General features: G+C 40.4%; 4 protein-coding genes across 8 annotated transcripts; 1 reads left to right on the forward strand and 3 right to left on the reverse strand.

Moving 5' to 3' along the window:
• Nucleotides 1-4,172: 4,172 nt before the first annotated feature.
• On the reverse strand, nt 4,173-23,354 carry adam19b (ADAM metallopeptidase domain 19b). The gene is made up of 23 exons (XM_029442025.1): nt 23,030-23,354; nt 22,664-22,776; nt 22,011-22,081; nt 15,247-15,325; nt 14,936-15,012; nt 12,964-13,165; nt 12,784-12,849; nt 11,658-11,729; nt 11,387-11,553; nt 11,081-11,165; nt 10,567-10,706; nt 10,244-10,421; nt 10,069-10,158; nt 9,674-9,869; nt 8,353-8,461; nt 7,982-8,198; nt 7,751-7,828; nt 7,179-7,287; nt 6,934-7,063; nt 6,195-6,297; nt 5,742-6,101; nt 5,557-5,654; nt 4,173-5,474 (listed from the first exon to the last, which is right to left on the reverse strand). Exons 1-23 carry the CDS (start codon nt 23,151-23,153, stop codon nt 5,468-5,470), a joined length of 2,871 nt encoding a protein of 956 aa, XP_029297885.1. The 5' UTR covers nt 23,154-23,354; the 3' UTR covers nt 4,173-5,467.
• Nucleotides 23,355-25,664: 2,310 nt separating this feature from the next.
• On the reverse strand, nt 25,665-31,921 carry thg1l (tRNA-histidine guanylyltransferase 1-like). 4 transcript variants are annotated; one of them, XM_029442033.1, is made up of 7 exons: nt 31,732-31,921; nt 30,178-30,381; nt 29,882-30,058; nt 29,634-29,806; nt 29,432-29,520; nt 27,268-27,375; nt 25,665-26,281 (listed from the first exon to the last, which is right to left on the reverse strand). In XM_029442033.1, exons 2-7 carry the CDS (start codon nt 30,369-30,371, stop codon nt 26,120-26,122), a joined length of 903 nt encoding a protein of 300 aa, XP_029297893.1. In that variant the 5' UTR covers nt 30,372-30,381; nt 31,732-31,921; the 3' UTR covers nt 25,665-26,119. The 4 variants fall into 4 exon arrangements, with proteins under 4 accessions (XP_029297893.1, XP_029297891.1, XP_029297892.1 ...); XM_029442031.1 differs by lacking the exon at nt 31,732-31,921 and adding an exon at nt 31,057-31,508; XM_029442032.1 differs by lacking the exon at nt 31,732-31,921 and adding an exon at nt 30,897-31,504.
• lsm11 (LSM11, U7 small nuclear RNA associated) lies at nt 31,589-35,576 on the forward strand. The gene is made up of 4 exons (XM_029442029.1): nt 31,589-32,126; nt 32,712-32,851; nt 32,963-33,046; nt 33,670-35,576. Exons 1-4 carry the CDS (start codon nt 31,673-31,675, stop codon nt 34,018-34,020), a joined length of 1,029 nt encoding a protein of 342 aa, XP_029297889.1. The 5' UTR covers nt 31,589-31,672; the 3' UTR covers nt 34,021-35,576.
• Nucleotides 35,577-35,676: 100 nt separating this feature from the next.
• Nucleotides 35,677-47,907, reverse strand: clint1a (clathrin interactor 1a). Of its 2 annotated transcripts, none has more exons than XM_029442028.1 (12): nt 47,671-47,907; nt 44,204-44,308; nt 43,613-43,709; nt 43,116-43,224; nt 42,464-42,628; nt 42,153-42,336; nt 41,528-41,747; nt 41,162-41,249; nt 40,532-40,597; nt 39,740-40,032; nt 38,376-38,574; nt 35,677-37,984 (listed from the first exon to the last, which is right to left on the reverse strand). In XM_029442028.1, exons 1-12 carry the CDS (start codon nt 47,709-47,711, stop codon nt 37,701-37,703), a joined length of 1,851 nt encoding a protein of 616 aa, XP_029297888.1. In that variant the 5' UTR covers nt 47,712-47,907; the 3' UTR covers nt 35,677-37,700. The 2 variants fall into 2 exon arrangements, with proteins under 2 accessions (XP_029297888.1, XP_029297886.1); XM_029442026.1 differs by having other exon boundaries at nt 39,740-40,035; nt 47,671-47,906.
• Nucleotides 47,908-60,948: the final 13,041 nt, after the last annotated feature.

The raw sequence follows: 60,948 nt of genomic DNA on the forward strand, positions 1-60,948 counted from the left end.
TAATGATCCAATACAAACGCAATACCAACAATTCAACAGCAACAACGCATACTACGACAACAACCCACACATTTGCGGTTATATAAAGTGTGTACCACCCAGGGAACGATGTCGAGTTTCATAAACGAACTTTGAACGAATACAAAGAAGGCAAAGCATTTAGACCAGGGGTGTCCAAACTACGGCCCGCGGCCCATTTTTAATTGGCCCGCAACTAATTCTAAAAGTCTAATGGAATATGGCCCAGATAGAAACTTGTGCTTGAATGTTTTGTATGTCTTTGTTCTAACATAGAAACACAATTTTGACTTGTCACTAACTTAAAACATCACGTGTCAGATAAAGTTTGCGCTTTAGATTTTTACTGATTGCATGTGATGAGAGCACAGATGCGACAGACACCGCACAGCTGTTCGTTTCTTTTGCGAGGAGTTGACGATAACTTTTGCGTTACGGAAGAGCTGCTTGGTCTTAGGAGTCTAAAGGGCACAACATAATTTGAACATGAGGACTTCACCACAGAACATTTCAAGCTTTCCTGTCTGATGTCGATGCTGAATACGGGGACGTACTCCACCGTTCTGATGTGCGCTGGCTGAGTCGCGGCTCCGTGCTGCAGCGGGTTTATTCCCTGAGATCAGAAATCGATCTGTTTTTGAAAGAGGAGGACCGACATCTTCATGAGCTGAGTGACCCTCCATGTTTGGCAGACCTGGCATTTTTAGTTTATCTTACTGGTCATCTCAACACTGAACAAGAGCCTACTGCGCACATGAAAGTATTCTGTGTGAAGCTCCGTCTCTTTGAGACACAACTACGCAACTTCAATGTTGTGCACTACCCCACGCTGTCCGAAATCAAATGTGCTTTTCCAAAGGCCAAGCTTTCTGATAACAAGGGGAAATATGTGTCTGTGATCACGTCTCATGACAGAATTCAGTCAGCGCTTCCAAGATTGTTCTATGAGAATGAGAAAGAAATCGAGCTGTTCTCAACTTCCTGATGAATGCAGAAGAAGTTTAAGAGAGTCTGCAACTAGAACTTATATATAATAATTATATACGATAATTCCCTGAAGAATCAACATCAGTTGCTCTCCCTCCCCGACTTCTATCGGAGCTTGGAAAAGTTTCCTCTGATGAGACGCCACGCACAAAGAATGATGAGTCTGTTCGGCTCATATATGTGAGCAAACATGTTCTGTTAACTCTGAACAAAAGCAGATTGAGAACCAAAATAAGCGACAGCATCTCTGTGATGTCCTTCGTATCTCAAACACCAAACTTACTCCTGACCTGCAGCATCCTTCAGTCCAAAGCATCACTGCTCCCACTGAGTGCAACGCTGTTCCCATTATAGGAGAGTTAAAACATATATTACACAGTATTCATGTTAATAAGCTACATGTTTCAATAAATTCAGTCAATTAAAGTTGATAACATTTTCTAACTAACGTTAGTTGATGTGTTAACAAGCCCAATAACGTATTTGTTTAACAAGCTTGAGATATATCCATCCCCTTCTCCCTGCATTGCGATTGCACCGGAAGCCCGAAACTCCGATTCCATGTATTGGTGGCTCGCGTGGCAGTGGGCTAAATAAAGGGGTGATAGATATGATTATGCAGTCAATACAGATTTCATAAAAACACTAAAAACAAGCAGGGCTATTACATATAACCCATTAAAACACTGAAAGTGTCTGCCCTACAAATATTAAAAAATAATATATAATAATAATTGATAAAAGATGCAAATAGAGACTTGAAACAAGATATTTAAACTTGCTCGGCCGACCCTGACTCACTGCAGAGTTGCCAGTTGTGGCTGTCTATCAGCACTACAATGGCGAATGTGCTCTTGGACGGGTATATACATGGTGGGCTAGTATAGAAAAAAAATAACTTATGGCCATTACAAATATGTTATCATAAGCATGCTTATGAATATGGACAGTTGCTAAAAAATAATTTATATCGCTAAATTTGAGTAACCTGGCACTTCATACTTGAGTTAGCTTGGCTACTCCCATTAAAAAAAGAAAGGTACGAGCCATACAAGACGAGCATAGGAAAATTCAAGAAAAGTGGACAGAGGAATTTTTATTTGTCCTCCACGAGTCGAACCCTTTGTGCTTAATGTGCAAACAAACCCGCTCTGGTTTCAAGCAAAGTCAATTTGGAGCGGCATTTCCAAACGACGCATCCAAAATGCAACGAAATTTACGCACTTGGAAGAGAAATTAGGAAAAACAAAAATAGAGCAGCTTTCTTCTTCCTTTTCTGAACAACAAAGACTCAAACACACGACAACTAATACAGCTGAACTGAACTGAGACATCTTTTGAGAACGCATGGATTTTGGCTGAAAAAATAAAAAACCTTCTCAGACTCAGAAATTGTGAAAGACTGCTTTTTGGCTTCAGCAGAAATATTGTTTTAAGCTAATTAAGTTATTATTATGATTATGATTATGATTATGATTATGATTATGATTATAATTATGATTATTATTATTATTATTATTATTATTATTAAGTTAATCCTGCTTTTAATGAATGTATTGGTTGACTACATTGCATATTGTATGTTATAGGTGGGATGACATATTCATAATCAGACATGCTTTTTAAGACTGGAAAAGAAAGTGGCTCTCCTATTGACGTTGTCCTATCAATGTGCCTCTCATGTAAAGAATAGTGAAGATCATTGCTTTACACAGTGATAGTAGCCTGTGTGCCTAAAAGCACAAGCAATTATAACACAGCATGAATGATTATTCTCTCCAGCGATGATTTTACTACAGCTAACAAACCAAGCTGCACTATTTTTGAGATGCCCTGTTAAATAACAAAAAATAAATAAAAATAAGTATTTTCTAAGAAAGGATTATCCCGTATTTTTAACCTTTCAAAAATAAAAATAAGCCTAATATAAAAAAGTGTACAGTGTTAAAGTGGCCTCCGGTAAAGCAGGTGGCAGTATTATGTTTAACTTTAGTTGAAAAAAGTTATCCGCCAGTAAACACACAGAAGAAGAAAACAGGAACAATAACACAGAAGAAGACGAGAACATATGATGAGAGTCACAGTGAACGGGAGATAGATGGAGACGCAGCTGTACCTGCCAAACAAGTTAAAACTTTATGCAAGTAACTAGACAAATGAGAGGAGACCTTCCCTTATTTAATAAAAGCAGAGTCGTGCTTTTTGTAAAGTGTGCCATTCAGATGTTAGCATCGCACACGGCGGAATAAGCGATGTTCGCCAGCAAGAAAAATCGTCCAAGCACAAGCACGCCCAAGAGGCACAAAGACATACACTGTCAATGACTTCATGTGTGACAAGAACTGTTTCAGATGCAAACCAAGTGACCAAAGCTGAGGGAAAGATGCCAATGCTTTGCGTCAATGTAGCCTTCAGCTAGCCTTGACGCAGGCAAAGTCTGCAACCTTTGTTTACAACAGGTCCCTTGCAGATGCTAGGGACTCCCACACTGAATAAAATGTATATATGCGATTAAAATACATACACCTTATAAACATGTAATTCCTGAACCCGTCCCTTATGTGTTTACATTTACATTATATGGGTTGGGGCTGGCTGGCTCAGAGCTGTTAAGGTATGGGCGGAGTCCGTCAGAAAATGTCCTTTATTTTGAAATTCCAATGTTGACAGGTATGTGCAAAGGAGTTTCACACAGGTGATACATAAGTATGCAGGTCATGTCTATCAGCTGTGAATAGATATGTTCTCTTTGTTTAACACAGTTAATCCAATAGAGTAGTGGGTCTTTATATGAGATTTGTGTTAACTGTTTCAAAAAAGGGTGTGAAAAATGTGTGAAACCAATGAAAAAGTATTAACACATTCGCAGTCTTAGCAATCAAGAAAAACTTTAACATTCCTGCAGTTTTATGAGGAGTGGCAGCAGATCCTTTGGCTGTATAAATTGGCAGACATAACATACTGTATCTCTGAATGGCCTTGAATGTAAACGTCATTGTACCTGTGTGCATGAATTGCTGCTAGTAGCTTTATTGAAAGGTGTAATGTCAATGTTATTGGTAACATTAAGCAGTAAGCTATGACTGAACGAGCTCTTGAATCAGTGAGTGTTTAAATCCTAGTATGACCTAGTATCACATGCATTGACAAAACACAACCAGTTAAAATGTATGACATTATACTTTTATTTCCCCATGTGATAATTTGAATTCCAGTTGAAGACACAGTGTTGCACAGTGCCATGGTTTGCATAGGTCTGATAAGAAGGTAACACATGGCAGCTATTTCCATATTACAGATAAACATTTCCCCAAGCAGTCAAATGGACCACAGTTTTGACAGTACCTTAGAGTAATTACAAAGTTATCACTGTTGGAATATGTAACAGTCTTCTCAGATAGAAGAGTAACTTTAGAGCATTTTGGTCATAAGGGAACTCCCGCTGAACAGTAACATCTTACTAGGAACGAGCACAATTATTCAGATTTATGGTGCAATGTTGATGTTTAACTGCTACGTGTAAATTACATCATGGCTCATATTTTTCCCAAAGTGAAATTGTTTTAAATTTTGCCCTGGACAAAGACAACTTCATCACTGGTTGTCAGTGACAGTACTAAGAAATAAAAGTTAGTGTGGATTCAAATGTTCACTTTAAAGTGATACTTTACCCAACATATTTATCAAATACTCCCCTTTTGCAGGCTTTAGCGCCTTCAGGGGGTGAGTATTTGACACTAACAAAATTGCTCAAAGTGCAACACCACAACAATATAAAATCACTAAAACAAAACTAATATCAAAACTTAAATCCCTAACATTTCCTGCAACATATCAGACACGTATCTCTCATCATAAGCATAATACAGCATGCAAAGCTTTCACTGGTCCACTTTAGTCCAGTTAAAATCCTATTCTTATTCACACATACAAAGCATAAGCACTTCCATATTGGCATCTTTTCTTAATATAAGATATCCCTTTACAGCTAATGCTCTTTAAGAGACACCGTGTTTATTACATAGGCTACGTTGTAAACATTCATTTTTCTTTATGAATAAATACTCTTGGAACAGTCTTTCAAAACTGCGGCACAAATGGAACTATTTCACATTTCCATTAACTTATTTGGACAATAATAACAAAAAAGGTTTTAAATTCACGGCTTTCGCCGTTTCAAGTTGTCGAAGCAGACACATAGGGCTAATTTGCAAAACACAGATTAAGCCTGAATATTAAAGATTTAAGACCTAAAACATACTCCTGTTGATATGTACTATGACTCGCTGTGATTCTACCATTTACCCATTTTACACATGAGTGTAAATACACTGAAATTCATAGAGAGCCAAGTATCCATCATATCCCACAGTTTCTTTGTCTGCTGCTAATATTCAAAAAGACAGTTTGAGGCAGTCCATTACTGGATGTGAGAGGTGGTCCCCAACGTTTTCCTGAGCTCTTAGTTTCTAAAAGAAGCAACAACAAAAAAGAGAAGTTAACAAGAGGTTTGTAAAGATTTACATTAGAAAACACCACTAGATGAATTACCTGTATGGCTTTTTCTGTCCAGCAGATGGAGCCAAAGCAGCCTTTCCTCTCTGCAGGGCATTAGTGGAAACCTGCAGGCCTCTTGTGTGTTGCTGTTCCTACATCAAATTGACAAATCAGACATTTTACAATTAGTTCGCAAAGCAAAATTGGCTTTACTTAAAAACATACAAACAAGTACTCACCCCTGATGGCTTTTTGACAGGACAAGGCGGTGGAGGTCTGTTTGGGGGGTCTGGTCGGGTTTTTGGTACTGCTGAATGCTGTGTGTGGTTTTTGGCGTCCAGGGAAGGTAAAGGTGGAGTTCCTGAAGGTGGTGGAGGAGCCTGGTTCCGTCTACGCTCGCTGAGCTGCGCAGATTTAGGAGGAGGTGGAGTGTAACCCTGAGGAGAGTGTTGTGTGTGAGGAGAAGCTACATGTGGAGGTGTTTGCTCTCTCTGCTCTGCAGCGTACGTAGGTACAGGAGGAGGCTTCACTGCTGGACGCACAATAGCATGTTTGGACCGAGTTGAGCAAGACGGGCTCGGACGAGGAGAGGATTTCCCCTGTGGAAGAATGCAACCATAACAAAGTTCAGTTGTTTCTTCTAATATTCACAAACAAGAGCATGGCATTAGTGTCATAATGGGCTTCTTTACCAGGTGATCTGAGTCCTGTTTTTTGAGCAAGAATGTCGGGTTGGTATGACCGTTCACATGTACATCAGCATACAGAGGCTTGCCTTCGACCGGGACTGAGCAACTATTGGTTAAAAAACAAATACACGAGTACAGACCCATCATTTACACATTCCACACAACATAGAAAGCACATCGCAGGCAAAACTGCTGTTCATTATAATGCATTTAAAAAAACATTTTTTATTTAGTTATAAGAATGTAACAATCAGTTATACCATTTCAATTAATAACAAAAGAAAAGAATAGCTACATCAGAAGGTTTTATAAAAAAATATATACATATTCTAATAATATTAATAATAATAAAAACTTAAAGATAAATAAAATAACTGTGGACACAGTAAATTCTAGCTCCCAACATGCATTTCCTTTTTTCTTACAAATATAAAATAATCTAAATAACATTCAATTGAAATGAAAAACAACATAAAAGATGGGGCTGGATTAAGACATGTAGCTTTATGAATATGACATTTCCCTAATAAAATACAAAAGTTAACAATATTACATGAACTGTTATCATCACATATATCATCATATTTTGACTTTCAATACTAATTGCATGTGTCATTTTGTACAATATATAGTTCTCAAAGTCTTTCCAAAATGTTATACGATATGGGCAACCATAAAACAGATGAACTATGCTTTGTCATTCAGTCTTGCACTATAATGTAGAGTATAAGTAATGACATACCTTGGCACTGGAGGTGGAGCAGAGGATTTCAGTGGGTGGAGTTTATGTCTGTAGCAGCACCACAGTCCAACAGCAGCCAAAACCACAAAGAGAACCAGCGGGAGGACCAGCAGGACTGGAAGGAGATTGCCTGTTGGAATATAAAATAGACAAGAGTAAGAAAATGACATCATTTCAAATGTATTTTGTTAACTGTCAGATTATGAAAAACACAGTTGCGTGTTTAATAAAACAACGTGTCTCACTGTGGATGATGACGGGTCCACTGTCGACACTCCCACCCGACCCCTGCTGGTCACACAGAGGAGGAGCCCAGCCCGCGTCACAGTGGCAGTTATGATTGTTGTTGCACAGCTTGTGAAAGAATATATTACACATTAAAATTACAACAAGCATGTGTATATTCATTACATTGGCATGCAGGTACAGCAGTGAATGACATTTCATTTCCACAGAAGTAGTTCATGAAATCATTTTAAGTGGAAAAGAGTCCAAGCTTCAGTGGTGGCATGTAACTTAGTGCATTTACTCAATCACTGTACTTTTAAAAAAAAACCTTTGATGTACTTGTACTTTACTTGAATATTTCCATTTCCTGCTTCTTTATACTTCTACGTCACTGCATTTGAGAGTAAAATAATGTGCTTTTGATCTTACTAAACTATAGTTATGATTTTACTTGTACTGGAGTATTTGTACTTTGCTATATATTTAATTTAGTAAATAGATCTAAATACTTCTTGAACCACAGCCAAATCCATTCCTAGGAAATCCATCTCCCCAGCCTCCTTCCTCACACACACATATAGAAACTTACCCCGTGTCCATGGCACTTGGCATTGCACTCATCAGCTCTGAGGAAAGATGCATTGCGGCATTCTCCATTAAAGCAAATCTGTAGATAGAAGGAGGGGTGTGAGGAAGACAGTCAGAGAAGGAGAATCAAGTAGCTCCCGTGAGTTGTACAAACGTTCTTCGTGAACATCATTTAAAAGACTTTAAAGCATTCTCCCTGCCACAACAATAAATTCCATTTATTAAATCTCACCGAGTCATCACCACACTTGGTGCCTGTCATGACCAGGCCTGGGTCCAGAGTGTCGCCCTGCCCCTCCTCGTCCCCCTGCCCAGGCTTGTACACGTGTGTTCCCATACACTGGATCTTCCTGTTTCCCACACTGACAGTGGTTTCTATGCGAACAGCATTGTTCTCAATGGGCTTGGAGGCTGTGGTCAAACACTGGATCTTCCCACATTGAGCATCCCTGGCAGAGATAATACAAAAGGATATCATACGTTTGGGGAGATTGATCAATGAATAGAAAAGGCCACAACAATTTTAACTCGTCATTCTCAAGTGAAGTGAAGATGCTCTCTTTGTGCTGAGGGAGTAATAACCCAAAATGTTTTGATCATCACCTGTCCTTACAGCTCCTGTACTTCCCAAACAGATCTTTGCCACAGTTCCCGTACATGTCCCCGGCTTCGTTTACCTTCCTAAAACACAGGTCAGGGGCCGGACGTCCATCTGTGGTCCAGGAAGAGGAAATGCACAGAAACACATGAATATGGCTGCACATTACACACACAATAACACACACATGCAGTTAATGCGTGCTCAGTGTGTTATGTGACCACCTGATGGAGACCAGATGGCATCTCTTGCTGTTCTGTGTGGCTCCTGTGGTACTACAAAGGCTCTCTAGGGAGGCTCTGTCACAGCGTGAATATGGACACTGTCCAATAACAATCCCTAATCCTGTGACCCGCTGAGGACTCATCTCTACCCAGCCTCTCTGCTTCAACATGCACTGCCTGTTTAACTGCTTTAAAGGGTACAATGTGCGATTGTTTGATGGTTAAAATTCTGTCCATTGGTGATATTTATTTATTCACATATAAACTGATTATGTCATTAAAACCTTAATCCTCCCATCAGGCCAAGAAGCTGTGAGGAAGTCTGATCTAAATGGTATTCTCTTATGTGTTTATCAATTAAGAACAGGGGATTTGCCAGGGTAATCTTTCTAAATTCTTTAAGAAAATGAATCTGTGTTTTGATTTCACCGTGCACTCTTAAAGTCATGTGGAAGAAAACTGAAAATGAATGTGTTTAGTCCTATTTAGAATATGGGGAAGTGGTGCACTTCTGTCTCTTGTGGCCAAAATGTGTATTACACCAACAAACACTAATACACAAAATTATCCTGACAAAAATCCTTTTTTTTCACTTGTTTTCACAGATGACATTTTTAAAAAGGAACTTAGAAACATTATCCTTGTGAAACCTTGTTTCCCCTCTGTTCTTAAATCATAAACCCAGCAGATAAAACTATTTAGATCAAATGTAGAAAATGGATCACCAGAATGTTTTTGCTTACTTGTTTCTCAGGGCTTCCGTAGTTTCAGTATTACATACTAAAAAATAATGCTTTACTACCTACACATGTCACATGCGGTCAGGTCTATAGGTGACACAATGTATTGTTTTAATTGGGCATTAAATAGAAAATGAATTTAATATATGAAATCCAAACATTGTTGAGCTAATCTGTATTTTTAGGAAAGTGTCTTAATTTGCAATTAGACTGCATTCGTTTGTACCCAATAAGATGGAAACTGGTTATATATGCATATGTGAAATATGCTATATTCATAATACTGTATACATGTGAGTAAAATACATATTCCCCCTAATGGAACAAAAGATTTATAGATTACAAGCACCCAGTTTACCGACCTCGTCCCCAGAGAGAGCGACACTGCTGCTCCAGGGTCAGACACATGCCGGTGTAACAGTAGGCCTGCCTGCCTGCACACGACGCACCATCCACTAGATAGAAATTAGCGGGACAAGACTCTGCCTTCCCATCGCAGAACTCTGGCAGGTCACATGACCCCGAGGGAGCACGACACAGCACACCTGGGCTCTTCAACTGGACCGTGAGAGATGAAGAGGAGGAAGAGAAGTTTAGGAAACACACTGAGATGAGGGAGATGACAAGAGATATTAAGAAAGAATGAATTGTAGATCTATAATTCAATTGCTACAGTGTTAATCTAACGGTAAGAATTAGACCAGGGGGGATTTTTGTGTTTCTCTTTGTTTAGATGGTCATCAGATTCTTATTGTACCTTGCAGTTATGGCAGCAGACACCATGGGCACACTTAGCTCCGGCTTTCAGAGTGCAGTTGTTGGCATTACAGCAGGGACTGGTACACTCCTACACAATAACAAGTAGATTCATGAGTCCTGGCAAAAACACAGAGAGAAAATATGAACTGCAACATTCAAGAGACACAACACACCTCTTCTTCTCCACAGTCACATTCTTCTCCATCCTCCAGGTAACCGTTGCCGCAGCGCTGCCCTCCGTACATGGACCTGGTGTTTGGCAAGTTGAAGAGACACTTCCCTCCTCCAGAGCTCAGGTAGCTCTTCAGCTCCTTCAGGTTGCAATCATTGAACACACGTGGAAATGGATGCCTGGGTCGAGGTGAGGAAGAAGCACAAACACAGCATGCAAGACTTGGTTCACACAATCTTTCAAATCTTCAGTTTTTCTCTTTTATATTAGATTAATAACTGTAATTTGTTTGGTCGTAGGTAACAAGTCTTTTGTGTATCGTACCCAGTTGCAGCAGCCATGATGCAACCTCCGTCTTCGGCCTTCGCCTGGCAACAGCCTGTACTGTCGTGGCTCATGCCGAAGTTGTGGCCCATCTCATGTGCGATGGTGGCAGCTACACCCACAGCTGACTCTGAGTGGTCCTATTCAAAAGAAGAGGCAAAGATTACTTAAAGATCTGTAGAAGGAGGAGAGACTAATATAATATATTCATAGCTGGATACATGCAAGGATTCCACTATACTAATTTAAAATGGTAAAACTTATTTGAACATATTTTGGTTTGTAAAATAAAATAAAAGTATAATGTTTTGAACACAGGTAATGATGCAAGTAATTTTTGATAAATTCCAAGTTGAAAATTAATTGAGGATTACGTTATATTAATCTGGCATATAATATTAGTCCTTACATTTAGGATGTTGGGCACAGAGCTGGAGATCAAACTACCAACTCTATAATTATCTGGATATCTACTAAACTGCTCGCAGAGGTTTAATGTTTGTTTGTCTCTCACCGTGTTCACTCCACCTGACTGGAAGTCGGAGCACATGGCTTTGAGAGGTGCCAGCCCGATGGTGGTGCCCTGGAAGCCCCTCCCCCTAAAAAAGACACATAACGGCACTGGTGAATATTTCCATCTGGAAAAAGGCCCACTGGGATACAACTGGTGACGCCTATAGTCTCAAGCAATAAAGATAAAATCAATTGAGAGATATACCCCACGGGACAGGATGCTAAGAGGAGATAGGTGGGACACTAGCGTTGGAGAGCGTGAAGAATGACAAATGGGAAGTAGAAAGAGGAAATGAGTGCCACTAACGTGATGAGCTGAGCGTTGTCGTTGGGCAGCGCACGGAGCTGTTTGCTTCTCCAGGACAGGAATGCTGCCAGAGTACTGTAAGGGTTGTCCGACACGCTGATCATGTTCTGGCTAGTCCACACCTCCAGTCCGATTAACGCCACACGGATGCTCAAAGCCTTGTAGTACTGCGGGTGTGGACAGAGACACAGAATTTGACTTGTCACTACTGCAGGTGTGATGAACCCGATGAATCGGTTTGTAGGTTTTAATGTTTCACATCAGATGTTACCTTGTCAACCAAGTTGGCCGCTTCCAGTAATTTCTGTTTGGTCTTCTCGAGACTACTCCCATGCTTCTCAAACTGCAAACGACATAAACCACATTAAACACAGAAACAGACACACCCACACTATTCTTTTTACCCAAACCTCAGAAGACATCAAACAGGATGTGAATCAGAGCTTTATATTTACAATAACTAGCTCTATATTTAGGTTTACTACAATACAGTGTGAGGCAGAAAATAATAATATACAGTATATAAATAGCTCATAACATCCATCCATCCAAAAGCTATACCCGCTTAACCTTGAGGGTCGTGGGAGGGATCTCAGACACATATAGACAGAAAACCATTCACCCTCACATTTACACCTACAAACAATTCTAAAGTTACCAATTAACTGCATGTTTTTGGACTAGTTCATAACAGATTATTAATTTTTTTTTAAATGTTCTCCTCAATTGGAAATGCAGACAACTACTCTCCATAACACAATGGCTGAACCTCCTCTCAGAACATATATCACTAGAGCTAGTCTCTGCCAAACAAAATAATCAAATAACAGAATGCAATCAAAATGTCTCATATCTGACCCTGGCTCTCAATCTGCCAGGGTACATACCCATAAACCATTTTACACAGTTAAATCCCACTCCCCGCCCACCCCCAAAACAACACGGCTTTATTTTACATGTCCCTGTTGTTTGTCTGTCAGCTCGTTTTTTGTCGTTGTTTGCCTGCTTAGATATTTGTTTTCTTCTACTCCTGAATATTTTTGTATTTGTTTGTTTGTATGTTGTCAAGGTTTCCGGCTTATTTGCGTCTTCTTTTCTCTTTTTTTTTTTCCAAAGTAATATTGTTATCCTCATGACTTTTTCTTCCTCATTGGCTACTAATTTGGTAGAAAAACAAAAACAAAAAGTACATTTTGTCTTTGAAGAGGGGGTGGTGGTGAAAAGAAATGACGCTGTGTGTAAGTATTATGATCTCATGATAATTAATTCTGACTACATAGCTGATGCCGATTACATACAAAGCCCCATCCTGTGCTCCCACATTAAAAACAAAGTGTCTTAAAAAAAAGTCCCTGTCTGGTTAAAAAGTGACCAAATCTATCCATTTGTGTCCTCACCTCTGCCTTGTCTGCCACTATCAGCAGCTCTACGTACTTCATATTCGTGCTCAGGTCCCTTTTTTCCTAAAAATGGAGACAGAATATTTTACTACAGAATATGTGCTGACAATATCTTCATGCTTTGTGTAAAACTTACAAAGGATTTTAGGCATCATTGTTGTTCCTGTCCCAACTCACCCTTGTGCTCCGTGGTGACATCATTCCATGGATGAAGTCGTTAAGACCCTCCTCATGTTCCCTGTTGCCATGGTGATGCAGGCAGATACCTCCGGGTAGATGGAGACTCTCGGCTCTGAACACAGCGTGCCTCTGTGCGCCCATGGAAACAGGAATAGGCTCTATCAGGTAGCTGACGCTTGTGTTTAGAGAAATCAGTCCCCTGGGGAAACAAGACACTGCTAATGGTTCCATCCAATCACAGCTCGAGGAAATCGATGAGGTTCATTAATGACTGTCTAGCTGCACACTGTGGTAGACTGTGGAATCATAGTTTCTATTGTGAATACGTCATTAAATGTTATTTCCAACAGTAATCCTTAATTGCATTGTCAAACTGAAGGCAGGTTATATATATCTATATATATATTTATATACGGCCACATGTCAGTTTGGATTTTTTTTTATTTGGCTGTGGTGGTTTTACGGATGGGTGGATCAGAGCAAATTGTCTGAGGCGATTTACTGCCGTTTATAAATGAAGATCAGCTGGGGCAGACAGCGCGATACACACTCCTTTGGCATCCTCACAAAACCCTCTCATGAGCGCAGACGTCTATACACAAACACACGAGCATGCAGGCAGCAGGTCAAGCAGCTGTATAAAACATCTGGAGAAGGTCAGACGCCCACATGTCCTTCTATGCTGTGTTTGCATATCTCCAGAGAATCTACATCAGTAGAAATACTTTTTCATTCACTTGTCCTCCAGAGCACTGAACCCACAAAAACACACATATGGTTACGATTTCTGTCAGTGCTTGCCAGTTCCTCCTCTGTTGCCGTCCTGTCTGATTGTCTCTGGCAGGAAGGGTCAGCTGCCTTGGATCCAGAGCAGGAAAAGAAAACTGGATCTTTATAATGAGCTGCACTCAATGAACCAGCTCTGGAGCCAATGACCTACTAACCTACTGGTCTGCACAAGACACTACACACAACTGTTTCCTGTCACCTTATCTACTCAGCCATAGTTTGGATCACAGGCGCGACAGTTTTGGTTACAACGTCTTTTCATCTGCAAACTCATGTTCACAAACAATCTGAGGGTTCTCTCCGAGAGCTCTTAACTTTCTCTCTAACAATTCAGAGTAAGGATTCCCAGCTTAAGGAAGGAGGTGAGGTTCACCCTGACCCTTTATGTATGGCTCTAAATATGGCCGGCAGTGCATTTGCACTGGATTACTTTCAGATTTCTGCAATGTTGTGTTTTGGAGAAGCCTGGTTTCTGTAATCAGGTAAGGGGATTATAAAATAGATTTCTCCTGAAGAAGGGTGATGTCTTGGCACGAGTACGTACACTAACTGTAGGTGTAAGTGGGTTTCTAATCAGCTTTTGACATGAATGAACGTGGAAGATAGTAACGTTCACAGCTGTGAAACCATGTCTCAACATTTGGACACATTTTATCGTCTTGTTGAGCAAAATAGGAAATGTTAAAGAGTAACTTATCTATCACTGTCTGTTATGTAGACAGGTATTATATCAATGACTTAGAAAACAGTGAGGAAATGACTATATACCCATTAATTATGTTTTGTTGGCCCAAAGTGATTTCATGTCAGCTGGAAAACAAATGAACTGAGGCTGTAAAATTAGTATTAATGGCGCTAATAGCTTTAATTCATTGAGCGAGCGGTGCCGACACATCTTTAATAAGATGAATCACACACATCATCCCTCGAAGATTTATTCTGCAGCTCTGACTCCCTGCTTTCCGAGTGTTGAGGAAACTTTTCTCTTGAAGAAGCTACAGAAATGTCCTCTTCCCCACTCTAAACTGTAAACTAGGGAATAGCTTGTTTCCCTTACTTTTAGAGGGATTAAGTCTTATGGGAAACTTCTTAGATTTCTAAGAAACATCTTTCACCACTGGGACCAACGGTAAATATTAGAAAAAGGTATGAATACAGCTCGAGGTGGAGTTTGACTCACCTGAGTCCTGAGCATGTGCTCACAGCAACACTTGACCCTTCCATGCCCAGAACCTCCCCGTGGTAGAAACAGTGTCCCTGGAAGACAAAAACAATTAAAGCTCAACACACAGCTCTAAAAGTGGCGAAGCAGGGTGGAAAAGAGACCGTCATTCAACCAGAGGACCATAAAATGTATTATTTTATGTCCATACTGCCTGTTATCCTCCTGCCATAGGATTTGATCCACTGCATTGATATCTAGTTCTCTTCTATGATCATTTACAGCTCCCCACTGCAGTTTAGGAGCATCAAACTGTCTCATAGACTTACAGTGTTGGCAGGGGAGGAGGACTTGCGGGCTCCATCGGGAGTGTACCATATTTCCTGATATCCAGGGGCCAACAGCTGCCTGGTGAAAGACGGCACAAACTCAGAGACCATTTGCAAGAGAATATATGTAGCGTCACACGTTCAATCTCCTGAAACAGCAACAATACAGGGGAACAATGTTGAAAAATGTACAGAGTAAAAGCTGCAGGACATAGAGGAGATAGAAGATTCTCACCAGCGGCTCACAGCTCATAAAACATTCATTCTGACAGAGACACTCTACAAAACCAGACTGCTTTAAAAGACTTACACAAAGATCCTCACAGAGATACTACAAAGAATATGTGGAAATGTGTTGGGACTGTAATAAAATCCATATGTACCTTTCCCAAATGACACGTTCTACTTTCTGTAGAGTATAGCTGAGGTAGGAGATGATAAGTCTAAGTTTGAGACTTTAAGTTTGTTGGTATGTCCAGACTGCATTAGTTTGACAGGGCTATTATTTACAAATGTCCTCCTATTCTTTTCTCCATTGCTAGAATTTCTCCATTAGTATACAATACAGACTGCACAGGAGAGGCTGATAAATCAGAGAAACATACACGTACCGAGAGAAACATTAATTTCACTGTGGTAAAACATTACATTCCTCTAACTCTCCGTCTGTGAGTGTGATTGAGTGAGTGTCTTCAGACCCGGGCTGTTTCTGTCAAACTTCTGTCAACCCACCAGCCCAATATTTACATCTCGCACAGATGCTTGTTTTCCTGTCTTTCTCCTTCTAACTCCATCTCAATCCATTCTTCCTGTTTTCATTCATAAACTCTGTCTGTCTCACAGCTGGTTTCCTTTAGCTCTGTCTCTCTAAATCTCCCCCCACGGTCAAACTCAGATCCATCAAACAGGCTGTAACTGCAGTGAAAAACCTACAGACTGGTGCCGGTTGAAAGAGAAGACTTGACTTAAGTCTCAAATAAACAGACAAACCAAACAAGACAGACCAAAGATGTCCCGCAAAGATTTGATTATTTATCATTGTGGCTTTACCTCAGGGTAAAATCTAAGTATTAATGAACTGTTATTCCTTATTCTAACATTTTGAGAAATGCACTTATTCACTTTCTTGATAAGAATTAGACGAGATAATTGATATATAGCTTAGCTTAGCATAAAAGCTTGAAACAAGGTACAGTGAGGGTGACAGTAGCTTGATTTTGTTATTGTTGGACGGAGCCAGGCTAACTCTTTTCCCCTGTTTGAAGTTTTTCTGCTAAGCTAAGCCAAGCTAGCTGCATGGACAGGCATGAGAGGGCTATTGATCTTCCCATCTAACTCTCGGCAAGGACGTGAGTAAGCGCATTAACCCAAAATGTCAAACCATTCCTTTAAAGGCCGATGAAGATGGGGGAAGATGGGGATCTTTCCTTTCTCTCCCGTCAGATGCCCCGAAGGAGACAAGTGTCTTGAAACAATGACAGCCTGTTGATGCAATCAGCCACAAAGCAAGTCAAAGACTGAAAACGTCTGCTTCACCCTATAACAGAATACCGGGGGGGGGTGACACACACACACACACACACACACACACACACACACACACACACACACACACACACACACACACACACACACACACACACACACACACACACACACACACACACACACACACACACACACACACACACACACACACACACACACACACTCTAAGAGAAGACTTTAAAATGATCACTCAGTGGTAATGTGTCCGGCTGATGTCACCCTAAACGGGGTAACCCCCCTGTATTATGATTTGACCTTCTAACCGCATTTATATCTGGCCTTCCTCTAGTTTTCCTGCTTCTCTAACCCCCTGAAATATTCTCATCATGCTCTCCTCTCATCTGTGTAACCCTCTTTGTCGCTCTAACAGGCAGAATTAAAGTCAGTGTGGGTGATGATTGACTGAGCTTTACCGTGCTGCTTTCACACAGGAAGGATCACGTCTTCCGCGAAGAGACACAACATTACTCGTTCTCTCTGCAATTCTGCCTTATTCTCCCATGCCAGTCAGCAGCTGTGTACATTAGTAGACTGATCACTATATAACCTGCTGCCATGTGACATATAGACACAATATGCTATTAACAAAGCCATTGTCACTACTGAAAGCAAAATTCCAGCTTAGTTTTTCTACTTCCCTTAAATGCTGATGAAGTCTAAACCTGGCAATGTATTTGTCACTTTCAGACATTGAAGGTGAAATACAGTTATTGCCTTATCTGTTTAGGCATGGAAAAATCATTAACATGACATGCCCTTATAAAGCCATAGCCACTGTAGTTGCACTAACCACAGGTTTATTTAAACTGTTTAGAAATAGATGAACGATGAAACAATCTGTCATCTGACAGGAACACGCAACCAACAGTTTAGTTTCAATTTGACTCATCAGTGTATCCAGTAGTAAAAAAGGTAACAAAAAAGTATTATAAATATATGAGGACAATTACAATGCAGTGAAGCATGATGTCATTGGTTCATCTCTGCAAACAGTTTTTTAATGTATGTAACAATGGAAGTATATGTATGCTGCTGAGTGTAGAATGATCCTGCCCAATGATAGAACGAGGTATAAATGTGTTGTTGCTTGCATGGCTACATGTAACGAATAGTGGATATTGTTGCTGCCAAGGAGGTTATGTTTTCGGTTCGGTTTGGTTGTTTGTTTGGCCCGATTTTCATGAAACTTGGTTTAAAGGTGAAGCATAGACCAAGGCAGAAACCATAACATTTGGAAGCAGAAATCACAGGGTGGATACACAAATTCACTTTGAGAATAGATACAGTATCACAAAACATAATAGCATGGATTAAACAAACCAGATACAATGTGTTGATCAGCTTTAGAGGTTCTGTAAGGAGGTGAGTCGCCATGTTTCAAGTCTTTATGCTACGCTAAACTGCTGCTAGCTGAAGTTCCATATCTACTAGATGTAAAAGTGGAATTGAAAATTCATCTTCAAGTCTTGACAAGTCTAAATCACAAACACTCTTGTAATATTCCAAACCCTTGACTCTAAATGAAATCTTGTAAATGCTGTGAGAGCTTTCAAATCAAGACTGCAAACCCCTCTGTGTGATGGCGGGAGAGCTCTGCAGAGTTTGGATGTCGTCCAGTGTCCAGACAGATGCTGTGATTGAGGAGCGCAATACTGGCTGAATCAGAACTGTCTAGCAGTGAGGCTGAGACAAAGGCTTGGTTCAACTTCATAAGGGGAGGGATAGGGTGGGGGAGTAATGCTAATGTACTTGGGAGATAGTGAAGAGGGGGAAAAGAGGAGAAGGGGACGTGGAGTAATGCATCAGGGTCAGTGGGTCGCATTCTCTCATGGTATCGGGTGACATCACCGCACGCGGGTGAAGGGAGGGAGAAAGCTGATGCAAAGTCAAATTACCACTCGCCAACTGATGATGAAGAGGCTTTTATTGCACAGGGAGGCCAATGTACTGATGTGTAAAGCTCCTGTGTGTGTGTGAGTGTTTCTCCGACACACACACACACAGGCCTACATTAAGACATCAAAGCAGACAGTGCCGAGCCACTGTGAGACTAAACATAGAAACAAGGACAGGGTGCACCCTGCTCTCTGCTTCATAGACCTGCGATCCATCAGGTCTGTGCTTTCAGCCTTGTTTGTGTTCTTTTGGGCCCGCTGTGTGTTTGTGAGTGTGTCGTCTGTCTGCATATGGCCACAGTCTCAGTCCCTGACCGCGGAGAGCACGTGGGAGATGTGTATTTGCACTGGAGCCCTGGGGAATATCAGACGAGGTGAGGAAAGGCTAGAAATGAGAAAGAATGGGGTGCTCGTTTTTTTTAGAGTCGACAGTGGAAGACATACGAGGTGAGGACGAGGGGAGAGTAGGAACAATGATGTGAACATTTCCCTAGGGAGTGCTTAATTCAGGTTCATGCATTTAAGGGTGTGCAGGAAGGGCATTAAACAGAAGAACAGAGAAAGTCATGCAGAGGAGGAAGCAAGAACATCCACAGGATTCATCTCAACCAAGCGCACATAACTCACACCCTAACTCACCCCAACTGTCGCTACTTTCCTCTTTCCATGACTTTTCCCACCTCAATCTTTCTCGGTCCATCATTTACTTTCTCACACTGCTTCCTCCCCCTCTAGCTCTGTTTTGACATCCCTTTTCCTGCAGTCAGCACACTAGCCGCTGCCTGACTCTTAACCAAATCAACCCTCTACGGACGCACCTCAGCCTTTCATTAAGATAAAAGCTCCGGGAGACACACATAAGACACTCACACCAATGCACGTACAAACCACAAAAAAACAACACACACGCATTGATAAGCAAGGAGGGGAGGACGTAAATGGATTAAGTCTGTACTCCAGCCACTGAGATTACTGATGCCCACAAACATTCACAGCTACGTCTTTCTCCAGGTTTTGATTAAGTGATACACTAAGGTGGACTCGAAATAAAAGGGAGAGAGCGGAGAGAAATGAGATGTAAAATTATGTAGGAGGATAAACAGAAAGACAAGATCATCTCACAGCTAGCGTTCTCCCTTATCTGCTGACTGTTAGTGTTACAGTTGCAGGGTCAGTGAGGACAAGAGGGAGTAGCCAGGACACTGGCAGATTTTTCTCTGGCGTCTCTCCAAAATGAGACATTGACATTGAGTGACACTGCTGTTGTCTTCCCCACATTAGGCCAACAGAGGACAAATCACAAAAAAATAAGCTAGTTTGGGATTTTCTGTTTGGGCTTTGAGTGAGGCAAGACTCTGGCTGGCGACCTAAATAATGGGTCTACAAAGAGAGCCAGCTAGCTCAGTCTCTGCTGTAAAACTATTTTTTGTAAGAGGCTGTGTAAAAATGATTCGGTTGGGGAGGGGGCTGAACTTTATGGTCCCACCAAAGAGTTACTAAAAATGTTTTGTAGATGATTCCTTCGACTTAATATATTAGGATACTTTAAAGGTTTTGAAACAACTCGTTTATATAAACGTGGATAAAATGGTGCACCATTAAAAGTCATTTTGATAGCGTGCACCACATTGCACATTAGAAATGATAGTTTACCAAACATTACAACCATTACAAACATTTGGTGCAACATTTTTGCACCAAAGCTACTGAACTTTATAGTTATTAACACCATCAGTGACTGAAAGAACTGGCACAGGCGGCAGCGTTGTGCAGCTCAAGGGAAGGCTCACATAAAATATAAATCTGAGCGAGAAAATGTTGAAAGAACTGATCTTCAAAATAAACCTAACCTCCCTTTAGAAAAGACAAAAATAAATGCATGACACTCCCCTTTTTTGACCCCATCCAACTAATTTGTGTCCCTGCGGACTGTACAAAAAAGTGAATTCCGGCAGACAAAGGTAAAAGTATAAGAAGCTAAAGCTTAAGTGAATGAAACAGAAAAGACTATTTACATGATGTTTTCCACATCAATAAAGCTCTCAGACACAGTACAGAAAGGGATCAATGCCAAGGAAGTGGGACGGGTTTCTTTAATATTAAACCAGGTCTCTTTTCAATTTATACAATTCTACGATTTTTCACACAACCTGTTCAATTGTGTACATCAGTCTGCCACAGTGCTCTGTTTTATATCATGTTTTAAGTTACGTATTTTTTGATTATACTTTATTTTATTCCTACATTTAACTTCTACACTTTTTCATGTTTATCTCTTAGATTATCATCGTTACTTGCATGATTTTCTTTTCATACATATTGTAGTAGCATTTTATTACCAAGGACATTTTGACAAATAGAGATCACCTCAAACTTATTTCATGTAAATGTAGTAGAAGTGATTTGCATGGGTGAAGAAATGTTACCAGCTTTCCTGTTCCACAAAACAGTTGAGAGTTGATATTTCAAAATAGATAGTTTTTTTTCTACAGCATTGTATTTCCTCCGTCCTTTTTCATCCCTGGCCTCCCTTAAGCACATTTACAATGAGAAACTGTGTGTGTGATTGATTAAAATTCCTTACCCAGTCTGACAGTGTGACCACCTGCTGGGGAGGGAGAGCAGGGGGGCGGGGGGGCCCTCAGGGGACGGTCAGTCAGACACAGTGGAGTCATGGTATGTTAATGTGTGTGCCTGTGAGTGAATGAGTGACATGCACTTGATGGTAAAAATGGACTTCATTTCTAATGTTCATAAAAGCTTTGCTTTCCACTTGTGTGCTGGCTCAAATCCAAAAGTGATAAACCACAGCTCTGCAGTCACCGCTGACATCTCCACCTCCCTCGCTGTCCCACCCAGCAGCCACGCTGTCCATTAAACCAGCGAGATGCGTCCTATCACTATCCCATTGTTACAGGACAGGAACCGCTCCATCAGATTACAGGATGTTAGGTGCAGACGCACAGTCTTACTTCCTGTTTGCCCAAGGCACACAGATCGGGTGTCAACCCTCTGTCGTCCAAAACCATCAGCCTCCTTTCCTCCCTTCATCCCCCTCTCTCTGACCTTATAAATGTGTCTGTGTGACAGCTAACATCTGGTCAAGTAAACGTCTTGTGGACGTATAAGAATACACAGCACAATGTTGAATATTCCCAAAGACTTGGTTTGGTCACATGGGAACAGTTTGATACAGGCGACTATTTGAATGAGTTATTTGGGCTTTTGTCTCATTGTGGTACCTGTTCCTGGGAGTATTAAAACAGACATAAATCCTGTCTATGAAACACAAAGGAGGTGTAGTGCACTGAAGTCACTCACTTGTTTTTCTCCAGGTGTAGCTTGAGCTCCCTGCCCTCAGCTGAGATCAGAACCTGTGTCTCTGCAGGATACTGGAAGGAAAACAGAGATCGCAGCAAGTGGTCAAACAAAGGCATACATATGCCAAGATTATAGTTTGTTTTCTGTGTCACATGTTAGATTCAAGATTCAATACTTTCAATACCATTTCAACATAGTTGATAGGAGTTTGGTTTGGTGAGCTCTCACTACCAAAAACAATAAGATAGACATAGAAATAAATTAAGTAATTAAAATAATTAAATGAAGCATTCCCATCAGGATGCTATCAGCACCACACCAACTATGATGCATACCATTGTGTACAGTACATACAGACAATGTCTTACAGACAGGCGTAATAGCAACACATTCATGATTAAGAGTTAAGGCCACAAACAGCCTCTGGGTAAGTGCTGGTGCAACACCTGGCTGTCCTAGTTCTGATACTTTCTTTTATAAAGAAGGTAGGAAGTTAAACAGATGGTAGGCAGCAGAGTGAGAGGAGTTATACAGAATATTATGTCCTTTCTTTTGTAGTTTAACGGTGCAGATTTAAGGGAATGTAGCTCCTTGCTTATGATAGTGATGTTAGTGAGATGAACAGAGAAAGAGTGAAAGTCAGACACACTCACCTCTGTACTGGCAGACCTCCTGTGTCTGTGAGGATGCAGCCATGTGGGATAAATGATCTCATAACTCTGTACCTGGTCAAGGATGCTCCTTAGTGAACCCTGCTTATTTTCTCCTGATGTTAAAACAGAAAAAAGAGGGGAAATACCACACATGTTGTAGGTGCTCAGCAGGATATGCACTTTAATTACCCCATTTTAAAAAAATGAACTTGTGTATTGGATGATGCACTTTTAACAAATGAAAACATACTTATATTGACATTATGCATGCCCAACAAACAGGTGGGTTGTTGCATTTTAAACTGAAAATACATTCCAATGCAATGATATGTAAAAATCATTGCTCCGGGAAAAATTCAGACTCACCATTGTAAACAGCGCCTTCAGATACAGCAGCCTCAACAACACAGTGGAGGACAACTATGAGACACAGACACAGAGAGGACTGCACAGCATCGGGAGGAGGAGGACGCGCTCCTCCTGGACGCATTCTAACAACAAGCGGCTCCAAATGAATCTGATAAACTGAGACATAAATGTGCGGTAAACTAAACCTGGGTGTTTCACATCAGATGGAGAAAACGCCGCCGGTGTGACACCGCGATTAGTCGCCGCTGCTCGTCTGAATGAGATGCTTGCAGACCGCGGGGCGCACATCTCTCTCATTCTCAACCCCTCCCCTTCATTATCACACACACACACACACACACACACACACACACACACACACACACACACACACACACACACACACACACACACACACACACTGAGGTGAGGCAACATAAGACAGGATATGATGGAAAGATGAGAGTCAGCAACAAGACACTGAGATCATGATTAGACTAATATAGAAAATCAAAGAGGCGATGTGGACAACTTCTATAGAGCCTTAGTCAATCTGAGACATCGTACAATACATTTTAAAAAGCATTCTTGTTGTCTATATTTTTTTATTCTTAATCTAAAATAGTGATAAAAAGAAAATTGTCGTAAAGGCAATTTTAATATTGTACTCGTAAATCCTCATTTTCAGTTACCTTTTAGTTTATTTTTAGTTATGCTTCAAGCTCCAAATATGCTGGATCCTACATTTCCCATCATGCAACAATTCCCCCTTTTTTCTCCGTTGGACCCTCCCTGCCTAGTTAATAGCTACATTTGATCTAATCTCCAGTTTGTAACGCACATTTTCTGTAACACATTAGTAGTCTCTAAATCCAAGCGGAGATAACCTTGATGACATCACTGTGACATCATCACAGTTACCCTCCTCCCACTTCAGAGCCACTGATTTCACCGCCTGAGTATTACTCCTCATTACTTTTAAACTGATGGTTATGTGTACAACTGATTGTTTTTAATTAACAATATAATGCAGAATGAGAAAAACACTTCCCTGACTTGGGAGTGTTCATGCATTATTCCAAAATGTTTTTTATGTCAACTGCTAGCCTTCTTTAAATTATTTGGAGTGGTTTCTTAACAAGTGAAAACACATACAAAAACGTGTATTTCTCCTTTAAAATTAGCTGAATCTATTATATTATAGTACAATAGATTTAAATGAGCTGTTATTACTAATGATGGTGTCTTTGCAGCCATGTTGGCATCACTTTGTTGAGTCGTCTGTGGTTCTTTTCAACAAGTGGGATATGCTGTCACTGTCAGAAAGGCATGCGTTCTCCAAAGTTTGCGTGAACATTTACCCTACCCAGTGGCTTGTAATCGCAGTCTGGACACTACAATAATACAATGCAATTATTTTAATACTCTTAAAAAGTATGTTCCCATACAACAGAACTGCATTGTCAATTACATGTGGATGGAAAACTATTTTCACCTGGATTATGTTTGTTTTTGAAATATCACAAATGTGGAATCAAAGACCACATTGGGAGGAGGCGGATAAAATCAACGTTGACTTACTTTAATTTACATCTTTAAGCCAAACCATGATCTTTTAAGAAACCTAACAATTCCCAACATTAACCATGCGTTTAAAAGGGAATGTAACGGAGAATGCAGTTCAGTTGTATGAGAACGCTATTTTGTAGGAGACATGGTTGAACAATATGATATAAACGCAGCTTACAGTGGCCGTTTTACTTCTAAGAATTGAGGAGAGGAAATATTTTACACAAGCTTTCAAAGTACAATTTCATTGACACCGTGTAGACTATTTCCTAACATTTTTTCCAACCAGTATCCCAACGGGATTAAGTTGAGACCCTGTATGTAAACACATGCTCTCTGTAAATAACTGCACCGCTTGCCTCAACACGTTCTTACTAAGATACCTTCTATACTAAAAGGAGATTTGTTGAGTCATTGTAGCGTCGGCAACGGTTCCAAGTGCACTGATCTAAGCACAGTTAATTTCATTAAGACAAAAAGAGCAACTTCTGCAATCATAATGTGTTTTAATACATCTTACCTAATTGAAGTGCAGTAATTGTTGATTGGTCTCTGATGCTCATAGAAGAGTTGAAATCTGGTTACATAAAGTACAGTAGAGAAGCTACATGCTTTTTAACAAGGCCAGGAGACCAAAAATACAGCTCTACCGACAGTAACTGAGCCTACTACTGTATATAAATACAGTTGGCTTCTCCCACTTCAAGCCTCCAGCAGCCATTCATACTGAGCCGGTCATTTATAAGTGCGATGATAAATGTGCCACAGAGCACATGTCAGAAGGATAGAGTGTATGCAGGGTGTGTGAGGTATTCTTAGCACTGATGACAGTGCAGGCCGCCAAATCCATTCACATCTCTAAATGGCGTCCTGGATGCAAGACAAGGTCGCTTGTTCCTGCCAAGCTATTGGTTTCTGCTTTACTCGGCTTACTCCGAGCGAAGATATGCTCCATCTTACTACAAACTGTAAGTGATATTGAACACTTTGCAAATAAGCTTCCCGAATAATTCAAATTCAAACATTTCTGAGATTCAAAAACGCCCACACACAGATAAAAAACATGGGGTCAAGAGGAATCATGTGAAGCATGAAGTGATGGTGGTCTTTTAATGTTAAATGAAGATATATTGTTGGAAAAGCAACTTCAGGAGAGCTACGTGCACTAAACTCGGGGTGGGAAGATGTCTGGGGCAGTATCAAAGTGCGGTGTGTGTACTCAATACCCGCTGCTAAAAGATTTAAGAAATCATCTGCTTCCCTTTGAACATGACAGGCATCATCATCCATTTAAGCAGAAAACGTCCGACTTTAAAAGGGAACATTATGATAGAAGTTTGATACGTGAAAGTAAGACTATGTCATCAAAGGCTTCAGTCTCAGAAAGGATTTCAAGGGCAATAAGCTTCATGGGTAACATGTTGTTTGATGTTCATCTAATTCAGTCAAGCTGTAATATCCACTGCTTGTATGGATCCACTTCAACTGTTCTAGTTTCACTCAGTTCAGTATTTCTCTCCGACGGCAGCACAGGAGCCGTTAGCAGTTGTCGTCCTCCAGGATGTCGGGGTGTTCCTCCCAGAACGGCTCTCCTATAATGTCGCAGTGCTTGGCCTGCACCCTCCTCCTGCTGCGAGTCACGGCCACGTCCTTCTCCTCTTCGTTTGGTCGCTTCATGCGTTTAGTGACAGTTTCATCTCGCTGGACATAAAGAATGAGGAGTATGAGCGGTGCAATTTAAAGGTAATTTAAAGGAATAGTTCAACATTTTGGGAAAAACCACCTTCACATCTGACTTTCTCAAATCTGCGTAAAGACTCAGCCAGTTTCCAGATTTCAGGAAGTCACTGCACTCGGCCAGGACAAGGGCGGCTGTGGTGGAGCGGGTCGTCTACTAATCGGAAGATCGGCGGTTTGATTTAGCTCCTCTAGTCCACATTTCAAAGTATCCTTGGACAAGACACTGAACCCCAAATTATTCCCAAAGGCATAGCCATCGATGTGTGAGCATTAGATTAAATGATGAGCAGTTTGGAACCTTGCCATCAGCGTATGAATGTGTGTGTGTGTGAATAGGTAAATGTTGTCATGTAGTCTAAACGCACTTTGAGAGCACTATATTGATGCAAGTCTTTTTTTTCTTTACACATTTGTTTTATCCTAGGTGTTTATTTTTATTGACTTTTATTTATTTTTAACTTTTTAAAGTTTTATTGAAGTAATTTTCAGTGTTGCAAAATGGTATATATTGCTCTCTGAACACTGTGCTGCATGTTTGTATGAAAGGTGCTATATAAATAAAGTTGAGTTAAAGGACAGATATGAGAGTGGTATCAATCTTCTAGCAAAAAACTAAAAAGCATATTTGCATATTTCCAAAAATGAACTATTACATAAAATTAAAATTGTAATTGCCACCGGTGACATATCTTGTATTTCTGATTTTGGTTTGTTCATTTATTTTTCATATTCTTGTTAATAACTACACAATGCAATGCCATGTGGATGCGGAGGTAATGTACATGCAGCACTGTTGAATCCTGTATAATTCACTTAGAAGTTGCTTGTGATAAGTATGTATTTCTACATAGTGAATATTTTGCTTTTGGCAGTAGAGTACTGTTGGTGCATTCAGAACAGTTGTATGATAATAATTGTGTAGATTCAGACCCTTTTTAGCAGCTCACCTTTTCCCAGATGAGAGTGGTGCCTTTCCTGTGGAGAGCAGATTCAGTGTTGTAGTTGATATCAAACTCAGAGAACAGGATCTCATTTTTGTCTGAAGCTAACGTTCCCTGGAGGGAGACACAACACAGTTATATAACAATTACAAAAGTGTGTGTATACAGTACAAATATCAGCTTATACGAGATGCCTCACTGGAATAGTCATCTCATCATACACATCCTGAATTTCCCTCGGGTGTATGTGTATGTGTCTCTCTCTCTCTCTCCCTCCCTCTCCCTCTCTCTCCCTCCCCTCCCTCTCTCTCTCTCTCTCTCCCTCTCTCTCCCTCTCTCTCTCTCTCCCTCTCTCTCTCTCTCCCTCTCTCTCCTCCTCCCTCTCCCTCTCTCTCCCTCCCTCTCTCTCTCCCTCCCTCTCTCTCTCTCCCTCCCACCACAGGTTCTATTATTGTTGTGTTTTTCTTTTAAATCAGGAAGTGATTAAAGGAACTTGAAAGGTGGCGGTCTGATGGGTTGTGAATGACTCATTGGCCGGAATGAACATTTCCCACAACTCGTCAGCTGTCATCACTTCATCCGAGTTTCCCTCACAGACCACAGGAGACTGAAGAGACTTCCAGTGAACAGCTGTGTCAGTCAGTGGCATGTGTTCATCTCAAACGAGAATAAACCAGGAGTAAATAATGCGGTGAAATGCAGTCACAACTATAAACGCAACTGCATTCAGACATCCAGAAATCATGTCTTCTTGGTAACATAAAAAATTGTTATAGAAATCAAAATGTACAGAAGTACTTTTAATGTAATGTAATTGCCACCGGTGACATATCTTGTGTTTCTGATTTTGGTTTGTTCATTTATTTTTCATATTCTTGTTAATAACTACACAATGCAATGCCATGTGGATGTGGAGGTAATGTACATGCAGCACTGTTGAATCCTGTATAATTCACTTAGAAGTTGTAGAAATCAAAATGTAAAGAAGTACTTTTAATCCCAGATAATAAATAATTCATACAGAGGCATTTAAGTTGGAACATGGATAACTGGATAAGAATGCTGCGATCAACAATCATTTTAATTATCAATTAAATCGACTAATTGCTTAGTCAGACAATGTAAAAAAACATTTAGTTACTCAATACCAGACCTTAAAGTCACGTCTCTAACTTCATTAGTTTGTTTTTGCTAATGTATTCACACAAGTAGGGCTGGGAGTTATGCGCTAAAATCTTCTATCACAATAAAGATAATTTTATATTTGACAACGATAACAGGATATAACATGTTTTCTGGTATTTCAATAAATAAATAGTTGATATGAAATAACCACAAGGTAAAGCTTATTTTGAAATGTAAATGCTTGTGTGTATTAAATACTTGACAAATGAAAAGTAATGAAGAGTATTTTGTAATTTTAAGAACATTAAGAACATAACAGTTAAGGTAGATGAATATAGGCCTATCCTATATCACGATAGAAACGATACAGAAACATAAATACGATAGACATTTTTATATCGTTTTGACGATCTATATATCACCATATCACTCAAGTAATTCAATTTTGAATTATACAAAACAGGAAGAAATGTTAAAAATGAATAATATGTTATAGCTGAACTAGCAAATACTTTGTCTGTTTATTAGATAAATGCCTTAAACAATTATTTGATTGTCAATCATTAATTTCCTGTAAATTAAATGACTATTCAGCTAATTCCTTCACCATTTATAAAAAGCACAAATGTCATCACAAGACAGTACACATTTGTCTTTGACGTGGCTTACAGGTAAAAACACAGAACATAGAGGAGTTGTGAACCTTTAGAAAAGTTGTATCGAGATTTAAACATTCAAAACGAGTAGACAGTGTGACGTCTTATTAGATGTATTCACGTTCCTCTAAATATGCAGGTTTGTACAGATTATTAATTGTTTGTCTTTTGAAAGGTCTCATTGTTCTTATCTTGTTCAGTTATTTATAGAAATTTACAAGGAATCCCAATTTTAAAAAAGTAGTGGAACTCCCCTTTGATATTATTATAAGATATTTCTATTAGCACATGCATCTTCACACACACACACACACACACACACACACACACACACACACACACACACACACACACACACACATCAACTTAAGATTGTGCGTCACTCTCACCTTTAAGCGATCCTCTGCCTGCGCTGTGGTCAGTCCGCCCTTTTGTACCAAAGTCCAAAACACTGTGTTGTACAAATTATTTATGTGACCTGAAAGACACAACACACACACAGTCCTTCATCTCTTACCCACATCAGTTTAATGAACAAATTACAAGTCAAATGTTTGACTTTGTAAAAGTTAGAGCCCAGTATGTACTTACAATCTGCTTGCCTCCAGCTGAGGTAGTCCCGGAGGTTGCGGTTGCTAGGATACAGGACCACGCGTCCATCAAAGCTAGGGGGGTACAATAGGGGTTGTTGCTCCCCAAAAAACTCCTTCCAGTAAAACACATACGAGGAGGAGAACTGAGAGGCCACATGGGTCATGAGCTTACTGCCAGAAGAGAGAGAAGGAGAAGGTCAAAGGAGTGAAAAGCATATGTGGGAATGACATGAGTCCCCTTCGTACCTGGCTCTCCTCTTAAACCAGTTGGAGGTCCTCTTGAAAACAAAGCTGAACTCATCACTTTGACCATAAGCAATGACAATATCCTCTAGTTCTTCCATGACAGAGTGTGCACTCCGGGTCATCAGGCCCAAGGCCCTGTTATCATTGGGCTTTGAAAACTTGTGCTGCTCTGTAAACCTGAAACAGAAATGCATGAAGACACTCAGAACAACAGAAAGATGTAATATCCTATTGATTTGTAACATCCCTCATGTCTTCACAGCGATGGCAGAAGTTGTCTTGAAGAGGAAACTCACTTATGGAAGTTGCGGCCATCCAGTCTCACAACAATGTAGCAGTTTCGTAGACAAGTGTCATCTGTTTCAAAGTTGCGGACATACTCAAATTTGCTCTTGGCCATGTTGCTGGAACTGCTAAAGAGACAGGCCAAAGGTTTGACAACACAAAACCTGACACGTCCACCAAATCTGCAGGCCTTTCCAAACAGCATGAGCGGGCTCCTGAAAACAAAATACCCACATATAGAGAAAACACATTCACAGCGGGAATGAAGTGATATTTACAGCCAAAATAATGTCCCAACCAGAGGTGGGCGGATTGATGGCCAAATATTCGCATCTCTGCTGCTGTTGTGTGTGCAGTGATGACCTCTTCTAAATAATTCACATTTGTTAATTGATCATTGCAAACTGTCTTGTGTTAAAGCATGCATGATGTTAAGTGAATAGTAATAAGAAATGCATCATGTTTGGCAAATTACTTTGTTGTAATTGAAATATATTCAAAAGTCGCCTATTAATAATGCATTCACCTCATAAATCATGAGATAGTTCTCTCCCTTACATGACATGATATCACATTAACATATTTTGTGGTTTCGCTCACCGCTATCCACAACAACTACTTTATTTTGACATCAAAGCCAATTTAAAAAGAGATCCAACTCGTTATGGAATAATTAATGTTAACGTCACATGCATTTGTCTTCCTTAATATACAATTATTTATTACTTACACTTGGATGTCATGTATTAGTCCAATGCAGCTACAGTAACCAGCTACTTCTTGGAAACCAGTTTACTTCATGCGTTTATATATAGGTATGCCGTTAGTTACACAAACACCAATATTTAATTTAGTCGGGTAATAAAGCAAAGTAATCAACTAATATCTACATTTATCCTGAGAATCAGTTGGTTCACACGCGTTGGTTTGTGTACAGTCCGTCAACGAATTCTGTCGTAGCGGCACCGCAAACAGTACGAACAAAAGTTCCGGAGCAAATGCCTGAAATTAACAAAGAATTACTAAAAAATATATATAGCCTATTGTTATTAGTTTCTGGTTGTTCACGTTATTCAAAAATACATAAGCAAATACTAATTTGTTCTTGTGCTGCTGCAGGGATAATCTATTGAGGCAGATTTACATAGACACTACCGAACATCTGTATTCTAGCGCCATCTTGTGGCTATGTGACTGAGAGTGCAGCCAAAGATCGTGTATAACAGTTTACGGAAACACGTCTTGTGGAACTTGTAGTGCAGTTCTTGGACAAGATGTTTTCTGGGGAAATTATTTGAGTTTTTTAATGATTATGCATAAGTATGCCATTACTATCAAATTATTAAAGGAATTATGTGAAAACCACACACAAATAACGCTTCCGGGGTTGGAATTCACCACGACTCTTGAAAAAGGCGCAGAGTGAGATCTCAACCCCCAACCGACGAAAACAACTTTCCCAGGATTCTTCGCAGCACCTTGTGCTCATCTGCGGTTGTTTCAAACATGGAGGAGAGAGAAAGAAAAGGTGTAAAGTCAGACAGAAAAGAAACGGTAACTGCAACCTGTTCGAGTACGCCACCAGTACCGGAGCATGAACCAGAGGCGGGGTGTAAAGCTGGCGACGATGGCGCAGATAAAATAGACGTCTGCTCCGATAACTTCGACCCTCTCTTGGCTTTGTACTCGCCGACTGTGCCGCTTCCTTTTCCAAATGTCAAAAGCTTCAACAATGTGGCGGCGTACGAGAGCTTTCTGAAGGGCGGCCGGGGCAGAGCCAAACCGCAGAATGTAGAGAAAAAGCGACTCAAGGCGATGAAAGGGGTGGCGGACCCGGAGCGCATCGAAAGACTGAAGAAGCTCATTGTGAACAACCCGGTGACAGAGGAGGGGGAGAGCAGCGGCACACCGCGGAGAAGGAAGCAGAAGCTCCAGAAAAATGTCCTGACAAGGATGCCCTGTAGGTTTAGAAACCACTTCTGTTACATCAGTGCATTAATTACTTAGTTGTGTTAGGAGTTCCTCATTCAGTGTCAGCAGGTGGGTTGGTATCAGTTTGAATATTGGAAGCTGCAACTACCGCACAGAAGTTGCACAGGGCCACTCAAAGCATATCAAATAATAAGTCAAATCAATCAATGCAATTAACTGTTATTTACATAATTAATTCATCTTTTTCTCTGCCCATTTTTATTTTTAAAATAATTTTTCTTACAAGTAAATGTGTACACATTCAATACATTACTGTCCATTATTCAGAGCCCAATGTGATGTATTTTAATTGCTTATTTTGTCCAGCCAACAGTCCAAAATGCAAACATATTTAATATACAGTGCTTTAAAATCTGAGAAAAAAATGTGGATCCTCATAATCTCTGAAGCTGGAACCAGACACTATTTGTACATCATCCAATTGAAAAGTTAAAATCTAGTAGTTACTTTTGCATGTTCAAGCCTTTTTTGGCAGAAGTCTTGTTGTGCTTCCTTCTATAATTCCTTGGTTGTAGAGACAGTTATGTGTAACCTGTTTATCTTGCGTCTTCAGTATGTAAAGGAAGTCCATTGGGGGAGCTGCACCGATGTGTTGAGGAGAAAATACGGGTCAGAGTTCACATCAGGACCTTCAAGGGACTGAGGGGAGTGTGCTCCGGCTTTGTCGTGGCCTTCGACAAGTTCTGGAACATGGTGAGCTCAATTACTTCATCCTTTAGTTCTCATTTGACAGCTGCCATATGCTGAAAAATAATCCACAACATGCATGTAAAACTAAAGTTGTTTTTTATTTCTCTTCGTCAGGCCATGGTGGATGTAGATGAGACTTACAGAGAGCCTCTGCTTGGAGACGCTCTCTACCATGAAAAGGCCCTCACCATTTCACGGGTAGGCACCAGTTTTTAATATAAATCTGATGGGAATATATTTCTTACATTGTAATAGTCAAAGTTACAATCTGTAAGACTTTAGTCCTGGCTGAGTCGGTGACACATTCACGTTGTTTTGAGACATCAGTAAAAAAATAATAAAATTGCAAAAACTTCAAATTCACTCGGTGTATATAAAAAATAAAACTACTTGTTTTCTAGACACATTTTTCAGTGCTAACCTAACAGATACATTGTGTTTCCTGTGACTGTTAGTCTGTTAATATGAAATAGCAGCAAGAGGAAATGTGTTTGTATTAGCAGTAATAACGCTCTCGTAGTGCTTTATGAGAGCCAACAGTAAACAGAGAGACATTGTTTCTCAATGAGATAACATTTCAAACAGTAATGCTGGATTTTATGCATCGCTTCTGTGAATCCCTCCTGCGTAGGCAGGGGATTTGGATCCTGCGCGGGAATGTGACTTATTACGATATGTAAAGACAATCAAAGAATGTACATTTGTTGAATGGCTACTGCTAAAAAAAATGCCAACCAGAAATAGTGTCAAAACAGGGTTCAGTTTCATAAAAATTAAAAGTTTTATCCCCAAATGATAACGTGACTAAAATGTCTTTGCAGCTCTTTGAGAAGCTAAAGCTCCAGGAGAGCCCAGGAGGTGATGAGCCAGCAAAAAAGTACGATGCCCAGGAAACAGCCAGCAAGCATCATCCTGCAAACCCTGAAAGTACTCCAAAAAACCTGTCTGCTGCTCAGACTACGAGCAAGAGAAGGGACAGCAGGACGGACTCCAAACTGTCAGACGCTGTTAAAATCAAACCGGATAAACACAAAGTCTCGCTGAAGGCCCAGGGGCCGGAGGTCTGTCAGAAGAAAGACTCTCAGACGTATGGCAAGGTCCATACACGCCACATCAACCAGCTTTTCATCCGGGGGGAGAACGTTCTCCTGGTTAACCCGCAGCCACTCTGATTGTTTGATATTTCCCCCGGATAGAAGAAAGGTTGGCTGCTACCACAATCAATTAGGTTTAAGTTTTATTTTACGTTGAACATCTTTAATGATGGGTGTGAAATAGCGTTAGATGAACTGACAGATGTGATTTAATTAGATTCAGAAGAATCAAACGAGGACTATTGTTATATCATATTGATATGGAGGTTGTTCTCTGCCCACCAGAGAAATGATCCTGATCTTGAGGAATAAAAGCTTCTCAGTTCTAATTATAGTCATTTCTTGTCTCGTCTGTCAGCCACTAAAGGAAGTTTATTTTGACACCACAGCATAAATAACTGTATTCGTTCCGGTTATTACCCAGCAGGTGGCAGCATAAACACATTAGTGCCATCTGCGAGGCCATTGTCATCTCAAAGAGCTTGTCCCTTTATGTTGCTTTTCCCGTTAGTTTGAACAGGAATGACAGCGCAGTCTCAGCGGACTTCATAAATGCATTATGAATAATTGAGTTTGTGAAGCTAGAGATTGCAGATGGCACTCAAAAGCTGTCATTTGTCTTGACGTCTGAGATTGCTTTTACTCTTTAATGGGCACATTAACCATAAAAGCACAATTTACTGCATCTCGTGGAAGTTGTAAAGATGTTGCTTTTTTTCCCTTTTTTTTTTTTTTAAATGGCAGAGGTTACTTTTGGATGAGTGGCAGAGGATGATTGCATGTTGCTGTAATGCTTCTGGGTCTGTCTTATTTTAGTTTTTCCTAATTTGACTGCAGAGATTAATTGACCTTTTCTATATATTTTCATGCCATAAATAGGACAAATTGTAGCTGAGCTGTTGTTCATCTATATACTTTTCATCTATATATTAGTGTAGCCCATTTAACAGCTTTCCTCTCCTGAGAGTGAAAATGGGGTCAATTGTTTAACGTAAGCTGAGTTTTAGTCGTGTTTGTCACACCAGTGTGTTCCAACAAACCTTGATAAAATATGAGAAGGGCACGGTGGTGAAGAGATGAGCCACAATTAGACTACACAATCTTTCTCTTGAGTGTATTATATCCGAGTAATCAGGCCATCCATCCCATTAGGGCAAACTGTAAATAGTTAAATGGCTATTGAAGGACACAAAGTATCAGTTCTTTAAATACAACACCAATGCTTTAAAAAAAGAAATGAATCTTTCGTAGAACGTTAAGCTTAAATCAAAGAACGGTTGCGATTTCTAAACATCTGTTGCGTTCAACCACTGCCCCTGTCACAATAAGCATCAGAGATTGCCTTATTCCAGTAGTGCTATTTCAGTCCACTTGTTTGCCGCTACATCCCCTCTACTCTGCGCATAATGTGTTCTAGTTCCTGCTCTTGTATGCTGCATGCACTTGATGTGTGGCAACCTATGGATTTGGTATCCAGTAAACTCATTTATCAGCTGATTTGCATGTTTTGTTGGTTTTCATTCACTACATTTGTTCTCCTAGCGTTCTGCCTTCATGTAAATTGTAAAAGTGCATATTTAGCAAAGATCTTTTCTTGATTACCTCAAACAATAAAGTTCACAAACTCTCATTAACTAAATGTAATTTCAAAGTCGAGCGCAGTGGCTTCACTTTTGCTGCTTGAAGCTCTTTTGAATGAAGCTAATGACACAGCACACCAAATAACACACGTCATTAACAAATTTCAATCAACTGTTTAATGTTGTAGATAAAGAATCGATGTGTAAATCAAAATGGGAATAATGCAAAATTTTCATTTTCTCAAAGGATTTTCTTTTCTTACATTTGCATATGCTAGTGTTTCAGTAACAATCCCATTTCAGAGAAGATCAAAACAATTTAAAGTAGAAAACAAAATGAATAAAACAACTTCTACTTATATTTTAGAAAAAACAGCAAACAGATTTTGGTCATTTTTAATGTTTCAGACTCCGACGCAAGGCTACTATGTGTTAGTGTGCTCTGCCTCTTGAGCCCTTGGGAGAGTAGGAAGCACAACTTCAATACTCTCGGGGCTACACAATCCACTGTCTTCATCTCTGCTCAGTGAATTATTTATCCAATTGTTGACATATCAAAAATGTCAGGCAGCCAAGATTTACTTATCAGTCATTACAAGGGTCAGGAGGCAACCACCGGCAGGCACTTGAACCACTGAAGAGCAATGTTTTGTAGATCCAACAGATCCGTTAGCTGAATGTGACTGTTCATTAAGCGTTAACCCACAACACATTCATCGAGCCGCCATAACATACTGGGTGTGTACAAACTGCAGCCCAACTGGTGCTTCCTCTCACAATCGTCCCGACAGGCTGCGAACTTCTACTGATGAGGGTTATGACAGATTGCCTTTTTTAATGTGTAACATTAATAATGATGGAAGGTGAGAGTGCAGCATTTAGGGATATGCCCTGGTGGACATTTACAACACATGGACGCATGATGCAATCTTAATAACAGTCTGCATCAATACTCGAGGTGTTGAATTAAGGGTTTTTAAGCTCTGAAGTAATCGCTGACCTGAATAAAATGGAACCACAAAAGTGTGTACGGGACAAACAAAACAGAGAGCGAGTGGAATAATTATATGATTGCATCCGATATCTGTACAGACAGTACGCTTGGCTTGAGGCATTAGTACAAACAGAAGCTCTTTTCTGGTAGCCGCCCTCAACACTGCACAGTCACATTGTTTCCTTCAAAGAGGTGAACTGAAGAGAAAAGGCAAAAGGTCTTTCAGGCACTCTGTGCTGTAATGAAGAACCCACAACCCCGGTAAGAGGCTTTCTACCTACTGATTATCTCATTTGGATGCAAAATGATTATAATATTCTTCATAAGTAAAATATATATATTTATATAGCAATAAGAAAAGGCCACAAATGATGGTCTGATGAAGGAGAAACTCCTTAAATAAATCAAAAGCCATCACTCCAAACACTCTTTCTTTACTTTCTCTGGAGCACTGAGGGGCCACATCTGGAGTGTGTGGAGACGTATGTACATAGAGAAGGTGTCAATGTGCTTTGTTATGGGTCTTGATTCATATCAGATTTGGTCTGTATGATACAACTCTTCACACAGTCACTGCCTCTCCTATAGGAACTTCATAACTTATGTGTAAGGGCTCCAGATTTTCTATTTACAGGTCAAAAGGAAGAACAATGAAAAAAAAAAAAAAAAAGACAGCGGTAACTTGACATTCTTAAATGTACATTAGAAAGTTAAAATGGCTGATCATGTTATTCAAACTTATTCAGTAAAGTTACTGAGAATAAATCTCAAAAGAATTATGCAGCTACTGATATATTGTTTTTGCTAGCCTGGTGATTTCACTTGATTGAGGTTATAAAGCAGATCCTCCCCTGACATTCTCTTGACGGCACACTCTTCCTTTTCTCACTGACTCAAAGTAACCAACAAGACACACTGTCATCAGTGTGTGTCTGACCATCGCCCAACACCAGATCATTGGTTCAAACACAACACAAACACAAATTCATTTAGATCCATGTCACTACACAGCATTTCTTTAAAAAAACAATTAAGGAGATTGCAGGGTGTTTGTATTGTGATAGTTGACATTATTCAAGTACTCTTTGTTTGCAGCTCATAACAATCCTTCACCAATGGACGGAGAGAGAAAAGAGAGAGAGATCAACACCACTCCACCAGATAATCTTTGCTCTCCAGCTCTATCACTTTCCAAAGTTGCCGAAGTCAGCGAAGGCATCGTGTTTGGGCTGTTGGACCATTGCAGGGTTCATCCCCATTCCCATCCCCATAGCATTGGGCATCCCCATGGTCATACCTCCCTGTGGCATCCCCATGTTCATGCTCATCCCCATCATGCCCTGGCTGGGGGCCATCCCCATGCCAGCACCAGCGTGCATCATAGGATGTCCAGGCGGTTTGACTGCTGTAGTTCCAAGGCTCATAGAGGAAAATCCCTGGGAGAGCATGTTGGCAGGTACCTGGTTGCCTGGAAATGACGAAACAAACGCAATTAAAAAGGAGTAGCACATTTTAAAAATCTCATTTGATTGATGGGGTGCTTTGAAGAAAAGCCTGGATGTCCTCAACTCAAATATCAGTCACTCACCAAAAATCTAATAATAAAGATATTTCCATCACAATTTAGTGCTATTTTATTTTTATTCATTTATAAAAAGGGACACAGGTAGCACGTTTTAGACTTCTTGTAAATATAATCCAATTCATCTTTTTTTCCATACATGTACTTTGTATATAACCAACAACACAAGCGGTAACTTCCTTCTACCTCTGCATTCAGAATTCGATTGATTCAGGCATTAAAATAAAATCACAATACTTGATTCAGGAATTGATTCATGCTAGATCATTCCTCTCACCGTGTTGGAGGGTGTTGAGGGTGGGCTGGTTTTGCTTAGGTGGCTGCATGCCTGGGCCCAGAAAGTCCAGACTGATGTTAATTGAGGAGTCTGACCAGGTGGAAGGGAGGGCTGCTTTGGCTCCTAGAGAGGCCACTCCCTGCTGCATAGGCTGGAGCTGCTGGACAGGTTGGAGAGGACCCCCCATGTTCTGTAGGGGCTGGCAAAGACACACACAAGCACAGATACAATGTTAAAGAAAGAGATAATCAAAGCTGAAATCACAGAAATATACAGTGATAAAATACATAAAAAGGTCCAAAGTATGAAAAGATACGGTTCCCTCTCTTAATTCAAGGCCTTTAAACCCCACTTAGCCTCGATACCGTCAGAGAAATGTGCTACCGTCTCTTTCTGAGCTCATTAAAACATACCATCTAAAGTAACTAAAGTAGAAGGCAGTGGTGGGCGTCTTCTCAGTAAAAAAAAAAAACATTTTTTAGGTCAACAACCTTTTAACATGGAAATAAGTCGACATCCTCAGACTTTTTAATGTTTTTGGAACTCAAAACTGATTCTTCTCATTCTGTGTGTCAGTAACAGGAGGAGTGGGTGGTTAGTGGGCGGTCTCTGGGGGAGATGAGCATCTGGTGAGTCTGCATGCTAACCCTCTACCATCATGCTTGTCCTCCATCTTTCAATCACACAAGGTATGTCTTTATCACACAGGCATACTGACTGATATGGTCAACAAGCAGTGTAAACAGGGAGTAAATGTGAGAAAATATTTGAACTGGAAGGCTACTTAAAATAAAGAAATTCTCCCATCATTTGATATTAACATATTTATATAAAGGTTAAAAAGGTTATTTGTGGTAAATGGAGAACATTATTAATATTTAATGGCCAAGGCCAAATCAGCAAGCTTGAGGTTAGAAGATTACAAACACTTAAACAAATCTTTAGCTGCTAGTAACAGTTGCCTTTATACATTTCTGAAATTGATGATACAATTTGTATCTAGTAACCGAGTCATTCATTGCCATTCTGACTTTTATATATATATATATATATATATATATATATATATATATATATATATATATATATATATATATATATATATATATATATATATATATATATATACACACATTGTATGTTGTTGTATTGTGTGTGTGTGTGTGTGTGTGCGTGTATAACCTTAAAATATATCTGTCTAGCTCTGTACCCATGAAAACTGAAATCAATCATGTTGTTATCTTCCTGCAGATATTTTGTTTTTACCTGTATAATTTAAGCCCCCATCATGCATCTTGTAATGATATGTATATTAATAAATCATTAAAAAAGATTCGCGTGTGTATGCGTGCAATCATGCATACCTGTGACCTAGACTGGGGCAGGACTGTGGTGCTCATGCTCTGTGTGCTGCTCATGCTAAGGTTGAGGCTCTGGGAGGAACTGAGGGACTGAGTTGGCCCCATCAAGTCAAACAGGTCTGCTGAGGCAGGACCAGAGCCTGCAGCTGAGACTGGGGCGGGGGTGGTGGCGGCAGGAGCTGTCATGGCTCCAAAAAGGTCATTTCCGCTGGTGTCCACAGTCTGAGCAGTAGCTGGCATCTGACCTCCAGGGAAGGCATTCCACCCTCCAAACTCTCCGTTGCTTGAGGAAGGTGCTGCTGCAACAAGAAACAGGCACAAAGACAGTTGCATGAATGTCTATATTTGCATCAAACAGTGATGTTGGATTGTGAGCTGTGTAAATAATAATACAATATGCTGCAAACCTAAGTTACTCAAGCAAATTTAAACCCGTCATAGCAATTCAAAAAGAAACCAGTCGAGCTTTATCCCGGACATTCTCAGTGACCACTGGTGCCATGTTTTAAAATTTTCATTGGACTGGCCCTTCTTGTTGTGTCTATCCCTCCTCTCAATCTCTCTCAGCTCCCTCCACCCCCACCAACGTCTTCCTCTGTCCCTGTCTCCTTGTCATCCATAACAGGAGTTGATGTGTGTCTGTTCTTGTTATGCAGAGCAGGTAGCAGGCTCCATATGGCCAGGGCTTCCTCACAGCATCTCTCTGAATATTCTAGCAGTATGGCTGCAACCGCGCAGCAAACACATGCACACGCTAACAAAAAAAGAAAGAAGAAAAAAAGTCTTGAAACCAACCAGAGACTGAGGAGAAGCCAACAGAGGCAGCAGGTGAGGAGAAGTCAGCAAATCCACTCATCAGGTCTGCATAGAGAAATAGACATAAACACATCAATTTTAAACAAGCGAGCTCCAGGTGCCATTCGATCATAGTTAGCATTCCTTCAGTGTCAGAAGTGTAGGAGGGAGGGGAGGGGTGGTGGCAGCAGTGGATAGGTGGAGAAGACCAAACATCTGTTCAACGCTCCCGCCCTTTCCATTCACCAGGGACTGCTCCAAAAACATCTGGTGCACTTAGTTCCTATACATCCACTCCCTCCCACTGCTGTCCTAAAATCTGAAGCTAGCATCAGCAGCTGGGCACTGTCACTGCAGTCTAGTCCTGCAGTCACTCTTTCCTTTTGTACAGTGCCGTAACACTGAACAAAAAGGTTATTCCTGGACTTACTGGTGTCTAGCTTCTTTGCAAAGAAAATACAACATGTAAATATAACATATGTGGGGCTATTGGAAGGCGCCGTTTCCCTACGGTGCTAAACTAGAGCAGCAGATTGATCCAAATGTTCTCAGCTAACCCCGGGTAAGACAGCATCAACAAGTGCATTTCACAAAATGTCAGGGTGTTACTTGAAGTTAGTGACATTATACCCGAGGCAGCAGGCTGGCTCGGTGTGGTGTCCACCATTAGTAGGTCAGCTAAGCCGCTGCTGGAGGGCTGGGGGGCTGATGGCTGGGGCTGCAATAAAGAGTAGAGTAGAATTCCTTTATCGTCATTGCTCAAAGTACAACAAAAAAACTAAGATAGTTGAGATTGCACTTATGGATATTGCACATTTTTCTGAGCTCTACATACAAGTAATAAATAAACACAGTAATAATATGTACAAAGGAATACACAAAGGTTGTATATACACATACATGTTCAACACAAAAAGATCAGGGCACGGTCCATGCATGACTATAAACAGGTCAACAAACACCTGTGCATCTTATATGCTCACATGTGCCCGTTACCTGTTTGGTGGTGGTGTCTGGGCTCTTATCTCCTATGTAGTGGGCTGCGGCCCCCAAGTCTACTTTCTTAGACGGGACCCCCCCTCTCTTCCGTGTTGCTGTAGTCTCTGTTGCTTGTACTATGTGTACACTCTTGGTGGTCACAGTCTCCTCTTCATCTTTGAATTCCTTTCCCGACTGGCCATTTTGAGACGAGCGGCCCCGGTCCTCCTCGTTGTCACTATGAAAATAACAACAGCTAACAGGTAAGACAAGCAGTTATGCGAGGACACAGATAAGATTATATTTGTACATACTGTATCCCTCAAGGAACAAACCAGGTTCTGGATGAAGCCTTATCTACTGTATGCACCCAAGTAAATCTGTTCTCTTGTATATTTGTCCGCTCTCATTTCTTCATGTCCTGATCAGTAACTTTTTACTATTTCATTTCTAGATATTTTCACAATATAATTGAAAGGTTTGACTTGTTTTTCTAATGTGAAAATAAGGGCCTATTATAAGCAGTACTGATGTAATAACCTTTAACAGCATCATAAAACTGATTGAGAGGGAAAACAAATTGAAATGTTCGTGTTAAAAATGGTGCAAATGGCAAATATAATAGGATGACTTGTTTTCCAACCTAAATCTATCTGGTGAGTCGTCTCTCTCCTTATTCCTAAATCTGCTTATGGTATCGTCAATGGTGCTGCCGATTTTATCGCTGATCTCCCCCAATTTCTCGCTGAAGGGGAATTGCCCTTTATTCCTCTCCCAGTCATCGTCCCACTTCCCCCGGCTGTCGCTGGAGTCATACTTGTCCCCCGCTGGAGAGAAGGAATTCAAGTAGGTGGAAAAGGAGATCGAAGAAGAAGAAGAAGAAATTAATTTAATTAAAACCCAAAGGTTTTGGTTTATTATCAGTCCATTTCTATTACTCAGCTAAGAACTTACTGTGACTTCGGTATCCCATACTGTCTGAGGATACCCCGATGTATTTGTCTTTGTTCTTCTTTGACTTTTTTCGTTCATCCCTAAGCCTCTCATCATCCTGGACAAAATCCACTATCTCCTTCACCTTCTGACGCACATTCACACCTTGGTCCTTCCCATTCTCATCTAGAGACAGAGAAACACAGACAATAATATAAAAATATATAAAAAATGTAATGAATGAATTCACTTTTTGTGTTAACCTTACACCTTACACCTTACACCACACACACTATTTGAACATCTCTGTATCGATAAAGTTGAATGTTCTTGTTTGTAAACTTTACCTCAAATACAAACATGGTTGGGAAGAGTGAAAGCAGCTTTAGAGCAGTGTGTGTGTTTGTGTGTGTGTGTGTGTGTGTGTGTGGATTAAGAGTTTGTGGACTAAGCGGTGCTTAGGGCCCCAGTCCATTTATAACAGCTTACACTGAAGCTATTGTTAATAAACAGTAAAATGCTGAGGTGTAAAGAGCACCTCAGTCAATCAAAGCAACATTAGAAAAAGCAACATGTTTTTTGTTTAGCAAGTGTTCTTAGGTAATACTCCAACATTCAAAGATGGTACGAGGGAGGGAACAGACAGCGGGGAAAGACCAGAATGATACCTTACCTACAAAGTGGTAGCTTTCTAATGATCTCAGGTCGTACAGATGTTCTCTGGTACTGGTGACAACCCTCTCTGATCCATTCCTGATTAGATGGGCCAGCAGTAGCTGCGACTGAGAAACAGACACACGACAAAGCACAAAGTGTTAACTGGATCAGTTATGGGTACGATTATATTCATCACAACTTCCCCCCCCTTAATTCAGAGCATGTTAACGATGTGAAGCATCTAACCGTTTCTATTCAAGGGCAACTGTTTTTGTTTTGCAAATTATTAAAAATATATTATTATTATTATTATTGCCTGCAAGTAATGAGCAGACCTTTTCACATTAAAGTTAACAGATGGCTCATTTTAAAAGGGTTCCAGCTTGAGTAGGGTGAAATCTGAAGCCACGTTGGTTTGAGTTGGTACCGTTCTTGGTGCTTATAGGCTTCAAGCCTTGTGTCATAATTTAGCATGTGTGTATGTGGGGATGTCGCAACAGTTTCCTGGCAGACCTTGTAGACTCTCCGCCAGTTCTTCTTGTTATCCCTCAGCATGCGGGCCCACAGCATGTTCATCACCTCTGGGAACTGCTCATACATGAAGGTGGCTCTGATTACACAAACATTCACAGAAGAAAGAGGGAGACATTTGCACTTTTAGTGACAATGTTTTAATTTACAATTTTACAATGGAGCCCCAGGAACTAATCTCAGCAAGTAATTCAGGATCTAAAGGTTCCTTTGTGTGTAGTAGTAGTAGTAGTAGTAGTAGTAGTAGTAGTAGTAGTAGTAGTAGTAGTAGCAGCAGCAGCAGTAGTATCGATTGCATCCCAAGAACTGCAAGGATTATGCAAATCAGACCAACAAATGTATTAAAAGTATGTATTGACAACCATTATGTCACTTTGTGTGCAACAAAACAACAACACTGTACATTTAGAGAAAGTTCATCATCTTGTTGTTTGTCATTTTCTGCTATTTTAATGTTTGAATTAATGTAGGAAAAGAGACATGCCAGGGTGGAAAGGGAGTCTAAAAAAACATCAGGACTATTTCTAACATGTCACTGTACATGTATTGTACAACACTACAAGTTGTCCTAACCTGGAGATTTCACTCATGAGCTGTCCTGATGGTCCCCAGGAGTCGTCATTGGTGGCCTCTCTGACTTTAGACTCTACCTCTGAGTAGTTCATCACCACGTTGGTTCTATGCAGTAGGAGAAAAAACAAACGTCACTTCAATAATCATGGCTATGTGAAATATTCCTTATGCATTTATCATTTCAGTTCAAAATAGGCAGCCTCCATTCAAAAACCAACAGCATGGACGATAATAGATGAAAGCTCTTATTACAACCACGCCCATATACTTGTCCTCTTAGAGGCCAAAAAGAATGGGACAATAGGGAGTGTTTGTGTGTGTGCTCTGAATCTAACACCACGTCAAAACCAAAAATAGGGGAATAAACAAGCAAATGCAAATCTGTGTCCAATATAAACACATAAATGAGACGTCAGATGGCCCTGAGTGAAACAGGCTTATGCTCTCTGTGGGTGAGCTATTGCTTGTTGAAACTAACTAGAAAAGAAAAAGGGAACTAAAATGGGAAAACACTACAAATGGTGTGTTTCTAATAACTTCAGCTAAATAGAGAGTTTGATTTCTAAACGATGTACTCAACAAGGTTGGTGGGTCATATGTTAACATATGCAGAAACAGGACAACAAACTAAGAAAGACCAAGCATTGGCCTATATCTATTCAATCAGACTACACAAATGTAAACTTCTGTTAGTAGGTCTACAATATGTACTGATACGCTGTCAAAACCAGCCTTAATTGTTAGAGAGAAAAACAAATGTCTAGGCCTATCTAATGTCCCGTCTGTATTTTATTTTGTAGTCCATTAGCTTGAATAAGAACGGTTTCTTATAAGAACGGTTTCTTATTATTCGGACAACAGAAATATAAATCTATAAAACAGGCATCTTATTCCAAATTATTAAGTGAGCCCTGTCACAAACATGTCAAAAAAGTCAAAACATGGTGAGGCAAAACATTTGAAGCCCGCGCCTCCTCATCCCTCCTTCACTACTGCCACATCAGCATTAAAATGTACAGGGCCTGAAAGAGCAGCATTGCATTGATGGGTGGAGATACACCCTCTGTGGTTATGGAGAAAGGCTGTATTACTACTGCAAGCTGCCGGGTTTTTGTTACCACTCTGACAACATACTGACTATTGTAAAAATGTAATCTACGCAAACAAAATTATTTCAGCATGACCATGCCAGGTGCTTTTTCATTCACAGCTGATTAAAAATCAGCTCAAAGTTGGACATGGGCTACATCAAGTCTTGTCCTGTATCAAACTGAATTCTGATGGCAATGTTCTTTATGGGCAGTGCTGACATCAAGTGTGTATAGGAAACTGTCCATCATGTTTAAATTCAGGTTTCATTTAGATTTGGAGTATTTCGTACAACTTTGTGTGCTATGTTACTTACTGCATGTGATCATCTCTATCATGTTACTTATACTGCACAAAGGTGTTTGCATGCATGATAGATTAAAAACTAGAGGATATGAGGTAGTGATGCAACATCTTATCTCTTCATGATGGTGGCGGCCCCTGTCCTAGATAAAACGGAAATTGTGATACTCTCTCACAGTGACACACTATCACATAGATTTCCATTGGACTGATTTAGTGTTGTATGTCAAAAACGCTTTCTTGCTGTCAGTTACTCATTAATCCAATTGTATGACATACTCATACAACACAAAATAAAATATTTGTCTGCCTTCCTAAGCAAAAACTTCACCTTAATCATACAACAGGAAATGTTGCATTATGCCACACTGTTAGTGTGAATGACTCACAGCTGGGTGACACTTTATGAAAATAATTTATAATTTGAGTCAATACAAAAGTGACAATTTCTGAATGTCACAAAACACAAGGTATTTCATCACTCTGATTTCAATGAAACCAGGAGGAAATGAACATGGAAACTCCCATGTTTTAATCTTTGAAAGTTGCACTTTTCCCCTCTTTCTCCATCTTTGTCTGGCCTCCTCTGTGTCTCTTTGTCATGAAAGCAACCCATGTTCCAGGAAGACAAGTGCATTTAGCAAGAATGCCTTCTTGGAAGGACTTAAGAACACCCTATTATCTGACTCTGCAAAATTAGCCATTAAACCTTTGAAGGGAGAAACAATTGCAATAACCTATAGCACTACAGGACATACAGCATGTGCATGTATACTTTCCCCATGGTGTTGCCTAAGTTCAGTGCTGGCACTGGTAGATACTTCCAGGTACTAAATCACTGATGTTGGCCATGCAGGCTTGAGCCAACATGGCCATCAAACTATACAAAGACTCATTATGAGTGCACAAGCACCAATGACTCACAGTGTACATATGTTACATGCTTTGTGTCATTTTCTTTACATTCTGCATGCCAAACTCTATCTTAATTCTAATCACAACCTAGTGGAAAGGCAAACAGTAACTTGTGTGTCTAGTTGAACTTAAATAATCAAATCCTTGAACTTAAGCTAGCAGCTGGACATCTACCAATAAGTTGCAAAACACTACAGGATCACTGGTCACTGATTAATAAGTTCTCTCTTGTGGCACTGTTGTTTATCTTGTTGTTTTTTGGTTTTGCACATCGCAATAAAATAACTTGGGATAACACAGCTTTATTATTTGTAATAATATAACAAACACATTTGATAAGACTGCTGTACATTGCAAATTGGATTAACGTAGTTGCTGTAGCAAAAAAGGCTTTTATATCTCACTGTATTAAGAAGTAATAAGTTAGACATTTGTACACCGAAAGGTTTTAGTTTATGTTTGACTAACTAATTCCATTTGACAAGCAGTCTAGGTGGTATAACAAACGTAACAGTTTGGTTATGAAGTAATCAAGCCATGTGATGTAACTTAAAGTTTAAAAACTGACTTAATTTACTGTATAGCTAATGTACCGACGTTAAGTGTAATTTAGCTACAAGTGTCATAACAATCATACCGGAGAGTAACGTTAACGCTTATCTACACTCAATGACGTTTTAAATATATGTCTGTAATGTATGTGACGATTGTGTAAGTTAACGTATAATGAGTAGTTAGATAAACATTCCTCTTTCTTTATTCAGCCCATGAGCTGTCAAACTAGCTTAGCTGGCTAGCCCGGTCAACCAGCTACCTAGCCAGCAGGCTAGATAATTAGCTAGCTTCTCAGCTAAGTGAGTTAGCTTGCACTGTCGGAGAAAACGCACAAACAACAAACTAAAGTTATCTCAGAAGAGTGCAAATGTTATCCCACACTAACCGAAAGACCAGGCAAAATGACTCTGACAAAGAAGGGACACTCATACTTGTAACAAATAGTATTTGTCAAAGTCAGCTAACTAACTCGCTAGTAGCATACATGCTAGCTAACTTGTTCGAGTGACGTGACGTCAAAGTTTTGGGTACGTGTCTCTTTCAAACAGGTAAACTACAGGAACAAATAACGCGAAACAGACGTACTGCAGCAGGGAGATACTTACGCTTTGTCAACCAACTCCCTAACCTTCCACATGTTCAGCATCTTGGCTTCGTGAAAATGGGCTTTCTGCCTCAACAAAACCCTTTACTCCACACGAACACCGAACCAAACCTTGAACTCTCTGAAAGTAAACTCTTCTTCACCTCTCTTTCAAGACAGGAGGCGCAAACGCACCACCAGGCAGACAGGAAAGGTTACTACGGGAAATGCCCCTGTAACGTCATCAAATGCGTAAAGCAGCATTGGAGTTGTAGTTTTCTAATTACCACCATTGCTACTGTATATACATTAGCCGTTTTAAGTGGATAAAGAAACAGCTGTGTCAACTTGCTACATAAAACAATAGGGAAAACCCGAGCCCGAGGAATAGTGAGATTAAATGTTTCTTAATTACACCCTGTAATCCCATCAAGGGTGCATGGAGTTTGACTGGATTAGAACAAATGTACATTTTAATGATTCAAAAAAGTGAAATACCCTGAGAGCCCAATATAAATTCCTGTTATGATATAAATGTTATGGGCCGTTGTTGTTGTTGTTTTTTGTTTGTTTGTTTTTTAATAGATCTTGATAGATAGCTATTGTTGTAGTTTCTATGCATGTTAAAATATATAGTGACCATTTATCTAGTCTATATTGTCTTTACATTACAGGTCATTATTCAATTTTTTCTTATTGCATGTATATTGGTATCAGTGTAAATGTTAATAAGTAACAAGAAATTGCAGTACAGAAAAGCCAAAGATATGTTTGAGGTAGTTTCAAAATGGTAATGACATTACATAGTTTGTCCATCAGAGAGCAGTGACAATTTTCTGCTTCAAGGTGTCCCATTTTCTTAAAGAAATTAGGGGATCCTTATCAAGAATGTGTGTTATGTATTAATATAGGCTATATATTGTTTTATAACGTATTGGTTGGGCTATATTATCTAGAAAAAAAGACCATTTCTAATATTTTATCCTCAATGTATTATTTGTTTCCATTTTGAAGTGACATTATTTGTCTTTCACTTCACACTGCTAAATGTTCTCCATTGTAAAACATGTTTTTTAATTTTTTTTTCATCCAAATGTGTCCCAGCTTCCTCAAAAGTGTAGCCTACATGCTCATCAGCAGGTCACCACCCTGAGTGTTCTCCATCCCTCCTCATCTGGCATTCAGGCATGCTACAATGACCCAGTGATGCTGTGTGACAGGCCAGGCAGGGCACTGGCTGTTTGTGTCAATCCAGATCAATCACTCCCTCTTCTGGACGGACAACGTCATCAACGGGCAGAAAGGTCACAGGGTGTACTCAAGCCAGGCCTGATGTGGTGAACAGGGAGGTTAGCGGACCAAGTGAACATCCTTGACTGACTGAGCGACATCTTAAATAGACACAGTCGGTTTATGAGTTGGAAAAAATGGTATTCGATTGTTATTTTTGGTAGAGGAATTTTTTGTAGAGAAATTATTATTTTTTGATTCTCTTGTGACTGGGTTTATACAAAAAGCATTAAGACGTATTGATTGATATTCCAGTGGGCATGATAAGCCCTCAGATGCCCCACATCCGACAGGGTCCCTATTCTCTAATGATACGTGTAAATATGGCCCATGGCTTACACTTCCATAGGAGAGCAGGAAGAAACAACACAATAGCCAAAATACAACCCATTTGAGAAAAAACAACAAGAAACAGCACTTAACAGCCCAGAATGCACTGCACCCGAGGGAGCAACCTCAATTACTGTTACACGTCCGAAGAGGAGAACTCCAGGAGAAGTGATTGCTGAGATGGAAATGGCTGTGTGTGTGTGCTTGTGCATGTGTGAGTGTGTTTTTGTGCAAGTGTGTTGGCTGGAGGAGGATGGATAGAAAGGCACTCAGTAAAAAGATCTTTCAGAAACACTTTGCCTCAGTGACGTTGACACGAGCTGTTGATTGACATGCACTTCTCGACAGAAACCAGAGCTATCAACCTATCTGCCACGCATTAAGAATGGCACAGTCCTCGGGGAGGGGCCTAAGTGGTAAATGATGTTGCTCAAGACACTCTCTGTCAACAATGTGTGTGTATTTGTGAGTGTGTGAGTGCTGAGGATGGCAAAGTATTCAATCAAAGCTTTGATTGAAAAACCCTTGTGTCCTTAAAGATCAGAAATCTGTACACTGATGTATAGGATGCAAGTGACTGTGTGTGTAAATGCAAGGGTGAGCCTGTATGTGTTTTAAATACAGTATGCTATGCAGTCGAGGGGAAAACAGAGCTGGCAGAAGGCCTAATTGCAGAAATCTCAAACAATATTTATGCCGTTAAATTGCGCTGTCAAAGCAAGCGTTGAAGTTTGTTTTCGTTTTTGGACAATTTTCAGAAAGAAAGAGGCAAAAACATTGACTGTAAAACATTGTGTAGACCCACATTCTCTCTTTAGATATGGAAAGAAAATGTCAGGCTTTCCTTGATATTTCATATTTTATAACCACGTTCCATTCATCATCTTGCTCTTCGGTTGATCGTCAATTTGGTCTAATGAGACCAAGTTGTCAATAACAACTTTGGAGTTGAAGGAGATGAAAAAAGTAAGCCAGATAAACTTGATGTCATTTTAACACAAGCAGCACTAGGGGGCACTCTGACTTTTCGGGTATTGGAGACTGCCTATTGCACAGAGGTGAGTGTGTTCAATGTCTGTGCACATGTGAGTGTGTGTCAGTCAGTGTGACCACTGGGGGTCGAGGCTGTGTGTTTACGTGGCTGAAGTTCCCATGACAAATGTGGTCAGAACATCATCTCGATATGGGAACGCGCTCTACAACTCTGCTATTATTCTTTGTCTACAAACATGTGCTTCCAATCTCTCGAAAGACTCTGTGCTCTTTTTTTTCTTTGCAGTTTTACAGTGTCATTAGAAAACAATGTTCTTTGTTTTGCACGTTAGCTATGAATTAACAACACCGCCCATCTTTGTGCCCGCTGAAGAGGTTCTGATCTGTGGAGCCACTCGCATGGGGCCCAGCTTTCCTCCTGTCAAAGCACGGGTTCTTTCACTGCTGTTATATTTCAGCCTGTTATTTTTGGCCCTTTTGCAGCCCCGGTAAGATCTTTAGTCCTTTTCCCAAGCGATATAACCCCCACACACATCACACAGTATCTGACCCCTGTCTCCCTGACACATGACAGGTCCACTGTGGTGCGCGCATGTGTGTGTGTGTCTGTGTGTGTGTGTGTGTCTGTGTGTGTGTGTGTGTGTGTGTGTGTGTGTGTGTGTGCATGTGTGTGTGTGTGTGTGCGTGTGTGTAGGCAATGTGAACAAGGATTGATGTGTGAGTGTGTGTGCTTTCATGTTAATGTGTAGTAAATATGTGCGTGTACAGCGTGGATATTTGTGCAAGTGCACAGAGCATATCTGGCACAGTATGTAGGTATTGAATATGCTAAAACAATGAGGCCACTTGTCACATGTTCAAAGTCGCACAGACAACCCGCTGTGATCTCAAACCACACACACAGATGTTCTTAATGGGACTAAAGTAGCATTCACATTCCTGTGGATAACCAGTCTGTTTATTTTTCTCTCTAAACTGGACTGGATTGCCACTTTTTCCTAGTGAGAAAAAGGACCGTAGATGATAGAAAAACAATAGGAGAAGGTTGATGAGAGAGCCTCCCACCACAGTTTAGACCTCCAAAGCCAACTGTCAGTCCTGCTAAAGCGGCAAACCTCAGTGGCAGTGATTTAAGGGTGACAGTAATTCAATGTATTATGAAAGTTGATGCTAGTGTGCAATACATTACAAGTTAAAACTGTTGTCTTATTCACCAACATGAGGAAATGAGCTTGTCGTAATTGTGAAGGCTTATGTTTATGAGTCAGGTTGTTACAGTAAATCCTGTTGCTTTGTATATGGACGAGAGAGCGAACACGTACACGCAGAGAAACCCACACAGGTATGCTCAAGTCCTGAGAGCATCTGCTCCTTTACAACCAGATTGAATTAGCAATTACAGAGAGTAAAAAACAGAACAAAACATCTGGAGCTGTAAGCAGCAGAGGTTATAAATCTGAGAGAGAGAGGGGGGATATGAAAATGAGCCAAAGTGAGATTCTCAAGGACAGTGTCTCTGATTGGCCCATTAACATGCCAGGGGTGTCAAAAAGGACCCGAGGCAATGGGAGAAATGGGACAGAGCAGAGGGCTTTAGAGGGCGTACGGAACACAGTGACTGGAGAGGTAGAGCGTACAGGGGAGAGGGCCGGTGAGATACTGTAGGGGAGTAAAATGCAGTATTGGCAAAGATAATACAACTGAGGGGATACATGGATGTTGTTTGTTTCTTAAACCTCCTCACAGGAAATCACCCAGATAAGCAGAGAGAAAGCTGTGGAAAAAACGGAAGGAAAGTTGAAAAAAGAGCTAGGTTTTTTTTTGGAAAAAGACCTGGAGCTGTGTGGGTGTTAGAATTAAGAAACAGAGGCTGAGTATCACCACTTTGCCAAACCATAATTATGCATGTTTGGACACCGAAAAATGCTTCAAGTAAACACGAGGCTGGGTGTTCATAAATATATTTTAACGATTATATCCAGTTTGGTTTAAGTCCGTATAAATGTGAGGTTGGAAAGCTGCAGCACCATTACCACATCTGTTTTTGCTATTATTGGCACAATAAATTACGTAGGCAATTTGTTTGCGCTGTTGTTGGAGTAATAGAATCAAATTATCCCATGTTAGGGAAATGATTATGTACGAAGCGGAACCCATCAGGGATTCACAAGGCAATCAGTGAAGTAAGGCAGAGCTGAAATGTTGGCGCTCTGCACATCAACGGTTCCAGGTCCACTACGTCATTTGAAAGAACTTCTCAACCTTGGATAGGAGATAATTGTACCTGAAGTAGTCTGTTTCACCCACTAATCTGGAAATGCTAAGAGTGCTAAGTCATTGTAGAGCCACAGTGTAGTTGATCTCCAGTGCAACATCAATCCAGTGGAGGTGCATGAAAAAAAAAAAAGCACAGAGTAGGAGTCATAATTGAAAGAGCCTGACACAAGTGAAAGTGTTCGGAATGAAGGACAATATCAAATGAGTCTTATCAATTAAAAGTCAGTTTACATTCCCACTCCAAGGCCAGACACTGGGTGGATGTTTCAAATAGGTCAAGGTTGAAGTGAAAGCAAAAGTTAGTTGATTAGCAGTCGAGGTGCAACATTCCTACTTTGTATGCTAATCTGGCAGATCATCATATCGTGTAGGCACTCCTGCGATTCTACATCTGCACGCACTCATTTAATTATCCAAACACAATTCACAAAAGTCACTGGAAACAAACCAAACCAAAATAAAATAATTTGCATATATTTAAAAGAGCAGATAAAGTCCCTCGGGGTTGGTTAATATTTCAGAGGCATAATAATAATATGCTAAATCATTCACATTTTATCCAGCACCAAAACAAAGTGGCTTTGTCGATGTAATTAGGGTGTTTTAGAGTTGAATCACCCTGGCAAATGACCATGTTTTTCTCTCTGGGAGATCTGTGTGTGAATGTATCTAAGCCTCTCTCTCTCTCTCCCTATATGTGTGTGTGTGTGTTTGTGTTGTATTGTCACCGTTCCTCCATGTGCACGCAGTCTTAGAAAAGGATTGATTAAAGAGAGAGTGTCTGTCTCAGAGCAGTTAATGAGGTTTAGTCCCATGAGCTGCGAGGTTCGGGCGTGTGTGTGTGCACGCACATGTGTGTTTGCGTGTGTGCGTGTAGACCTAGTGGAAGACGTTGTTAATTGGCTAAGACTTACTTTCAGCAGGGGGATAGTCAAGGGCACAGTGCCTCCACATTTGCGGAGTGCCATTTGTAGAACACGGTGATACATTCACTTTCTATATTAATTTTATTTTGAGGGAATGATGAGTCAGTAGCAGGCTGACAAAAAGAAATGTGATTGTATGTTTACTTGTATGTAATTTAAATCTGTATGATCTGGAATAATAAGGAGAAATTAGCTAAATGCATGCTAAAAACTGAATGGACAAATGTTATTTTGTTGTTTTGTGTTACCTTAGTGTATCTGAAGATGTGAATGAAACTCATTCATTTTTCTCTCTTGGGACAAGAAGACAAAAAGGAGAGAGAAAGAAGAAGAGGAGAGGAAATAAATAGAAAAAACTGGAAAAAGAAACACACAGAGGATGAGAGAAAGAGGAAATGAGGCAGAGAGGGAGAAAGAGACATAGATAAAGATATTCCACAAAGGCCAAGGCACTGTCGATGGATACAATCTCACCTGTCCGTCTACATGTATATACAGACCTGTATGTTCCTTTGCAGCGCAGATCGTCTCAAACAGCAGGAAGCATCGACGCTTTCATGTGGAGCACAGCCCAAAGTAGAGCAAGATCACAATGTGTGTGTATGTGAGTGTGTGTGTGCGTGTGTGTGTGTGTGTGTGTGTGTGTGTGTGTGTGTGTGTGTGTACACGTGTGTGTGCATGTGTGTGTGCGCGTGTGAAACCCAGGCTTTTCCCCCCCTGGGACCTGCACAAACACGCTTCCCATCTTTCCTTTGAGTTTCACATTCAAAGGTTCCACTCGTTCAGCTGTCAATCATTCCCTCAGCCAATCAAGGCCCTTCATTCTCAGTCTGTTTATAGATCAAGGGTAGTTTAAGCGTATGTATGTGATGTGACTGGAATTTTTACCATGACTAATACTAATACTGTAAATATTCTTTTTTTTTTTTACACATCACCAGTGGTGTCAATCAAAATCAACACAATTGTGCCACACTGTGAGTATGCGGGAAGTCTATAACAATGTTTATGACTGCAGGTCCTGGAAACCCATTGTTTGTACAAGAAGGATGCCAGAAAATGCTAAAAGAAATCTGGACTAAGACAAAAAAAAAGGTCTCAAAAATATGGCTGAGAGTAATAAAGTAAGTTTGTGGATGTATGTTGAAAGAAAGAGGAAATTCTTTAACAGAGGCACAGATGGAGGTTATTAAAGGAAGTATCTTTGTGTGTGGGTTAGGGCTGGTGTGTGTGTGCATTTGTGTTATCAAAAGAGACTCGTTGCAGTATAGAGGAATTAACTATTGTGTTATAGGGCTATCGTAACCCAGATATGTCATGCTTAATTTAGTGGTTAAGAGTACAAGAGAAAAGGGGGAGAAAAAGTACAAATTACTGTGAAATGTACACTATATCTGCAAGTGTGAGTACATCAGACAGCAACTGCACTTGTGCTTTAACATATGGGAAATCTGAGAAGGAAAGAGAGGTATAGTGAGAGAGAGGCAGACAGACAGACGGAGCATCAGGTGACAGCAGGCGTTATCAGGCTTCACCTCTGATTGCCATCTATTATGATGGAACAATAGTTTCATGTGGACCATGCTAACGACCTGTGTTTGTCAGCAACAGGGGAAATTAACCCAAGGCATAGTTTTCCTGCTGTATGCCAGGAGGGAATTTGACAAAAGGAGAACAGCAGAGTGGGAGAAGGGAGAATCAGTCACACACCTGTTATGTAGTGATAGACAGCTGCCATACAGTATGTCCATACCTGCACTGCGTGGGAACGGTGCAGGGTGAGGTTCAGCCACCAACAGAGGGCAGCAGAGGGCTTCAGAGCTGACGTGTCCCTCACAGGCCGGCCACAAAGCTCAGCCTCCTCTCTCAGAAGATTGCCTAGATCCACATGTAACCTCACAAATGTTCACCCAACCCTCACTTTACATTTGATTTAAAATTATTGAATGTTGTGTTTGCGCCTATTAACCGATGATGGCTTCACCTCGGAGCTGCCACGGTTGCAGATACTTGTTTGCTTTTGTCAACTTTACCTATTTTCCTCAGCTGAAATAAGGTGCGAGTGAGGCTTGAACTGCAGGGCACTGGTAATGGCGGAGTGTGTGTTCTACAGCACGTCTCAGAGAGAAACTAGCTCGATCTATTCACGCTACATGCAGAGCCGTGGCCTCCAGGCTTGAGTTCCTGCTTCGGTAATGACTCTGTTCCCTTGTGGAATGTAGAACATTGTCTTTCCTCAAATGAGGGAAGCACACAATCGCACAAACATAGCCACAAACACACACGCACACACACACACACACACACACACACACACACACACACACACACATATACACACTCACACACTCACACACACACACACACACATGGACACGCTGGCACACTTCAATATGCATGGAACTCACAAGGTTGTAAACATATACAGACAGAATAGTGCACAGTTGCATGTAAGTACACAAAAATACACATGCACACACACATGCCCCCCCCCCCCCCCCCCCACACACACTATCTTCTCAGTCTCAGAAACATTGATTGGGCCTCCCTCTCAGGTCTGCTCGCCTCTACCATGATCAATCAGTGAGTTTATAGACCACATTGTGTGGCAGCTTGTATTGCTCTTTCTCCCTCTTTGTTACCGATCAGAGAAAATCCCACTCCAAGCAAGCGCAATGCACATTCATACAATTTTAATGACTCTTAAATTAACCATCATATTTTTGCTCCACTCCTTCACTGACTAAATCGCTTAATATGCATCAACACTGGCCTTACTTGTGGGTTCGTCGTGACATTTTTATAATTCCTTTGCACGGGCATTGTGTTTATTTATGAGTGTGTAGGCTTTTTTGGCTGATAAATGGCACAATTAAACAGTGCTCACAGACACTCGAGCAGGCGTTTCAGGCTGCTGACAGATTTTTAGTGTCCTCTTCCTTGGCTAACGATGAAAGTAAATAATGTCTTAACGAGGTTGCTGGAGCAGTTGTTTGAGGATTCATTTTATATTTTACATTTGCTTTGAGCAGCAGTGGTTGAACACAACACAAAACTGTGGTTCACAGCCTAGATTTTTACGCTTTGAACATAATTTAGTAGCTTGTTAACAAATTCCTTTACAATTATTACCAAGGTTACAAATGAAAATTGAAATAATTTCTGAATTTCTAATTACATTATTCATGACGTTTTCCGTGTGTTTCGACAGATTCAACCACTCTTTTTGCAGTACTTTGAGACTTTAGGGTTCTATTTCTGTCCACTTTTTATTTGTACAACATGAAAGCAGTGACAGATAAGGCCAACTACAGCCGTGTTAAGCTGCAGTTTGCAGAGTACCACGGAACTTGATTCTTCCGACTTCCTGTATGCATTATTCAAGGTTCCCTATTGGCTGCTGTGGGTTTAGTGATGAAAGCAGCCTGACGCAATACACGGCAACAGTGTTTTACAGTATTGTTTTACAAACTATTGTAAGGCAGGGTTAGAACAACGGAGAGAATTAGCCAGGCCCTGGGAGGAGGGCAGCTTTATGAGCCCTCTGAGGCTGGCTGGGGAGCGCCTGGGCTCCTGTGCAGTTAAGCAGTGGGCTACGGCGCTACAAGCTGCCCCTACATTTACAGAATGCCCTTGGACGGAGGATGTGTGCGAGAGAAAAAGTGTGGGGCATGCATGCTCATGGGCTAATGAGTGCATGTGTTAATGCCTGTGTGTGTGTTTGTGTGCACATGTGAGTGTGCGCGGACGAGATGTTGTTGGGTTGAGTCAGTCTCCAGAGGGAAGGAGAAGGACAAATGCTCCTTAAAAATAGCCCCTGGGCAGCTGGTGTACACAGTCTATCAGCAGTCCGTCCCTGGGGCCAAGGAGGGAGAGAGGGAGGGGGGTTGGAGAGAGAGGGAGCGAGAGAGAGAGAGAGAGAGAGAGAGAGAGAGAGAGAGAGAGAGAGAGAGAGAGAGACAGAGGATGGATGTAAGAGAGAGTGAGAGAAATGTGGAAAAATAGGGTAGAATATGGGTGGATTGGAGAGAGAAGGGAAAACATATATGGATAACAAAAAATAAAAAGATAACCCTCGTCTCAAGAAAGAGAGAAGATAGTAAAAAAAGAGCACCAAAAGTCAAAGAGAAAAGGAGAACAAACTGAGATAGTCAGCAAAAGAGAGAAGGCAAAAGATGGAGAGTGCCTCCTGGTCCCAGTTGTGAATGCTCTAGAGGTCACAGTGGAGTGATAGAGTTTTAGAGAGAGCAACTTCGTCCCCAGACGTCTTCAGTTACTAATATACCAGTGTGTGCTTCGCTAAATCGCTCCCAGTCGACGGGAGTAGAGATCCTTGAGATCAGTGGTTCTCTTTATGGAAATAACTCTACCCCATTTGCTCTTAATAACTTGCTGTAGCATTTTTTGTGTGCCTGATTTGTGTGTGTGTGCAGCGGGTGGGTGGGGGCTTGTATATATTTGAATTGGAGGTGCTCATTGAGCATTTGCATGCGTAGTATTAATGGACATGCACATAATGGATAGATGATTTTTACAACTGTTCAATCTACTGGGAGCAACAAAATCATCAAGCTATTAGATATTTATGGTGCTGGAACGCTCAGATTTTTAGGCTGCAGTGTGCTTTTTTGTGATCCTGGAGTGATCTCAGGCATGGCATTACCACATACCAGCAAATAATTAGATTAAACCCAGCTAAAGAAGAGAATAAAAAAAAATAGCAGGTATAATATAGTTTTCAGCATGCGACTGGAAAAGGTTTGTGGGTGTATTTCAACTTTAAATGAGAAATAAAGAGCTGGAAGTCATCCTATGGTTGCCTGAAGGATCCCACACTCACAGTATCATAAACACACCAATTAGAGCCACAGACTGGGAAAGGATCAATGCGATTCTGAGTGTGTGTATGTGTGTGGGTGGTGTATGTGTGCATGTATAGATGTATTTCGTTAGTTTCTCCACTGAGCTAATTGAGCTGTTTTTCCTCAACAGTTGGGAGCTCTTAAGGCTGCGGACAGATGCCCTTGGGCACAAGGTGTGTGTGTCAGTTTGTGTGCATCTGTGTGTTTGCCGTTGCGAGCATGTGTTCCATCCTGATTCCACAGCGATTGCGAGAGTTTGTCGGTGCATGCCAAAATGAAAACTTGTGTGTGATGTGTGTGTGAATGGCATGCAGGCCGTTGGTCTGTCAGTGGCGTATTTAGCGGTCTCGAGGCGTCATTAGTACCCTGACTGTCACACCGGTTCGTCTGACTTGAGCTCTTTATAAAGCTTTGTTTGGAATACTCCGGCCACATGTGCTCCGCTGCGACTGATGAGCCCTGAGCGGGTGCTGATGGAGTGTGTGCGTGTGTGTGTGCGTGCAAGCACGGTGGTGATGGAGCAGAGCCGTCCTGACAGAGATGTTACCCAGCAGCAGGATCCTGTGCTCCACCCCCTCCCCATACACACACAAAAACACACACACACACACACTGCCATCACCTACCCAAATGGCCTCACACTCAATGTCATCGCTCGGGTCATGTTTAACTTGAGAGAAGAGGATATACTTTGTTTATATCACAGAAAGGACAGTCGATCATTCCTCTCATACAGGAAATGCAGCATACTGCACAGGACATCAACAGTCACACTACACTGTGATGGAAAGTAAGCAAGTACATAAGTACTTCACTTTTGAGTTGTATGTTACTTGACTATTTCCATTTTACCCCACCGACATTTATTGGACAGCTGTAGTTACTTTGCAGTTTAGGATTGTATGTACAAAACACATGGTTAGTTATGCATTATAATAAATTAAACTTAAAATGGTATACCAAGTTAAAATTAGCCCACCTTGACCAGCATTTAAGGACAAAGGCCTCAGTCTGCTTGTTGGCTCAACCAACGGCGTCTGAAACTTCCTCTACTGACACTTTTCTGATGTGTGATAATAGCAATTTCAGGGTCAGGGTTTAAACTTATGTCCCATATAACTACCTCCACTTTTTAAAGAGAGATTGTGCACTGTTATCCCATTTGTACAATTTATTACGTCAAGACTACAAAGACACGTAAAAAAATACAGAGTTCTTGGAGAAAGATCGGGGAGGTAGTGGGATCCAGCCAGATAGATGCAATGATGGAAGGCTTTTGGTGTTGCCTACATCTGTGGCCATTTGAAATCATTAATAATAAAGACTTTTGCTGTTAGACATGGCTGGAAGACACGTCCTACAACCTAGTTGGTTTTAAGAAAACTGAATAGTTAAAGCTAAATAAAGAATAAATAGAGGAGAAATTCATGTGTTGAAGCAGCACAAGTACAGAAAAAAGTACAGGTAAATAAAAAAAGTTATAATAAATGATGAGAAGTATATAAAATAACTATACAAGATCAATTAAAGTAAAGATTACAAGGCATACAGTACCCATGACCAGTGTTGCACTTAAACCAATCAACGTGATCTCATCGTTACTCAACACATTTTGACGCTTAGGCTGCCTTTTGCATAATATCTTGAAGCAGAAGTTTGACACATGGTTAATGTTATAACATGTGGTTAATATTATAACATGTGATTAATATTATAACATGTGGTTGGTTAATGCTATAACATGTAGTTGGTTAATGTTATAACACGTGGTTGGTTAATGTTATAACACGTGGTTGGTTAATGTTATAACATGTGGTTGGTTAATGTTATAACATGTGGTTGGTTCACATTATAACACGTGGTTGGTAAATGTTATAACATGTGGTTGGTTAATGTTATAACACGTGGTTGGTAAATGTTATGAACATGTGGTTGGTTAATGTTATAACATGTGGTTGGTTCACATTATAACACGTGGTTAGTAAATGTTATAACATGTGGTTGGTTAATGTTATAACACGTGGTTGGTTAATGTTATAACACGTGGTTGGTTAATGTTATAACACGTGGTTGGTTAATGTTATAACATGTGGTTGGTTAATGTTATAACACGTGGTTGGTTAATGTTATAACATGTGGTTGGTTAATGTTATAACACGTGGTTGGTTAATGTTATAACACGTGGTTGGTTAATGTTATAACACGTGGTTGGTTAATGTTATAACATGTGGTTGGTTAATGTTATAACACGTGGTTGGTTAATGTTAAAACATGTGGTTGGTTAATGTTATAACACGTGGTTGGTTAATGTTATGTGATTGGTTAATGTTATAACATGTGATTGGTTAATGTTATAATGTGTGGTTGGTTAATGTTATGTGATTGGTTAATGTTATAACACGTGGTTGGTTAATGTTATAACATGTGGTTGGTTAATGTTATGTGATTGGTTAATGTTATAACATGTGGTTGGTTAATGTTATAACACGTGGTTGGTTAATGTTATGTGATTGGTTAATGTTATAACATGTGGTTGGTTAATGTTATAACATGTGGTTGGTTAATGTTATAACATGTGGTTGGTTAATGTTATAACATGTGGTTGGTTAATGTTATGTGATT

This window comes from Cottoperca gobio, chromosome 10 (genome assembly GCF_900634415.1).
Source record: "Cottoperca gobio chromosome 10, fCotGob3.1, whole genome shotgun sequence".
In the NCBI taxonomy this organism is placed as follows: Eukaryota; Metazoa; Chordata; class Actinopteri; order Perciformes; family Bovichtidae; genus Cottoperca; species Cottoperca gobio.

What these genes read in the sequence shown, in the direction of transcription:
- adam19b (XM_029442025.1), bottom strand. Translation starts at nt 23,153, where the DNA reads ATGCGTCCAGGAGGAGCGCGTCCTCCTCCTCCCGATGCTGTGCAGTCC. An exon ending in TCGCTCTCTCTGGGGACGAG is followed by an intron (nt 8,462 to 9,673) that starts GTCGGTAAACTG and finishes CCTGGACCACAG; the next exon opens with ATGGACGTCCGGCCCCTGAC. An exon ending in AACAGGACTCAGATCACCTG is followed by an intron (nt 6,102 to 6,194) that starts GTAAAGAAGCCC and finishes ATTCTTCCACAG; the next exon opens with GGGAAATCCTCTCCTCGTCC.
- thg1l (XM_029442030.1), bottom strand. Translation starts at nt 30,499, where the DNA reads ATGCGAATATTTGGCCATCAATCCGCCCACCTCTG. An exon ending in CATCAATCCGCCCACCTCTG is followed by an intron (nt 30,382 to 30,464) that starts GTTGGGACATTA and finishes TTTTGTTTTCAG; the next exon opens with GAGCCCGCTCATGCTGTTTG. An exon ending in TGGTTTAAGAGGAGAGCCAG is followed by an intron (nt 29,807 to 29,881) that starts GTACGAAGGGGA and finishes CTCTTCTGGCAG; the next exon opens with TAAGCTCATGACCCATGTGG.
- lsm11 (XM_029442029.1), top strand. Translation starts at nt 31,673, where the DNA reads ATGGAGGAGAGAGAAAGAAAAGGTGTAAAGTCAGACAGAAAAGAAACG. An exon ending in TGTCCTGACAAGGATGCCCT is followed by an intron (nt 32,127 to 32,711) that starts GTAGGTTTAGAA and finishes TTGCGTCTTCAG; the next exon opens with TATGTAAAGGAAGTCCATTG. An exon ending in AGGCCCTCACCATTTCACGG is followed by an intron (nt 33,047 to 33,669) that starts GTAGGCACCAGT and finishes ATGTCTTTGCAG; the next exon opens with CTCTTTGAGAAGCTAAAGCT.
- clint1a (XM_029442026.1), bottom strand. Translation starts at nt 47,711, where the DNA reads ATGCTGAACATGTGGAAGGTTAGGGAGTTGGTTGACAAAGC. An exon ending in CAGACACCACCACCAAACAG is followed by an intron (nt 41,250 to 41,527) that starts GTAACGGGCACA and finishes TCTTTATTGCAG; the next exon opens with CCCCAGCCATCAGCCCCCCA. An exon ending in TGGCTTCTCCTCAGTCTCTG is followed by an intron (nt 40,036 to 40,531) that starts GTTGGTTTCAAG and finishes TTCTTGTTGCAG; the next exon opens with CAGCACCTTCCTCAAGCAAC.